General features: G+C 38.8%; 3 protein-coding genes and 1 long non-coding RNA gene across 6 annotated transcripts in view; 3 read left to right on the top strand and 1 right to left on the bottom strand.

Annotated features, from left to right (window-relative positions):
• LOC107816774 (amino acid transporter AVT1C) overlaps window positions 1–4,126 on the top strand; it is a 5,136-nt gene extending 1,010 nt beyond the window's left edge. For all 3 annotated transcript variants that reach the window (XM_075252524.1, XM_075252525.1, XM_075252526.1), the window contains exons 2-13: window positions 1–137; window positions 287–606; window positions 759–973; window positions 1,320–1,343; window positions 1,512–1,692; window positions 1,974–2,193; window positions 2,304–2,439; window positions 2,524–2,547; window positions 2,783–2,924; window positions 3,140–3,183; window positions 3,271–3,333; window positions 3,723–4,126. The exon at window positions 1–137 is cut by the window's left edge and continues 82 nt beyond it. In XM_075252524.1, coding sequence (XP_075108625.1) covers window positions 1–137; window positions 287–606; window positions 759–973; window positions 1,320–1,343; window positions 1,512–1,692; window positions 1,974–2,193; window positions 2,304–2,439; window positions 2,524–2,547; window positions 2,783–2,924; window positions 3,140–3,183; window positions 3,271–3,333; window positions 3,723–3,818 — 1,602 coding nt within the window. In that variant the 3' untranslated portion in view covers window positions 3,819–4,126. The remainder of the gene's footprint in view (window positions 138–286; window positions 607–758; window positions 974–1,319; window positions 1,344–1,511; window positions 1,693–1,973; window positions 2,194–2,303; window positions 2,440–2,523; window positions 2,548–2,782; window positions 2,925–3,139; window positions 3,184–3,270; window positions 3,334–3,722) is intronic.
• Window positions 4,127–26,903: 22,777 nt separating this feature from the next.
• LOC142180373 (uncharacterized) lies at window positions 26,904–29,460 on the top strand. The gene is made up of 2 exons (XR_012708970.1): window positions 26,904–28,825; window positions 28,985–29,460. It is a non-coding gene; the product is annotated as an uncharacterized LOC142180373 (long non-coding RNA).
• A 916-nt stretch (window positions 29,461–30,376) lies between these two features.
• On the top strand, window positions 30,377–39,939 carry LOC107793448 (pumilio homolog 4). The gene is made up of 11 exons (XM_016615805.2): window positions 30,377–30,585; window positions 30,958–31,580; window positions 32,485–33,112; window positions 33,207–33,645; window positions 33,727–33,868; window positions 33,944–34,051; window positions 34,814–35,026; window positions 35,105–35,215; window positions 36,128–36,322; window positions 39,261–39,435; window positions 39,546–39,939. Exons 2-11 carry the CDS (start codon window positions 30,999–31,001, stop codon window positions 39,602–39,604), a joined length of 2,652 nt encoding a protein of 883 aa, XP_016471291.2. The 5' UTR covers window positions 30,377–30,585; window positions 30,958–30,998; the 3' UTR covers window positions 39,605–39,939.
• A 15,540-nt stretch (window positions 39,940–55,479) lies between these two features.
• LOC107771484 (ycf20-like protein) lies at window positions 55,480–59,338 on the bottom strand. Its single transcript, XM_016590848.2, has 3 exons — window positions 59,131–59,338; window positions 57,397–57,578; window positions 55,480–56,087 (listed from the first exon to the last, which is right to left on the bottom strand). The coding sequence occupies exons 2-3, from the start codon at window positions 57,573–57,575 to the stop codon at window positions 55,643–55,645; spliced, it is 624 nt and encodes a 207-aa protein (XP_016446334.1). The 5' UTR covers window positions 57,576–57,578; window positions 59,131–59,338; the 3' UTR covers window positions 55,480–55,642.
• Window positions 59,339–72,089: the final 12,751 nt, after the last annotated feature.

The following is a 72,089-nucleotide window of genomic DNA, read 5'->3' as shown; positions in this document are numbered from 1 at the left end:
GAACAGGAGAAGCATGAGAATGAAGAAGAAGGGAATGAATCTGATTTTTCCAATTACTCGAATGAAAATGATGACGAAAATAATCGCCAGCAGAGCAAACCTAATTCCTTAACCTCTGCTTGGCCTCAGAGTTACAGGTATTTATATATATTCACCTTTTCATTGAATTGTTTGAATTTCATTAGAATTAACTTCATAAGCACATTGTTAGATTTCGGTTTAGTATGCGAGTTAATGTTGATGTAAGCCTGTGAATTAAGGTCCCAAATTGTAATAATTTTTGTAGGCAATCTATGGATATGTTCAGTAATGTACCATCTCCAAGTCTTAACTTTTTGGGAACGCCTTCATTATCTCGTCTAGGGAGCTCATTCTTGGGCTCGTCACTCATAAGAAGACACACTCCTGAGATATTGCCCTATCTTCAGAAGCCTCTGATACCGTCAGCAGAAGAAGAAAAAGTAGCTCACCGACGTAGTTCTCATGGTTTGCTGCCTCCCATACACCCCAGGAAGTCTTCTATGAAGAAAATTCCTGAACCCTCCAAGGATGCACATGGACTTACCATGTCTCGCCAAAGCTCCTACGGCCAAGCTGTGGTAAATGGTAAGTTCTCCAATATATACGTACTTTCATGTGGAAGTTTCGGTTTTCACTCAATCTTTCTAGGATCGGGTCTTATATTAGGGGTCTGGGAGTGGTATTACTTCTCAATCCAATTTATTCTGCCTTTTCCTTCTTTGGTTGGTTTCATTCAGGCATGAATGTTCTCTGTGGGGTAGGAATCCTTTCTACTCCTTATGCTATGAAGGAAGGTGGATGGTCTGGACTTTCAATATTATTCATTTTTGGTGTGCTTTCTTTCTATACTGGCATTCTCCTGAGATCCTGCTTGGATAGCCAACCTGGGCTCGAAACGTACCCTGACATTGGTCAGGCTGCCTTTGGTACACCCGGACGTATTTTTATATCAGTAAGTTCCATTACTTTAACTTGTCTTTCATTCTGAAGGAACATTTCTGGTGGCAAGTTCTGACTGTATTCTGCATCTAGGTCGTTTGATAGATTTAGAGATGTTTCCACACCATTACGTTCCAGTAACTGTAGAAACTACTCTTTGAAGGGAAATATGATCTTCATTTGCTAAATAGCCGTGTAGTATTATTGACTAGAGTAGAAACATGTTGCTTATATAAATACTGAGATTAGATACTTCTATTGTATTATTTTGGCTAAATAACTTATGTCTTATATACGTTTAACATTTCTGGTTCCTCATACTGACTCTTTTTTATATTGTTGTATTTTTGTGGATGCAGATAATCTTATATGTGGAATTATACGTAAGTTCTTCTAACCTAAAAATTGGTCCTTTTTGTTTTTCCTAACAAACAGTATGAGTTACATTTTTAATATCTAAGTGTCTTGCCAACATCTTGATATATGCTTCATTTACAAATTATTTGGTATTTACGCTTTCTTATTCTAATCTTTTTATCCTTCACTCGCAGTTCTCTTGTATTGAATACATAATCTTGGAGGGCGATAACTTGTCTGCTATATTTCCAAATGCCCATTTAAGTCTGGGTAGCTTTGAGTTAGATGCTCGCCATCTTTTTGTTTTCATAGCAACCCTGGCTGTTCTTCCTACTGTTTGGCTGCGGGACCTCAGCGTCCTAAGTTATATCTCAGGTGAGTGACTAACTTCCTACAACAGGAGACAGCTTCATCACTGAACTGCCAAAATTATAAGCTGATACAATTGTTAGACAACGATACATGAAACAGTGATACCATAGTCCTACAAGAAAAATGCAGATATGTGGGTACTTGGTGTGCATGTATATAAATTTCTTGTACTCCTGAAAAAGAAGTTCACAGAATTCTTGGAAACCATTGTCGCTTAAGTTTTTACATGCTTTTTTTTTTTAAGTGTTAACCATGATTCTGAAATAAATGACTGTAATTTTCAGTTGGAGGAGTTGTTGCTTCTGTTTTGGTGGTTCTTTGCTTGTACTGGGCTGGCTTGGTGGATCATGTAGGCTTTGAAAGCAAAGGGACTGTCCTTAACCTATCTACTCTTCCTGTTGCTATTGGACTTTATGGATTTTGTTACTCTGGGCATGCGGTCTTTCCCAATATATATACATCCCTGGCTGATCGTAATCAATTTCCTGCAGTCCTCTTGACCTGGTAATTGTTTCACCAGATTCTTAGAAAATGATGCTGTGTATCCCTGGAGTTTGTTTTTATATCCTGTTTTTCCTTATAATTTTGCAAACTTTGGTTTAATTCGGATGCAGTTTTGGTATGGTGACTCTGTTGTATGGTGGAACAGCTGTGATGGGATACCTAATGTTTGGGGACTCAGCTGATTCCCAGTTTACTCTAAATTTGCCCAAAGGTTTAATAGCTTCTAAGGTTGCTGTGTGGACAACTGTAAGTAAAACTAACCTTCTGATCGAGTTTACTACTACCGTTTGAAGATGATGTAATTATAACTTGTCTCTCCTTCTTTTGCAGGTCGTTAATCCTTTCACAAAATATCCTTTACTGAATCCATGATGGTTACATTTATCACCATTTTGGTCCTCAGCAAGTATCTGATGCCTAGCTCTTGCATTAGTCTAAGTCATCAGCTAGAATTTAATTAAGGCGCTTCTTGTCAGAAGATTCTGTTCTTTGTATTCTGTCTGATTTAGCATGCAATTGTTCTAACAGCCAGAATTTCTTGTGATTGAAAAAGGAAAGAAAAATTTCTTCCTTAATTTGAAACACATATGCTTTAACCTTGTCTCCTGTGGCAATGAGTTTGGAGGAATTGTTGCCGTCAAAGCACGCCAAATCTCACGTGTACCCAATCCTCATTAGAACTGCATTGGCATTCTCCACATTAGTGGTTGGTCTTTCTATTCCCTTTTTTGGTGAGTTTTCCTGCTATAACTCCACTATCGTTCTGAGCAATTTGCCTTTGATCCCATTAACCCCTCAGAACAGTAAATCGCTAATGCAACTAATCTACTGAGTGGTCCTGCTATAACTTATGGTTATTGCATGCTTCAGACGGTTTCATTTCCAACTAGATGTCTCCTTCTCTTTGTAGCATGACGTACATTAAGCATTAGTATTTGTCCTGCAGGTTTGGTGATGGCATTGATTGGATCTTTACTTACAATGCTAGTGGTGAGTCCTTCTATGCCTTATCTTAAGTTTGTTTTCTGTTGCTATTTATCAATCATAAATTTGTACTAATGGAAGCTCTAATTCCAGACTCTGATACTACCTTGTGTTTGCTTCCTGAGAATCTTGAAGGGAAAAACAAGTCGCCTTCAGGTATAGAGAAGTTTCGGCACTCACTTTTATCTGATTGCATCTGGATATATAATGAAGCCCATATCCCCTGCTCTTTTCTCGTTTTTAGTTGTTAGTCGCCCAAATGGATCAGAAGCCTCTTTGTGTTATAGTCCTTCAATTACTTTTTATGACAACTCGACTACCTAATTATACTTCATATTTAGCTTATTATTAAGATGTTTTATTGATCATCAGAATAATTAAACATCTTAGGCCAAAAACAAAGACATTGTGACAATGTGCACCGTACTGTAACATTGGTTTTAGAAGTTGGGAATTTATTAGTATCTTAACTACTTAACCAGGCTGCTAGTAGTATTCAGTATTCACTTGTAATGGAACTTCTTCTCTTATCGTTTTCTATGCAGGTTTCAGTATGTGTTCTTATTATCATAGTAGGTACTCTATCAGCAGTTATCGGGTCCTATTCAGCTGTCTCCAATATCATCCAGAGTTTGAGCTGAATTTTGGTAATACTGACGATGGCACTAGATGATTTTGAGCTTAGACTACACTAGTTTCTAATTATAAGGACTACACAAGTTTCCATTTTCTTGGAAGAGAATACATAGTCCATTTTCGGGCTTGTGATTTTGATGGTGATTCTTTTTTTTTCTTTGTTTTTACATCTGCAGTCCATTGTTTTTAGAGAACAAATGCACTTCCATTTGATTGAAAGTTTTCTTTCCTAGACTTCCCAGATTATTATGTAGAGGGGATGTATCCAATTTTAGTTCAAAGTTATATTGGAAAACATATTTCTCCATTCAAAGCCTTTCTTTCATTTTGTTCTTACAATGCTAATTCAGTCTTGGAATCTTCTTCTGAATATGTTAGGAAGAGATATTCTGGTAGAAAGGGTTTTGAAACTCAGAATAGGATAGGTAATATGCAACTAAACCACAAGAATGGATGTTGCAGTGCAAACAACTTTAAGAGGCAGTCCAAGGCTTGGGTTGACAAAGTTGTTCACTTGCCTCCACCATATATGAATAAACAATGAATTTTAGGCCAGTCACTTGCCTCCACCATATATGAATAAACATGATTTCGCCGTGATTGAATTGGTGCAATAACCAACCCTGACTTTCTTTCGGATCCACAAAATTCAAAACAGAAAGTCAACATACCTTTTGATTTGGCTTCAATTATCTCCATCAACAAGGACAACGCCTCTCTACTTTACTCTAACTCTTTCAAGGGCTCTACTGTATACACCTCTCTACCTTACCCCAACCCTTTCAAGGGCAGTACCTCAGGGCTGGTTATTGCACCTGTGCGATCACAACGAGATCACAACGCAACATATAAGGTTATTGCACCAGCGCGAGCATAACAAGATAACTGACTTTCCAAACCATATATTGGTTTTAAAATTTTATTTAATATGTATAAATTACAAAAATTTAGAACCTCGTAACTTCATAGAGATAGAATCCATAACCTATGCTACAAACTTGGATCCGCCATTACTTCCAAGCCTTTGATGCAGAATCTGTAGCAGCAACCTCACAGAGAACACTGTCTGTAATGTTCATTAAATCGCACCCAAGTCCCTCTCTTTCATGTCTGTTGACGAGCACAAAACACGACACGAAATTGATGCTCGCTAGCGAAAGATAGCATAGTTTGATTATCGTCTCCACATGGATTGGATTTAAACAATGTTCTAAGTAATTTCTGGCTTAAATGCTATTCAGGATGATTAACATTTTGATTGGAATGATTATGAACTAAAATTAACAATTAAAACTAAAGCAATTAACAATTGATCACGAAAAAATAAGAGTTGAGCAACACAGAAATAATCAATGGGAGAAATAAGGGTCACGACAGGATAGGTGCAAGATAGCTATTCGGGATTTAAGTCTAGTTAAATTCACTTCTAATGTTCTAATGATTCTCATGAATTCACTCGACGATTAGTTCAATCCTATAGTCAAGACTCCTCTTTCGATTAAATCTTAACTCTACGAGGTAAACTAATATAAAGCACTGTGAAGGTATACAAGAACACGTTAATGGACTAGTCTTTAGGAAAACGTCTTTCGAATATTCTCCTAACTTGGTTTAGTCAACAATTCAAAAAGCTCTTTCGATTACTAAGAAGAATTGATAAATTAAACCAAACAAAATAATACAAAGATGATCACCAAAGTATTCCTCTTTCGATTAAATAATTTGGTGAATGAAATTGCAATCAATTCAAATCTCCATAAACAAATTCATGCAAAGAACTAGAGTTAAAATCTACAAATGTCAATTTAAATACCATATCCGTCAAATCCTAAAGTAAACTACTCCATAATCATAGAGAAAGTCATCACAAATAGAGTTAAAGAATAAGAAAACATGAATTCAATCCAAACTTGGGTGTTGAGTTGAGGAAATAATAATGAATCCTTGTGTCTTAGAGTCTCCAATGCGCTCCCAATCTTCCGTAGGTCAAAAAAAAAAGTCCTCCCAAAATCGTATTTTTGATGTATTTATACTATGTAGAAGTGAGTTCGAACCGAACTGCCCTTTCTAAGCCGAAGTAGGAAAATACTCCGACGAAAGTGCACAAACGTGGCGTGCCACGCTAGTGGGGATCTTCAGAGAGCTTGTTCTGACAAAAATTGTTCAATTGTCGCGTCGCGCCTCACGACGCCCCATGCGGCGCGGTAGTACAAATTTCTCAGAGTAATTTTTTTTTACTTTAGTAAGTGCAAATCACCATCATTTAAGTGCAAACACGGGTAAAATACAGTAATTAGAGTGTAAAATAAGGCTAAAATACGAATTTTTAGCCTACCATCAATTGTCTTTTCTGACTCAATTTCCTCTCTTTCATGTCTATCTTTTGGTGTGAGTCCTAAATACAACATGCTAAATCAATTCTAAAAGATGTATCAAATTGGATTCGAACTCGCATCTCTTGAGAATAAAATATGGCTCTTCACCCCTGGCACCTTACACTCTCTCGTTACTTTGGGGAATCTGAAACCAAAGTGTTATTTTTTTGGACTGAAAGCACAAAAATATGAGGAAAAAATATGTGACCATTTTATGTATAGCGCATGGATTGAATACGCTATACCTTAATGATACATTTGTCCGTTAAGGTATAACGCATGCAATCCATGCGCTATACTTCTCAATTGATTGACCCACAATAATTGGTGGGTATAGCGCATAGCGTTATTGCGCTATACATATAGCGCGTTTAATTAATGTGCTATACCCTCCAATTATTGTACCCTCCGCACAACTTTTTTGCTTGTTTAAGGAGCTTCATCCTTTTTTCAAAAATCCATTCCGAAAAATTCAGTCTTCTGCATCCTTTTTATTTTCCTTTACTCATTCCGAAATATTTGTTTACTTAACTTTTTCTGCATTTTTTCATAATGTCTGAAGAGCGAAAAATTAGGATTTCATTATATTTGGGAGGGGGGTGAGGTTATCGTGGAGAATAACTCAGTACACTATAGTTATTCTCCACAGTGTATTGTTAAATTGCTACTTACATTGAAGTACGATAAATCGGTATCGTTGATATGTAAAAGAATAAGTGTGAAGAAACGTTCGATTAATATTTAATTAACCGGAAGATATCCATATTCTCTTACTCCGCAAAGGGTTGTTTGTTATGCTAAGTTTAACATCGAAGACGATGAAACTTTGAAAGATTTTTTGAGGACTCCGGATGAACACCGGAAACTTCTTGTGATAAAAATGCTGGAAATGTACGTTAAGTCTGAAGACGTTCGCAATATTGAGGTTCCGCAAAATAGGGATAACCCTTAATCATTGGGTGGTATTTTTTATCTATCATATTCGTACTAACACTCATATATTCCAAAGGGGGTACCGGCCAGATATGAATTTTACAAGTTATGAACCAACCAACATTTGAAATATGCCCAATTTTGGTATTTTGGATCATAGTGGTCCATCCGGGAGTCATCAGCAACTCGATAATGTGCATCATGAGATATCAACAGATTATGAATTGTAAGTTCAGAGATAAAGTTAATATATAATGTTGGGATAAATTTGAGAAACTTATTATTTTGTTAGTTGTGCAGTGAAAACGAGCAACTTGAAGGTCATGTCCTTACTCAGTTGCCCGAAGACAATATATTTAATCAGGATCTAGCCGATGCAAAGAGTCAGGAATATGATAGTGATTATGACAACAATGCTGATAAGTCTGGAGATGATACACCCTTCCCTGATGAGGGCGACGATGATGAGGAAACGCGCTTTGCTGATGAGAATGAGAATGAGCAGCCTGATTTGCCAAGGGAGCATGATGCCACCAATGAGCATGCTCCATATATGCAGACTCAACCTCCCATTAGACCCAGAGTGTACGAGTCCCATGTGCCCTTTCATACAAGGGTGATTCCCTACCTTGATCACTTGCCCAGTATGCCGGATGTGGATGCCCTCACAAGGAATCTTGATGACATTCAGACAGCAATGTAGGATGAATCTAGAACAACAGTGCTGTCAAAGAATATGTTTTTTGCTGATAAAGCGCGCCTTAGCAGGCAGCATAAAAGAGTATCGTGAGATCGAGGTTCATGAGTCATCTCCGGAAGTATATAAGGTTATTTATCGTAGATAGTTTCAAGGTTATAGATGGATGTTGCGTGCGAGAAAGTTGAAAAAAAATATGTGGATTGTGGGGAAATACATTGGCACCCACACTTGTGATATGGACACATTCAGTGGGAATCATTTTAACTTGAATGTTGACTTGATTTCTCTTATCTTGATTCCACACATTGAATCATCCATAAGGTACAAGAATAAAGAGTATATAACATTTGTCGACCAGGTATATGGTTGTATCATTACCAAAAGAAAGTCATTTCTCGGGCGTAAACGTGCGTTTGAGATTGTTTATGCTAACTGGGATAAGTCATTTGTCGTTCTACCCAGGTACATAGCTGCTTTGCAACAATTTAACCCGGGACTGTTGTTGAATGGAAGCTTGAGCATAGTTCGGGAATACCAGAATTCATATTTAGATGTGTGTTCTGGGAATTTAAACCAGACATTAATGGTTTTGTGCATTATTAGCCGGTAATCTCTTTAGACGACACTCATGTCTTTGGAAAGTATGATATTAAGATATTGATCGACGTTGCAGTAGATGCTAATTGAAGTATATTTTCCCTTGCATTTGCTATTTGTGCCAATGAAAGTCAAAAGACTTGGACATAATTTTTGAACCACTTGAAGGAGCACGTTGTCAGACATCGTTCGGGTATTTGTCTAATATCTGATCTGCATGGTGGGATTTTAAGTTATGTACATACTTTGGATGCATGGCAAGAACCGTATGCCTACCACCGTTATTATGTTAGGGACTTGAAGGCCAACTTCCAGCGGGCTCATTCGAACAAGAGCTTACATGGTTTAATATGGATGGTTACAACAGATCATCAAGAGTGTAAATTCATAAGGCGAATGAAATTGATTAGGCAGGAAGACCCGGAAGCCTATCGTTGGTTGATGCGACATGAGCTTGATAAGTGAACTTTGCATAAGGATGGTGGTAGAATATGGGGAATTTTAACTACAAATGTGTCAGAGTCTTTCAACGTGTTGTTGAAGTCTGCTTGTGGATTGTCTGTCACTGCCATGGTGCGGATATCATTCAAGCAGATGGCAGAGAGGTTTGTTAAAAGATACTGGAGTGCATTGTCCTTGTTGGAAAGGGGTGTTCAATTTATGCCACAGTTGATGAAACGATTTGAGAAATATAGGAAGCGAGCATAGTGGCATACATTTTTGCAGTATTGCAACGAGCAAAATATTTTTGAAGTTTGCAATGGTCTGCATCAAAACCGCGATAATAATACCCATACCACCAATGGATCCAGAAGATTATGTTCATGTGAGAAATGGTCAATCTATCACGTGCCATGCTTACATGCCATGAAGTGATTTCAACATGCAAGTTTTGAGACGATGAGGTACGTTGATAAAGAATATAGTATTGTTGCATACGTAAACACCTATAGTGGACACTTCTAATCAGTGGGTGCTGAGCATTATTGGCCGCCAGAACCATTTAAAATGGTGTGTAACAAGGATTATGTGCGTCACCAGCAAGTGCAAAAAAGAACGCGGATACGGAACCAAATGGATGTTGGTGATATCGTTTATGCATGTAAATGTGGTATATGTTCTCAAACAGGACGCAATCACCGTAATTATACTTCACTTGGTTTGGAAAGCGGTGGTAATTCAGTTCCCGGTGGTAGTTCATCCAATGTGCCCAATTTTCAAGGATAAACTTAGTGTTTTGTTGCAGTATTTTTGTTGTACTAATGTCTGTAATGGTGATGTTTAGAATATTTATGAAATAAAATTAAGTTTTCAATAGGCTTAAATCTAATTGACATTTAGCATTGAAGATTCAATACAACAATTATAAATAACTTCAACAAATAAATAACGATTTTCATTCTCCATTATTGTTACTATCTGGCACTATTTCATTATCATTGTCTTCATCTTCTTTGTCAACATCTTGTACCCATCCGTCCGGACTGAGGGTATCATATTCTAGGCCCCAGTTGACACACATTTCTCGTATTTTATCGATAATCAATAAGACCACTTGCTTGATTTCTACTACAATATCGGACTCCTACGTCTAACGTCTGCGGTAGAAACATAGGTAGTCCCTTCCACTCGACAACTGTTAGAAATACAGGATAATCAATGTCTCTATGCAATTTTTTATTTTCTAATAAATCCCAATACTTATCCTTCGTTCCTTGCAGGTAGTTAAGATCATCCAGTGCATGATGAACGGCTAGTGCCTTTCATCTCTAAAATCTCCTTCTTCAAATGTCGAATCACTTCTGGTTCATCTTTGTGTGTGTTTATTTGGAATGTTACAGACAGTGATTATGGTACAACTAGCCCATGACAATGGCATAATACTTCATAATCACACCTTTTTTAGTAAAGGGGAACCCATTATAGTTTTTAACCCCAATTTCGCATACCATCAGGCTTTATAGAGTGTGCATCCCCCTCAATAATGTGCCCTGAAACTTTGAGATCAGTGTGTATATTGATAGGCTTATTTTTCAAGGGACGTAGAACACCATACCACTTGTAATCCACCAAATCAGAATAGCAACCTAGCATGTATTTTTTAAGGTAGGGATCGATTGTGTTATGACGTGTTCCGTGTGAATCTGTTGAACTATCTTCACCTTTTTGCCTCTTCTTAAACCACTTATTAAATATTAGTGGCATTTCTAAAATGGATGTTTTAATGGTTCTTGAAATGGTTCTTGAATACTGGAATGTTAGTTCAACTTAAAAAGAACTAAACTACACGAACTTGTATGTTAAACGTAACACATCAACAATATGCGTTATGTGTATTGTCATGTCGACCTGAAAACGCTGTCGACCTGAAAAATTTGCACCGACTTGTACCATAAAGAATCATTAGCATGTTATACATAGCACATCAACAATATGCATTATGTGTATTGTTATGTCGACCTAAAAATATTGTCGACCTGAAAAAGCTGCATCGACTTGTAATACAAAGAATCGTTAGCACGCGAAACATAGCGCATCAATAATATGTGTTATGTGTATTGTCATGTCGACCTGAAAAAGCTGCACCGACTTGTAAGAATCGTTAGCACGCGAAACATAGCGCATCAACAATATGCATTATGTGTATTGTCATGTTGACCTGAAAAAGATGCACCGACTTGTACCATAAAGAATCGTTAGCATGCAAAACATAACGCATCAACAATATGCGTTATGTAAGCTAAAATCACTCATAGATGCCTATAAAAACCCCGCGCATTTTGCATTATTATTTGTGACGTAACCAAACGAAGAAAACAACTTTCCATAAATTTTTCAAGTTCGAGCATTACGACATGTCTGGACTCAATGACGTACCAAGGTGTTACTATAGCACACGTGCGATTTTGAATCCATGTTAGTCAAATTGCAATCTAGGTCGCATACGTTGGATGTGTAAACAAATTGTAAGTTATTATTATTGAAAGTTATATTGGTTAATAGATTATTTATAACATGTTAATTAATAGTCTTTTGTTGTCATCCCTATTTGTAGGACGAAAATCAATGTGGTTTTGAAGAATGGTATGATGAACCCATTAACCAAAAATACTACAAATCATGTTTGCTAAATATTTGGAATCTGACCGGTGAGTACGAACTTCGGATCTTGAAACTCCAAGAATAACTTGCGGCAGTGAAGGAGAAACCGAAAGAGGCAGAAGAAGAAAATAATCAGTTAGAAGAAAAATTTCAGTGGCTGAAGCATAGAATAATGTGCGATAATGATTAAACAAACACATGGATACGTCAAGTGTAGTTTTTTATTTTTATGGTGTACGTGTCATGTATTATCTGTAATTTTAACGAATTTAAATTTATGTTAATCTGTCTTATTTTTTTGTATTCTAGTTTTAAACTAATAAATAACCCAAAAATTAAAACCACATGCATAAATTATGGAAAACATCAATAATTTTACTATTAGATATTTAATGTCATATATACAATTCAAAATACATATCAATGAGTCTCACATCTTGTATGCTTTAAAGCATTGGCTGGCCTGAGGCACATACCATCCTGTTCGGCTACGCTATCAGGATCATCCTCTTCACGTCGCCTCTTTATCGGAGGATGCGTTGTAGCATGATCGTCAGTAAGGCTGGCAAGCTCAGTAGAAGCGGTCGTTGGGCTATCAGTAACCTACAAAATAATAATTTATTTTAGTATATGAAATATAGAATACTAACGTACGTGTTAGCAAACAAATTTAATGGTCAAACCATGGTCTCAGCCGGCTCCTGAATAAGATCATCTGTCTCCGGCAAGCGAGTATAGCACAATGTGGCCTCTGTGACGGGTGATGACGAAATCTTTAAAACAATATAAACAATTTAGATATTACTGATTAATCTATAAGGTAAAAAGAAATTGAAGTAGTAATAATACAAACAAACCTGCGCCTGAGTAGCCACACAATGCTCTGTGGGAACTCCGAGGTGCACTGTAGTAGATGAAGGCTGTGACGTCTTGACCCGATGTGATGTCTCCCTATTTGTGCCTGAAATATCCTCAACAGCCGTCGATGATGAGCCATAACTCAGACATCGCCCACTATGCACCTCTCATATCGGTCGATCCTCAGCAACCCTCGATGGATCTGGATGACCAGGAAAATACTGATCCCAATCATACTACGTAATGGCGGTGCCCGCGATCAACACTGGAGCTGACGGGGTCAACTATGATGTCCCTAGTGACAGCTGAAGGTTGAATGATGGCATATTATGACGAGCATCATGTGGCTCAGGGTAGTCACCCGGCTGATCATCTCCAATATCCTCCACGGGTGCCTCAACGCCCCCTTGATGGGGACCTCGTCCTCGTTGACCACCACGACCACGTAGGCCACCTCTTCCTCTCTGGCCACGCCTGTCATGTCTACCACGTGCTAGGGCCACGTGTGGCCCATGATGGTACTCCTAAGGCGAAACATACGCAGCCTCGTAACCTAACCGCGCGCCCTCTCAAACACCTCTCAATGTGTCAGCAGCAAGATCAACAACCCGACGACCAAACCTGTGCACAACTGTCACTCTGTTACTTGCATGTTGTAGCATCTCCAGTCCCAACTGGTAGAACCAGTGTAAGCCAATAGCCTGCTTAGCATATACCATATTAATTAAGGAAGGATGTTAAGGTAATGTAACATGATAAGTAAGTATATCAAATAACATACCAGTGCTTCATGCCTCCTGGTGTATGGAACGTATCGACCACCAGTGCGATGAACCCATGTACTCATGCTCCCCGTCCAAACGGTCATGTGGAGGGTATGGCTGAATCAGGCCATATCTATGATCCCAATCCTCTATCTGGGCCTCCAGCCATGCCAAATATGTATGGTCGACCTTGCAGCCATCATCCCGCTCGTAATGTGTCATGTGCCAAATGGGCGAAATAAGTATAAGCTGGCGTTGACCAAACTGTCGAAGGACTCACTTGGTGGCATGTTGCTCGACTATATCGAGACATATAAGTGGGACTGAAGACATCCACATAGCTCGACCGCGGGGGCAATAGTCTAGCAATCTAGCGATGAGCCCGTCGCTATATGGCCTCCATATGAACTATTTATTAATCAAAAGAATCGATAGTAAATGCAAGACAGATCAAGCATTACCAAACAAACTTAGTCATACATTTACCTGAGCGTCTTCAAGTAAATCCAACAGATCCCTGTAATAAGGGAGATGATGTTGAGCCTTGACCTCACGGACGCAGCCTCGCCTATTAACCCACCTCCTAGCAAGTGGTAGAAACGGTGGAGGTGATGCATATGGAGCTATAGATACGAGAGGTGGCTGGATCTGTAGGAACCGATCCTAGGCCCAAACCAAATATTGATTGTGGATGTAAAATTTTAGTCATTTTGTACTATCTCTGTTATAATCATGAAAATAATTGATAATGTTATCACCTGCAGTAGCGGAATAAAACCGGCGACGTCTCTCATGGTGCCCATGGATGACTGGCATATCTACCTATAAAGTTAGGCTAGAACAGCTCCACCCCATATGTAATTAGGTAACTCATCTAGGCGCTCCAGATGATGCAGAGATCGCAAGCTAATTAGGTTTCCCGAAGTGTTTGGGAACAGAATACGACCAAACATCATCAGCAGCAACAGCCTCATCTGCCGCTCGATAGCCTATTTCGGTGAGTCGTCAGTAATCTCTGCGTGCAGCGCCACCAGATGCTACCTAACGAGCGACAACTACAATCGACTGGCACCACTCAAAGCAGTCGGCTCCACAGGCTGGAAACTGGTGAGCCTCTGCAACATATGTAGATAGTCCTCTCTCGTACACTTTGTAAGAGCCTGCAAGTAGCTGACATCCATACCATCAACGGGCAACCCGAATAGAACCTCCACGTCCTCTAGCGTGTTGGTAGCTTCGCCGATAGGTAGATGAAATATGTGCGTCTTCGATCGCCACTACTCTATCATAGCCGTGATCAGGGGCCAGTCGAACTGCAACCGGACGATCTCTATAATCCAATAAAACCTCGTCCGCTCAAGGCGTTTAACTATACGAGGATGAAGTGGGTGGTCCCTAATGAACTCCCAAAGATCGTCTATATGTCTGGGGTGGAAGGTATGGGACAGCAACTGTCCATCCCAGATGTGAGAAGGCCTATGGCCACCCTGGAGTAACAGTAGCTCTCGAACAGCAAGTCCAGGATGCACAGGGGAAGCTCAATGACGATATTTGTAAATTGAACAATATTAATTAAAGTATTTTTTTCTTTAATTGTTTAACATCTTTAATATATTGCGATATTTTTTATATTAATATTTAATCGATAAATTTTCTATATTATTACTTAGTATGATAAATTTTCTATATTAATATTTTATGTGTTAGTTTCTTGTATTTTTTTACTAAAATTCGGCAGGGTTTTGTTTGAACTGTCATCTTTTTTTCAGATATTTTGGGGTTATAAGAAAATTAAATATTTAATTTTCATAACTAACCAAGATATATTTAATAATTATTCATATAAAAAATACTTAGGTTGATAAATTTTCTATATTAATATTTTATATGTTAGTTTCTTACATTTTTTGACTAAAATTCAGCATGGTTTTGTTTGAACTGTCATCTTTTTTTAGATATTTTTGGGTTATAAGAAAATTAAATATTTAATTTTCATAAATAATCAAGATTTATTTAATAATTATTCATATAAAAATACTTAGGTTGATAAATTTTCTATATTAATATTTTATATGTTAGTTTCTTACATTTTTTGACTAAAATTCGGCATGGGTTTTGTTTGAACTGACATCTTTTTTTTAGATATTTTTGGCTTATAAGAATTAAATATTTAATTTTCTTAACTAATCAAGATATATTTAATAATTATTCATATAAAAAATATTACAAACTTAATACTAACTAATATTTAATTTATTTCATTTGTAACGATTTGTTTGTTAACTTTTATATTTTACCCAAAAATCCAGCAGCGTCTCTTTTGTACTGTCAACTAATTATTTTATGATTCATATCTAATATTTGATTGTTATTTAGTAATACATTTAATAAACACTTAATAATCGATTAACATTTGATCCATAATTGAGTACTCTAACCGGGTTAGTTAATGAGGGCACGTAATTTTTATTCTAGACTAAAGAATCCTAAAGAGCACTAAAGTCACACTGCTCTAAATGGCCATAAACAACATCTACTAACATAAACTAAAATTTATTTACTAGGCTAAATGGCACTACATAACAATAAAAGGCACAACATAACACTAAAGGGTAATAAACAACAATAAAGTCACATATTATTATATGTACAACACTAAAGTCACATGTAACACTAATTATTTAACAAAAGAACAATATACAATTTTCATAATTTTTTGCACATAAATAAACTAATCAGATAAAAAATAAAAAAAAAATAGCTTTATCAAAAAACGATCACAAAAAGCATACAACACAACAAAAACAACTAATTAGTAAATTATATACATGAGTTTTACTATAAAAGTGATTCGGAATACCTAGTTTTAGAGTTTTTTGAATTGAGAAAAATTGAAGATTTGACCACCGAAACGAGCAATAAAAGAGATCAACTACACGATAACGCCTTGGATCGGGTGTTAGCTCGCTAAAATAATGAGAGGACACGATTTTTGGGGGACAGGTAGGCTCCAATAGAGCTTTTAAGCTTTAAAAATGGTGGGTGGGGTGGGGGGGGGGAACCTTTTTTTGGTTTCTGTCGCGGCGAAGAAGACTGGACGCTTTTTAATATAGGTATGACGCATATATGGGATGCATTATACCTATCTATCTTTTCTACTTCAGGTATAGCGTATCCCGTATATGCGCTATAGCTGTAGTTTGACTGACATTTGAAAATCAGGTATAGCGCATGGACTGCATGCGCTATAGCGCATGGACTGCATGCGCTATACTCTTAACGGACAAACGTGTCGTTAAGGTATAGCGCATGCAATCCATGCGCTATACATAAAATGGTCATCAATTATTTTTCACCTATTTTTGTGCTTTGAGTTCAAAAAAATCACACTTTGATTTCGGACTCTGCTTTAGGTGGCACAATTAGTATTTAGTTTATTTCTTATACATATATGCACAGAGTTTCAACTGATAGGTCCGGGTGGCTTAACACCCGAATCTTCTACATAGATCCCTCCACGTTGACTACATTCTATATATGTATTGTAATTCTTTATTGAATTTGATATTGGGTCTATCATGTTCAAAACTTGGAGGTATGGTCCACACCATCCTCTCAACTCAAAGCATTTGCATTCTCTCTCGGATTTTAACTTGGGAAACTATCAGCTATATCAATTTATAAGTAGCTTATTATAAAAATTGACTAATTTATAAAATATTACTAATATTAGCCAACTAGCTATTTGTAGCTAAAAAAAGGTCAAGTTTTTACTTTTCTTTGAGTGGGTGTTATTAGAATAGATTTGGTACATCTTAAGGAGCTTGAATCTCAGTTTTGTGATGATTTGGTGGAGGTTTGAGGTGATTTAAATTGAAAATTTGGTAAAAACTGAACATGAAATCACACTGTGTATCACATATGTATCATATTTGTATGTATTGTGTATCACATGTATATCCATGTATACATGTGTGTGAGATACATGTTTGATACATGTGTCGCAGAAGAATTTTTTGAACTCGATTTTAACTATGAATTTTGATACCAAATCAGTCCAAATCACCTCAACTCCAATCCTCAAATTTTGTACATTGACTCATCTATATGTTTTTAATAAATTTCAACCATACCCATTGAAAAATATCCTTTTTTGCTTAGATTTTTGGAATCTTATATATATATATTTTTTGTATTTCATCACCTTATTTGTATATTTTTATTTATTTTTTTGTATTTCATCACCTTATTTGCTACCTCATCCATAAAATTTTCTTTCCGTCTTGCATCTAATGTTGCTAATCACGCTTTAAAATATGGAAGGAGATCTATGCGTGTGATTTTTGAAAAGAAAGAACCTTATTTATTTGAGTTTTTAATTTTTATATGTGTTTGAATAATTTTAGTAAATTTAATTAATGGCTAGATGTTGGTAAGTTGGGACTTATTTGGGAATGTAAGATCCCTTTTAACTTTCGCACTTCGTGTATTTGGATTTCACAATCAATAGTTAATCTAGTCAGACTATTTTTAACTTTTGTGTAAATATTAGATTAATGAGGTTAGGATTTACACTTTTAAACGTCGCTGAAGAAAGTATAGGGATCTCTCAAGTTATTACGTCAATATCGAGAATAAAAAAGTTGCCTAATCTTTTCCTTTTTAAAAAAAATTCTTTCTTCTTTTTAGTGAAAACAATAAGGGGTCGTTTGGTTTGAAGACAAATTATGTTAGGATTAGTTATGCCTGGATTAATTATGTTGGAATTAGTTATCTTGGTATTATTTTTTATAACTATTTGGTATGTTATATTAATTCTGAGAGTGTCAAATTTACTACTTTATCTTGAGATAACTTATCATGTGAATACCATTCCACCCTCTAACAAATATAAGTTATCTTATGTTATGAACATGCCCTTTACCAATTATACTATTGGGCTGGTATTTGGGCTTGTTAAAATGAGGAAATACCAATATATAACATGGGATCCGGGTTGAGAAAATCTATTAAAATATTAGAGTGCTGAAGGAAATATAGAAAATATAAATAGCAGGAGTGTGTAGTTATTAGGCTAAGCTACAACTTAGTCTTTTCTTTTCATTAGTTATGTCGTGGACTGCTTTCCATCATCGACCCATGACCCCTTGGACGCGCCCCGTGGCGTCCCGGCAAGCCTCCCAACGCCTAGCCCCACGGTCGGCCCCGTGGTCTCAGCAGCGCCAAGTGACAAGCGCGCATGCACCTCTGTCGCCCCACCGATAATCAGTGCCAGCGCCCAGCGGCTAGCGAATGCCATCAGTGCCGCGCGCACCGACAATGCCGCGCACACAAACCATCATGTTGCCAATAGCGCCGCACGCACAGACAGTGCCCCGCGCGCAGATCCAATGCCAAGCACCAGCACCCAGCCACTGGCAGATCCAAATAGTGTCGCGCGCGCCAACAGCAATGCGCGCGCAAACCCTGATGCTCAAGACAAAGTTGCTGCCATCGGACTTGCTTCCACCTTGTAGAAGACTAAGTCCTTTTCATTGTAATTATAGAGTAGTTTTTACTTCATTCATTTTCAGTGTGCTTCTACAGCTTTCTTAGGTCAACTTATATAACTTTGGTTTTTTTTTAAGCATTATTAAGGGGGACCAAAGCATTCAAACATTCAAACATTCAAGCATTCAAACAATTCTCTGTACCGGTGTCTCTCCCCCCCGACACCGCATTTCAGACACCGCATTTCATCTTGTAATAGCTTTCATCATCATCAATACAATTATCAGCTTTCATCATCAATTGCTCATTTTTTGCTGCTCAATTACACACGACATTGGTTTTCCCGTACGGCACTAACAATCTAGTCTAGCGTACGGAGGGGACCTCAGTTGGCGCATAGCAACCGCACTGACATCGGTTGCTTAGCCTTACGTCGCCCTTTCAAGGAACTTCAGGAAGGCGCCGCGTAATAGTTGGTATCAAAGCCTAGGCTCGACATCGGACGAGGGAACTCATTACCATCATCATTACCATTTCTGACCATGGTGAATTAGGGAGATCGCATCACGACCCTAGAACAGACGGTTGACACATTACGGTCCATCGTGGATACGTTGCCTGATCTAAAAGCCAACCTAGTCAAAGGTTGGACGACCTGGACCGCAGAATGCGGCAGGCAGAAATTGACATAGCAAACATCAGTCACGACTCTGAGGAAGATCGGCAAACGGCTGCCATCGAGGCAACCAAAATTCATGGCAAATTCGAGGACCTCCAACAGGAGCATGCCGAGGATTTAGCCCATCGGGAACTAGAGGCAGACAGATTGACCGTCATGCAGCAAACCATAGACAACTAGACAGGCCAGCTCAATGTTGTCAATGCTGCCCTTCAAAGCCTACTCAAAGGAGGTGAAAACCACATCAGGGGTGCCATGAACATTGCCCCCATGCCACAAAAGCTGAAATTTCCGGAGCCCAAGCCATACAACGGGGCCCGGGATGCTAAAGAATTGGAAAACTTCATCTTCAATATCGAACAATACTTCGATGTTGTGGGACAGTTGGAAGAATCTAAAAAGGTAGCAACTGCTACCATACATCTTCAGGGTGATGCAAAACTCTAGTGGCGAGTCAAATACGAAGCCATCAGGGCCGGTGAAGATACTCTCCAGACATGGGCAGAAGTGAAGGCCGCCATACGCCTGCAGTTCTTCCCCGAAAACATGGAATACAATGCACGGAGAAAGTTGCGTGAACTCTGCCACACCAGGTCGATGCGGGACTATGTGCGTGAATTCTCTGCGCTCATGCTAAACATACGGGATATGGGGGGACAAAGACAAACTGTTCGCATTCATAGAAGGTTTGAAACCTCATGCTCGTATGGAGCTGCAAAGACAACGGGTAGATACCCTGCCCAAGGCCATTCAAGGTGCAGAGTGCCTTGGGGATTATCAGTTGGAAACTCAGAAGGATAGGCCACAGCCGCCTGTCCGAGGGGGATACAACGGGAGCCAACCTAGCAATGGTGGTCCCAACAGAAACGGAGGAGATCGAGGTGCATCCAAATCCAAGGCTCCTAACTCAAGCAGTACCAGTGCTGCATTAGTCAACAACAATCAGGGGAGAAAACCCCCTTCAGAATGTTGTCATTGCGGCGGGGAACATTGGAACAATCAATGTCCCAATACACAGATCAATGCTCAACAGATTGTTGAAAATGAGTCAGATACCGACGACTCAGACGGCCCCGAACAACTAGGTGCCTTCAACGCATTTGTTGGCTCTATTCATGATACCTTGGCGGGAACCGGTGCCGATAACCCCAAGAAGAACGCATGCCCAATCGTCAAGAAAGGGAAAGGAAAGGTGGACGAAAGGCCTCCCACAAAACAAAAGAGGACGTTAATGTTCGTTGACATGAAAGTAAATGGCAGACCTATTCGGGCATTGATAGACACGGGTTCTAGCCACAACTACCTGGCCTCAACTCAGGTGAAACGCCTCGGCCTAGCAGTGCAAAAATGCCAGGGTCGTGTCAAGGCTATCAACTCTCCATCTCAGCAAGTGAGGAATAGCCAAAGAAGTGCCAATGAAGCTTGGCCCATACAAGGGAATATTCGACCTACACATAGCTATCATCGATGACTTCGAACTGATAGTGAGATTGGAATTCCTCAGGCAGACCAACACCATCCCGGTACTATATGCAAATATGCTCCTAATGATGCCCGCACCATACCGTGCATACCCATGAAGATGGCTGCTGGAAACATCACGACCATGCAGTTAAAGGAGGGAACCAACATACTTGAACCTACGGTTCCAGCTGCCCTCAACATCATCAGACAAACATCAGATCATCGGCGTCCAACAGCTCATGGCGCCCCTCATTGTGTGAAGACTTGTCAAGCATTCCAAAAGGACAAGTTGGATCACTCAGCACAAGCGGGATTCTTGGAGCCGCTACCTGTCCCATAGAGACCTTGGGAAAGCATTTCCCTGAATTTCATCACAGGATTACCCAAGGTCGGAAATCATGCAACCATCATGGTGGTAGTAGACCAATTTTCCAAGTATGCTACCTTTATCGCAGCCCCACAGAACATATCGACAGAAGATACAGCTCGAATCTTCTTTTCTCATATTGTCAAATATTGGGGTATGCCGAGCAACATCATTAGTGACTGCGACCCACGCTTCACTAGCAAATTTTGGACCCAACTCTTCAGTTGCCTCGGATCCAAATTGAGTTACAACTCAAACCATCATCAGCAACAAACATATGATTAAACAGACCGGTTCAATGACATGCTGGAGGAATATCTCCGCCAATTTGTAGCCGGGTCACAAACACATTAGGTGAAGCTTTTTGATGCTGCTCAGCTGTGTTTCAATTCACAAAAGTGCGCCCATACAAACAAAAGTGCTTTTGAAATTGTTACCGGACAGCAACCGCTACTCCCACTAAATGTGAATGAACCAAACGTGCCATCATCTCATCGAGCTGCCAGTTTCTCTACAGAATGGGAGCAAACTTTGAAGATAGTGCGGAGCTATCTTGTCAAAGCCCAAGAGAGGGCAACGAGGTATGCCGAACAAAACCTTTGCTTTGCCCAACATCAAGCAGGGGACAAAGTGATGGTAAAAACCTCGAAGCGGAACTTGTTTGCAAAGAGGACCCAAGATCCTCACCTATTGCAAAAATACATCGGACCATTTTCCATTGAAAGGCGCATCGGTAAATCCACATACCAGCTGAACACACCAGCCTAGTGGAAAATCCATCCAGTCTTCCATGTCAGCCGCCTCAGGCCATTTCAGAAATACATGGAAGATCATTCAGATAGCCACCTCACTACACCGAGGGGAACAGACCTCCCAGCCAACAAGAGCTTGACCAATCATCATCATCCGGCAGGTAAGGCTCTGAGGACGTCGCCAACTCAGGTGGGGGAGAATGTCATGGGCTGCTTTCCATTATCGACCCATGACCCCTTGGACGCGCCCCGTGGATCCCGGCAAGCCTCCCAACGCTAGCGCCACAGTCGGCCCCGTGGTCTCGGCAGCGCTAAGTGACAAGCGCGCAAGCACCTCTGTCGCCCCACCAATAATCAGTGTCAGCGCCTAGCGGCTGGCGAATGCCATCAGTGCCGCGCGCACCGACAATGCCGCGCACACAAACCATCATGTTGACAATAGCGCCGCACGCACAGACAGTTCCCCGCGCGCAGATCCTATGCCAAGCACCAGTGCCCAGCCGCTGGGAGATCCAAATAGTGTCGCGCGCGCTAATAGCAATGCGCGCACAGACCCTGATGCTCAAGACAAAGTTGCTACCATCGGACTTGCTTCCACCTTGTAGAAGACTAAGTCCTTTTCATTGTAATTATAGAGTAGTTTTACTTCATTCATTTTCAGTGTGCTTCTACAGCTTTCTTAGGTCAACTCATGTAACTTTGGTTTATTTTTTTAAGCATTATTAAGGGGGACCAAAGCATTCAAACATTCAAGCATTCAAACAATTCTCTGTACTGGTGTCTCCCCCCCCCGACACCGCATAGCATCTTGTAATAGCTTTCATCATCATCAATACAATCCTCAGCTTTCATCATCAATTGCTCATTTTCCGCTGCTCAATTGCTCACGACATTGGTTTTCCCGTACGGCACTGACAATCTAGTCTAGCGTACGGAGGGGACCTCAGTTGGCGCATAGCAACCGCACTGACATCGGTTGCTTAGCTTTACGTCGCCCTTCCAAGGAATTTCAGGAAGGCGCCGCGTAACAGTTAGTATCAAACCCTAGGCTCGACATCGGACAAGGGAACTCATGGCCATCATCATCACCATTTCTGACCATGGTGAATTACGGGGATTGCATCACGACCCTAGAACAGACGGTTGACGCATTACGGTCCATCGTGGATACGTTGCCTGATCTAAAATCCATCCTAGTGCAAAGGTTGGACGACCTGGACCGCAGAATGCGGCAGGCAGAAATTGACATAGCAAACATCAGTCACGACTCTGAGGAAGACCGGCAAACGGCTGCCGTCGAGGCAACCAAAATTCATGGAAAATTCGAGGACCTCCAACAGGAGCGTGCCGAGGATTTAGCCCATCGGGAACCAGAGGCAAACAGACTTACCGTCATGCAGCAAAGCATTGACAACTTGACAGGCCAGCTCAATGTTGTCAATGTTGCCCTTCAAAGTCTGCTCAAAGGAGGCAAAAACCACATCAGGGGTGCCATGAACATTGCCCCCATGCCACAAAAGCTGAAAATTTCGGAGGCCAAGCCATACAACGGAGCTCGGGATGCTAAAGAAGTGGAAAACTTCATCTTCGACATCAAACAATACTTCGATGTCGTGGGACAGTTGAAAAAATCCAAAAAGGTAGCAACTGCTGCCACGTATCTTCTGGGTGATGCAAAACTCTGGTGGCGAGTCAAATACGAAGCCATCAGGGCCGGTGAAGATACTCTCCAGACATGGGCAGAAGTGAAGGCCGCCATACGCCTGCAGTTCTTCCCCGAAAACATGGAATACAATGCATGGAGAAAGTTGCGTGAACTCCGCCACTCCAGGTCGGTGCGGGACTACGTGCGTGAATTCTCTGCACTCATGCTAAACATACGGGATATGGGGGACAAAGACAAACTGTTTGCATTCATAGAAGGTTTGAAACCTATTGCTCATATGGAGCTGCAAAGACAACGGGTAGATACCCTGCCCAAGGCCATTCAAGCTGCAGAGTGCCTTGGGGATTATCAGTTGGAAACTCAGAAGGATAGGCCCCAGCCGCCTGTCCGAGGGGGATACAACGGGAGCCAACCTAGCAATGGTGGTCCCAACAGAAACGGAGGAGATCGAGGTGCATCCAAATCCAAGGCTCCTTACTCAAGCAGTACCAGTGCTGCATTAGTCAACAACAATCAGGGGAGAAAACCCCCTTCAGAATGTTGTCATTGCGGTGGGGAACATTGGAACAATCAATGTCCCAATACACAGATCAATGCTCAACAGATTGTTGAAAATGAGTCAGATACCGATGACTCAGACGGCCCCGAACAACTAGGTGCCTTCAACGCATTTGTTGGCTCCATTCATGATACCTTGGCGGGAATCGGTGCCGGTAACCCCAAGAAGAACGCATGCCCAATCGTCAAGAAACGGAAAGGAAAGGCGGACGAAAGGCCTCCCACAAAACAAAAGAGGACCTTAATGTTCGTTGACATGAAAGTAAACGGCAGACATATTCGGGCATTGATAGACACGGGTGCTAGCCACAACTACCTGGCCTCAACTCAGGTGCAACGCCTCGGTCTAGCAGTGCAAAAATGCAAGGGCCTCAACTCAGGTGCAACGCCTCGGTCTAGCAGTGCAAAAATGCAAGGGTCATGTCAAGGCTATCAACTCTCCATCTCAGCAAGTGAGGAATAGCCAAAAAAGTAACAATGAAGCTTGGCCCATACAAGGGAATATTCGACCTACACATAGCTATCATCGATGACTTCGAACTGATAGTGGGATTGGAATTCCTCAGGCAGACCAATACCATCCCGGTACCATGTGCAAATATGCTCCTAATGATGGGAGACAACGGGGCCAAACCCCGCACCATACCGTGCATACCCATGAAGATGGCCGCTGTAAACATCACGGCCATGCAGTTAAAGGAGGGAACCAACAGACTTGAACCAACGGTTCCAGCTGCCCTCAGCATCATCAAACAAACATCAGATCATCGGCGTCCAACAGCTCATGGCGCCCCTCATTGTGTGAAGACTTGTCAAGCATTCCAAAAGGACAAGTCGGATCACTCAACACAAGCGGGATTCTTGGAGCCGCTACCTGTCCCACAGAGACCTTGGGAAAGCATTTCCCTGAATTTCATCACAAGATTACCCAAGGTCGGAAATCATGCAACCATCATGGTGGTAGTAGACCAATTTTCCAAGTATGCTACCTTCATCGCAGCCCCACAGAACATATCGGCAGAAGATACAACTCGACTCTTCTTTTCTCATGTTGTCAAACATTGGGGTATGCCAAGCAACATCATTAGTGACTGCGACCCACGCTTCACTAGCAAATTTTGGACCCAACTTTTCAGTTGCCTCGGATCCAAATTGAGTTACAACTCAAACTATCATCAGCAACAAACATATGATCAAACAGACCGGTTCAATGACATGCTGGAGGAATATCTCTGCCAATTTACAGCCGGGTCACAAACACATTGGGTGAAGCTTTTTGATGCTGCTCAGCTGTGTTTCAATTCGCAAAAGTGCGCCCATACAAACAAAAGCGCTTTTGAAATTGTTACCGGACAGCAACCGCTACTCCTACAAAATGTGAATGCACCAAACGTGCCATCATCTCATCGAGCTGCCAGTTTCTCGACAGAATGGGAGCAAACATTGAAGATAGTGTAGAGCTATCTTGTCAAAGCCCAAGAGAGGGCAACGAGGTATGCCGAACAAAACCTTTGCTTTGCCCAACATCAAGCAGGGGACAAAGTGATGGTGAGAACCCCGAAGCGGAACTTGTTTGCAAAGAGGACCCAAGATCCTCACCTATTGCAAAAATACATCGGACCATTTTCCATTGAAAGGCGCATCGGTAAATCCACATACCAGCTGAACACACCAGCCTAGTGGAAAATCCATCCAGTCTTCCATGTCAGCCGCCTCAGGCCATTTCAGAAATACATGGAAGATCATTCAGATAGCCACCTCACTACACCGAGGGGAACAGACCTCCCAGCCAACAAGAGCCTGACCAATCATCATCATCCGGCAGGTAAGGCTTCGAGGACGTCGCCAACTCAGGTGGAGGAGAATGTCATGGGTTGCTTTCCATCATCGACCCATGACCCCTTGGACGCGCCCCATGGCGTCCCGGCAAGCCTCCCAATGCCTAGCACCACGGTCGGCCTCGTGGTCTTGGCAGCGCCAAGTGACAAGCGCGCATGCGCCTCTGTCGCCCCACCGATAATCAGTGCCAGCGCCCAGCGGCTGGCGAATGCCATCAGTGTCGCGCGCACCGACAATGCCGCGCACACAAACCATCATGTTGCCAATAGCGCCGCACGCACAGATAGTGCCCGCGCGCAGATCCAATGCCAAGCACCCGCGCCCAGCCGATGGCATATCCAAATAGTGTCGCGCGCGCCAACAGCAATGCGCGCGCAGACCCTGATCCTCAAGACAAAGTTGCTGCCATCGGACTTGCTTCCACCTTGTAGAAGACTAAGTCCTTCTCATTGTAATTATAGAGTAGTTTTACTTCATTCATTTTCAGTGTGCTTCTACAGCTTTCTTAGGTCAACTCATGTAACTTTGGTTTATTTTTTTAAGCATTATTAAGGGGGACCAAAGCATTCAAGCATTCAAACAATTCTCTGTACTGGTCTTTCCTCCCCCCCGACACCGCATAGCATCTTGTAATAGCTTTCATCATCCTCAATACAATCATCAGCTTTCATCATCAATTGCTCATTTTCCGCTGCTCAATTGCTCACGACATTGGTTTTCCCGTACGGTACTGACAATCTAGTCTAGCGTACGGAGGGGACCTCAGTTGGCGCATAGCAACCGCACTGACATCGGTTGCTTAGCCTTACGTCGCCCTTCCAAAAAACTTCAGGAAGGCGTCGCGTAACAGTTATTTTGTAATAGCAATCCCGAACCTCCCTTTTCTTATTTTCCATTTTTTATTCCATAAATCAGTTGTAATTCCTTAGTTTGGTTTAATATTAGATTATTGTTACATTTAGTAAATATGGATCAATTACATTGGTGCTCTCGTTGTTCTTAATCCATGCCTCTCTACCCTTCTTCCATGCCCAATGCTCAGTTCAACAACCTCTTCGAATCGGTGAGGGCGCTGCAAGAATTGGTGACAGTGATGCAAGAAAGTAATTCTCGTATGATCTCTTCCATTTGCCGTATGCAATCACTGGTGCAGGAGGAACTGCAATTGGACTCCACGGCTTTAGACGATGCAAAAATAGAGGAGGTCTCTGTGGAAGATACAAGGGGCGGTGCTAGGATAGTCGGTGTCGGCGACAGTGATTCTGATTTGATCGCTGAAAACTCAGGCTTGCTGGATAATTCCAAGGTACCTCCTGAGATGTTAGAAAATCCCGTAGCAGATTAGCTTCTGGGGTACTCTGCAAGTCCTGGACGCCAGGTGTTCGACATAATGTCCAACAGAAGCTACTGCTCCAAGTTGTGGGAAGTTGTTTATAAGGAGAATGGAATTGATTCCACCAGCCGATTCAATGGTGATTATGCTCTCCAACTTGAGAGAATAACTCTCCATTCCTATGACATCAGGGGTGTTAATGAGGTACAAGATGAACTGAAAGGAATTGTCCACTACCTACGAGACCCCAAGCGTTGCACTCGTCTTAGTGGTCTGCTTGGAAATGTAGTGTTATTTGTTGATTTCCTTGAAACTTGCAATAATATGTTGGCTAGAACCATGCTATTTCATTTTCCATTTGATCTAGGTTCAGATTATGGTCACCCACGAAACGTCGCCAAGATGTTTGACGACATGCCTCACTGCCTCTCCATGGTATTTGCTGCTCAACAAACCACCCGCACGTCCGGAAAATTAGTCTGATTTGGACGATAATCACTCACCCCATATGTTCAATGAAATGTCCCATAGCTGCTACTCCAAGGTCATCACTGATGTGCAGTCGAATTCGCAAATCATGGCCCCTGCGATAGCAACTGATTTTGATGTGGGTAAATTAGAGATACTGATTTCTAATGTCGCTCAGGTGTTTGATGAAAGCTCCAGCTCTACTCCTAATATCGAATATGATTCAGAAGATGGAGCCTCAACAAATTTGAACCAGGTGCTTGCTAAAATTACTGAACGAGATATGCGCAGCGAGTTCAATCTAATTACCACCTCACCTTTCGTACAACAATGTGATAAGAGATCAGAATGCAAAAACGAGACCACTGCACTAAAGTGGTTTGATGATATGTCGGGCAGGTATATATATGCATATTCTTTTGATCTTGGCTCAACTAGGTACATTGAATCTGGGGGTGACATCTTAATTATGGCTGGAATCATATTGATGCACAAGATTAAATGGTTACAATGTCTGTTTGATCCTGGTGTATATGTTGCGCATGATGTTCGATGGGGTGGAAGTTCTCTTAGGCATGTAGACTCCACATTTGGTGCAATTGACGACTTCATTATAGATACCACAAAGCTTTCATTTAAAAGTCCAAATCTGAGAGAACTCTTTAAAGAGCCACTGAAACACAACATAATGAAAGAGTATATTCGAGTCAATGGGTGGCTTGTGATATATGTCTCCTCATGTGCCTATTGATATATCCAAACTCATCAAGCAATGACCTCTTTCACTTAATTGCAACTAAGTTTGGAGTGACTGATTCATCTGCATTGCTTGAACTGAAATCCAAATGGGATACTGAACCGTCCAACAAGAAGGCTAGAAATATTCTGCAACCTACATTGAGCATGCTTGCCATATCTAGCCCTGCATTTTCAGAAGATTTATCGTTTGCTGCTTTGCTCTTGGAAACAATGTCAACGCTTGATATTGTTATTGAGGTGGACTACATTCTAGGAGATATCCCAAGAGCCACAAGTTACGTGATGGGATATGGCAGTACTTACCAAAGGCAAGTTGGCCATAATGCTTACTTTTGTCTTTGTCGTGAATGATCCTATTTTTGTCAATTGTTGTGGAGTCTATACCACCTGGTTTAGCAGAAAGTTGAGTCTTTCTAATTTTCTCATTGGTGTCATTTTCTGTGTGTTGCTACCTACAAGCTCAACAGGTTGGGGTTACTGCGTTTTGTGTAAATTGAGTGAAGATCAACAATATCTTGATGATTGGATGAGTTGCTGCTGTGGTGGAACTAATAAGGAAAATATGCAGAGTTATGAACAAGAGCTAAATTTCTTTGATACTTCTACATCACCTTTGAAATGGGCTTTCATGCAAGGTTTTACAATGCTCCTTCAGAACAGATATCAAAGGCAAACAATTTATATTCATATTACATTACGCAAGGCCAAGGGAATGAATGTTGTGTGGGAAGAGCCTGTTGAAGCAAATGCCCAATTATTGATGTTCTTCCTTGTACTATTTCTCTTATAGGGATTAAAATCATATGTTGGAGTCTTGTTGCTTCAAACTATATTTACTGGTTTTACAAATGGCAGGCAGAAGCTTGCTTTGAATCTGGAAGACACGGGAGATATGTATTTAACTATAAAAGGCTTAATCTTGCCTTGTAGTCAAATTATTGCAGATGGTGCTTTGAGACATTTTGGAGTGAATTGAATTCTAGTGATATATTGCCTATGCACAATGAAGCAAAGACAATTCTTGAGGGCAAATTCCCTAGCTCAAACATTGAGGACAAGGTTCTTATTGAGTGTGAGAGTATTGTTATGAACATGACCTTTACCAATTATACTATTGGGCTGGTATTTGGGCCAGTTGTTAAAATGAAGAAATACCAATAGGTGATGTGGGATCCGGGTTGAGAAAATCCATTAAAATATTAGAGTGCTGAAGGAAATAGAGAAAATATAAATAGTGTAGTTGTTAGGCTAAGCTAGAACTTGGTCTTTTCTTTTCATTAGCTATTTTCTAATAGCAATCTGGAACCTCCCTTTTCTTATTTTTTTTTTTTTTTTCATGAATCAGTTGTAATTCCTCAGTTTGGTTTAATATCGGATTATTGTTACATTTAGTAAATATGGATCCATTACATCTTATATCAGTATTATTTTTAATTCCCATGAATATTAATCAAACAAGGGATAAGACGGTATTAAATTTTTATGCCAAAATTATTTTTGCTTATGCATCCTACCAAAGAGGTCAAGACAAACTGGATCTAATTTTTACAACTGGAATTTCCTTTATATACATCAATCAATACCTATGCATTAATCTCGAACTAAGTTATCAACCGAGAAAAGAGAGAATTTCTTTTTCTATATTTATATTTTAGCTTTTACCTTATTTGAATATACGGAAAAGTTCCAAATCGGAAGAGATTCCTTAACTACAGTGCTACTTTGTAGGAGAATTTCTTTCCAAAATTCTCTCCTTCTGAAAAAGTCTTTATTTGTCATACGTACTTAATTATTTTATTATTAATATCATCACGTTTTTCACGATTAGTATATTTCTTTACGAAAAAAGCCCCCACCCCATGCACGTAAAAGTTAAAACATATCCTAACCCCATCCCTTAAACGTTAACACCGTCATAATATTTTTCCTAAATCCTAATCCAACAACTTTAATTAATCATAATTAGCGTTTGAATAAATAATCGTTTCCTTCCCATAATACACATCCTTTACGTCGCTAGCTCAAAACGCATCACATCACTTTGCTTCCCTTCCTCCTTCCCTCTCCGGTGAGTATTTTTTTTCTCTTTAATTTCTCATATTATTTATGATTTTCTTGAATTACATCTGATTGTTCAAGATTAAGCATATGTGAACATCTTTATGTGTCAACATTGTGTTTAATGCCATTATATGATGTGAATATAATGTTGGTAGAGCCTGTTATTGATATTGATTTTCTTTTTCTTTGAATTCAATTTGGGTGCGAATACATTGTAAAAATTATCGATCTTTCTTAAGTAGATTCATAGTAAAAGGATTTTTTTTTTCAATTTGCTGTGGTCAATTGATTTATTGGAATGTAATTTTGTACTACCATTGATATAATTCGGTTCATAATTTTGTTTTATTTTTGATGATTTTTCTTTGTGGGTGAATAGGGTTAGTGACAAGGAGTGGGGAAGATAATATTATCCTACTGATGGTAGGACCAAATTCAAATGGGAATTTAGAGGGGAAGAATAGTATGGAGAATGAGCTTCAGTTATTGCTACTAAGACAGCAACATGGCCGTAATTTTGGCGGCGTAAGGGAGAGTGGAGATTTGAACATAATTAATAGAAGTGGCAGTGCTCCACCTACTGTAGAAGGAGCATTTAGTTCAATTGGAGGTTTGTTTAGAAATCCCAATTTTCAACAGTTTAGTGATAATGGCAATAGTAGTAATGCAATCTTGACGGAAGATGAAATTCGATCACACCTGGCATACTTATCGTATTATTATTCACACGAGAACGTTAATCCAAGGTTGCCCCCGCCATTGTTGTCTCGAGAGGATTGGAGAGTTGCTCAGAGGGTTCAAGCAGGAGGAAGTGCATTAGGTGAGGTTGAGGGATGGAGAAGAAAGAATTTGACGGATGAAGGTGGTAGTTCATCCTTGTTCACAATGCAGCCTGGTCGGGCAGAAGATGAATTGATAATGTTGAGGAATGCTGCTAGCTTGACAGGAGAACTAAGCTCTGGCTTGGGTGTTAGGAGAAAGAGTTTCGCAGACATAGTTCAGGTTATTTCTCTTGTCTTCTGCTTGATTATGTACTCATCTCCGCCCTCTTTATCTTTGCTCCCGTAGTCTTTTTATGTTCATTCAAATGAATAATGTCGCTGGTATTTTGCATCTCTTAATGTGTAAAAAAGGCCAGCCCGGTGCACAAGGCATCTTGCGTTCATGCAGTGTCCGGGGAAGGGCCGCACTCCAAAGGGTGTGATGTAGACAACAGACCCTAATGCAAGCATTAATGGCTGCTTCCACGGTTCGAACCCGTGACCTATAGGTCACACGGAGACAACTTTGTGTTATATATTACTCCCTTCGTCTCATGTGGCGGTGGTTTGACTCGGCGCAGAGTTTAAGAAAGAAAGGAAATACTTTTGAAACTTATGGTCTAAAACAAACCATAGATATTTGTGTGGCTTTAAATCAATCCATTAAAGATAAAGTAGGAATTCTAAAGATAAATTGTTTCTAAATAAGTAGAGGTGACATCCTTTTCGGACTAACTAAAAAGGAAAGACTGTCACATAAATTGGGACGGAGGGAGTAATATTTTTTTTGCGTTTGCTTTGCTCAAGTGTAGTAGTCAAAAAAAATTTTTCTTATGAATAAGTATTCTTAAATTATTAGTTATAAAACACAGTGAACAGCATAAGATGATAGATGCCATTTTGAAATCGCAATGTTTCGGGAAATCTGTTTATATGCTGAAAGGCATTAAAAAGAAAGCGGTCCCAGTGTATGCATCTGGTTTGATGCAATTAATTAAACTAGGCACTTGTGATCATTTTATTCAAAGATATGAACATTCATAAGAAAGAGATATCAATCAAGAAAAGTTAAATGGACGCTATGACCATCCCTTTGTTGATATTTTCTGAAACTTCCAAACTAAAATGAGATTTTCATTACTCAGGAAGGACTTGACCGAAGTGCATCCCCATCAAATCATCTAGCACATTCAGCAACCACAGAATCTACAGAGGCATCACATACTGGCAAAGCTCCCCCGGGCTTTTCTGGAGTTAAAAAAGTTCAGAATCCCAAGCCATATAGCCCTAATTCTTTTTCACCTGCCATCGATCCATCTTTGAGAAGAAGTATTCCTAGCTCAAAGGGACCTAATGGTCTTTCATCCGGGATGAGTGCAGTTGCTAATACTACTGTCTCTTTCTCCGGCTTAAAACTTCATTGTGATGATAACCTGCGGCTTCAAAGGAACGTACCAAATGGTCATAGTCAGAGTTTGCAACAACAGTTAATTGAAAAGTCTGGAGCTGAAAAATTGGCTGCTATAACTAGTATTTCTGATATTGCAAGGAATAAAAGAGTTGTAAATGACCTTAGTGCTTCTACCTTTGACCTTAATGCACATATGAATTCCCTTAGGGCACCTTCTTCTAACATTCTTCAATCCCAGCTGAATTCTTCTGAGTTTGCCCGTCAAAAAGATTCTAAAGCCCTGCAGCAAGTTGATTATACTGGATATGTACCTGGTGGATATGTGTATAAGCAGAAGATGGAGGCATTGAATAGCAATCTAGGTAAGGATTTCGAATCAAGTAATGATGTTTCCTTTTTGAATTAAATTTTGTATCACTAGTGCTTTTCTTGCTCAAATTGTTCAAAATCTTTCAGGTTTTAGTTTAAATGATGTCGGGGGGAATGGTCGGCATTCGAGGAGTGAAAGCAAGGATCTTGAAAAATTGTATCTTGAGACATTGCTTGCTCAAGAGGAGCAACAACTTCAATCATCCCTTATACCAAATTATGGCAGCTTAAGTGATTGTTATTATGGGAATCATGCTTTTGGCACTGGTATACCATGTCAAGGGAATAAGATGGCAAATTCTTTACACTTGACAGTTGGATCTAGAAGTCATATGTACCAGAATGATCCGCTCCGCCAGATTCCTTCTGTCTTAAGTAATTCCATTGAGGAATCTGCTTTTTCATGGCATTCAAAGATCGTTGCTGACATGGATGGAAGGTTTGCACCGTCTCTACTCGACGATCTCAAGAACAAGAATAGGTCCTTGGAACTTATGGATGTTGTTGATCATGTTGTAGAATTCAGGTTTGGCATAATCTCCGCATTCTAGACACTCTATTGCTTGTCATTTGTATTCCTCCAAATTTATCTACTCTTCGTACTCAGCACCGATCAGCACGGGAGTCGATTTATTCAACAGAAGCTGGAAACTGCTAGTGTCGAAGAAAAGATGAAGATATTCCTGGAAATTCTTTCTCATGCTCATAGTCTAATGACTGATGTCTTTGGCAATTATGTTATACAAAAGGTATATAATGTCATAAACCTATAATTATCTAGATGAATGTTATGTTGATGGTGAAATTGTTTGATCATTATGCAGTTTCTTGAGCATGGCACAGAGAGTCAAAGAAAGGAATTAGCGAGCCAACTTATTGGTCACGTTTTGCCTCTGAGTCTACATATGTATGGTTGCAGAGTAATTCAGAAGGTTGATTCTTATGCTTTCCTCTATGAAAACAGCTTCGTTTACTGTTAGCAAATGTATTTGCATAGGGTCATGTCACATGCATTGCATAGTGAAGTGAATTATCATAACTCTAACTGTCTATTTGTTCAGAATGATGGCATACAAATGCACATTTATCAATTCTTTCAATTAAATGCAGCAGATACAGTGGCCAACTTTGTTCGTGCTAAAACCATGAAAAGAAATAAAAAGAACTTCTTTGTATCTTTTTTTTCCCTCTTTTGAAGTGGTGCTTACACATCCTTAAGAGTCTTTCTCTTCTACTTGAATGGACCAACCCTTTTAGCATCTGTTCCGGTATTCTTCAGGAGGAAGAAAAGAATTGTTCAACCAAATATCCCTCCCCGCCTTTTCTTGTATGATAGATCAGGGTTGGTTACTTCTGGCTATGTTTCGAAATGGACTATTCTCTGAACTTCTTGCTTGCACTTCCTCAGATTTGAGAATCAACCCTTAAAATAAAGTTCAGATATCAGCGAACATTTTGGAATCCGTACACAGAAGGATTAACCAAAATCGTGACAAGGAAAAAGTGTGGAGGTGGACGAAAATGGGGTTAAAGGAGGACAAGAGAGAGATATATTTTGCTTTTTGATGAGCTTATAAAAATATTTTATTGTCTATGATGTCGAATTAACATAAAGAGACGAGATAGAATATTAAACACCAGTGCCTAATATTTCATTCCTTTGTCCCATTTAATAAGTTGTGTGATGATCATAGGCTTTGGAGGTCACTGATGTGGAACTGCAGAGTCAAATGGTTACAGAGTTAGATGGCTCTGTAATGAAATGTGTTCGTGATCAGAATGGTAATCATGTTATCCAGAAGTGCATAGAATGTGTTCCGCAAGATCAAATCCGCTTTATTACAGCATCCTTCTTTGGGCATGTTGTGTCTCTATCTACTCATCCCTATGGCTGCCGTGTAATTCAGGTTTGAATAATTTATTTTCTTGGTAATTTGATTTGATACAACAGTCCCTTTGATCACTTTCTGTCTATCTGTTGTCAGAGAATCCTTGAGCACTGTGATGACCCGGCGACGCAACAGATTATCATGAATGAAATACTGCGGGCTGTATGTACTTTAGTGCTGGATCAATACGGGAACTATGTCGTTCAGGTACTGACTTAAGTATAGAGATTTTCTTTCTGATACGCAATCATAACTTGACATCTGCGCCCACTAAATCAGTCCTTTTACAGATATTGTTATGCGGAGCCTTTTTATTTGTTCTGATATTCTTATAGTTGTTTCCTGTCTGCTGCTTATCTTTTTGTAAGAAGCCCGATAGATGTTTTACGTGTGAACTTAAAATATCTCTCTGATGCTCATAGATTTCTTTAGTGACTCGCTGAAGGAGAATAGGGTGTGAGATAATAGTTTGCAGTTGATGAAAGCTTTACTCACACGTCTGTTTTCGTGATCCCATCTCTTCCTTTACGTTCTATACTTCTCTAAGATATATGCAAAGAGAACGAGCAAATAATTCTCAGAAACAGAAGTGAGGCAAGTTAGAGGTAGTATCTACTTATGTGCACTGGAAATTCCAGGGCCTGCGCAGTTTCTGATTAACCTGAGGGTTGGAGAATTCCTTTGCACTGTTTTCCTGCAATAACCCTGTAAAGTCCTAACATCAGGTTTCCATTTTCTGGTGTTCTAGGTAACAGTTTTCCTTGTCAATTAAATGATCTCCGATTCATGGGAGGGACAAGGACTAGAAAAGTAAACTAAATCTGGAAACAATACCAATGAATTCCTTTGACAATCTGCACTCTAGCCATAGACGTCTTCAAACTCATATATACTGATGACATGGTTACTACGCGACATGACACTTTCCTGTTGCATATAGGATTCTTCTGTGGATATTGCTTTAGATTTCTGTCTGCATATATTTCTAATAATATATGTGTCAACTTCTATTTCACTAGGGTATCAGTAATCACTTTTTCAGTAATATTCAAAGTCTGAAGTATTTTTGCTTTCTGTATTATAAATTGGGTCGTGAAGTTCACCTTTCCTCTTGATTAGCATGTGCTGCAACATGGTAAACCACATGAGAGGTCTACTATAATAACCAAGCTTACTGGACAAATTGTGAGGATGAGTCAGCATAAATTTGCTTCTAATGTCGTCGAGAAGTGCTTGGTATTTGCCAGTCCAGAGGAACGTCAGATCCTTGTGAATGAAATGCTTGGTTTGACTGATGAAAATGAGCCTCTACAGGTGTGTGAATATTCTATCGACATTTTTAATATTGGTAATAATATACAAGATCATTGAACTTAACTCCTCTTGTATGATTTTTAGGAGTCTACTAAGTCCAACATATATATTTTTAGTGTCATTTACAATACGGGAAAATTGCACCTCTGGCCCTTGATATCAACAAATTCTTATTTGGTCCTTATGATATATGGTTATAGACATTTAACCTTCAATCGATTAAAATGTGCACTTTTGAATGTTCATTCAATTCTAAGCTATTGTTGAATGTGATGATGTCCATCTCATTGAAGAAGTATTAGGCATGTGCCTAATAAGAGTTTTCTTTGGTTTGGTAGCCAACCTTGTTGACTTGGTTTGGTTGGTAGCCAACCTTGTTGAATCCTTGTTGGATTGGTAGCCAACTTTGTTGAATTGTGAGGATAGAGAGGTTGTTTCCAATAGACGCTCGGCTCAGGAAAGCATAAGCACCATATTAATGAAATTATAGACAAGAAGGGACAATACCAAAAATTCATATAAAAGCAAAATAAAAACGACAAAACTGTAAGGTGATCAACAATGAAAGAAAACAACGGTTAGTCATAAAACCTACTACCAACAGAAAGCGAGACTGCGTGCCAATACAACTGTTATGAACACTCTAGACTACCTACTCTACTACCCTAATCCTCGACCTTCATACCTTCCTATGAAGGGTCATGTCCTCGGTCAGCTGAAGCTGCGCCATGTTTTGCCTAATCACCTCTCCCCACCTCTTCTTTGGCCTACCTCTACCTCTCCGTAGGCCTTCCAATGTCAACCTCTCACACCTCCTCATCGGGGCGTCTGTGCTCCTCCTCCTCACATGACCAAACCACCTAAGACGTGCTTCCCGCATCTTGTCCTTAATAGGAGCCACACCTAGGGGTGGACATATTTCGGTCCGAACCGAAAATATTTTTATTTCGGTTTTGGTTATTCGGTTTTTTCGGTCAGTTTCAGTTTAAAATTTTAAAAATTTAGTTTTTCGGTTCGGTTTTCGGTTATTAATTTATTTGGTTCGGTTAACCGAAAAACCGAATTATTAGCATATAGATTCTTTAAGTTATATATAGGCTAAGCCCATAGGTAATAATATAGGCCCAATTTTGAAGTCCATCAAAGACCCAATCCAAATAAGTAACCCAATCGGCTATTCCTAATTTCCCATTACTTAAGACTTTTAACTCTTAACGAAACTTATCTTTTTTTCCCTAACCTACCGAAATTTTGAAGAAAACCAACAAATTCGTCAGTCCAATTATTACATAGAGAGAGCCCAATATGATAATGTTCAAACCGAAAACCGATTAGAAATAAACCGAACCGAAATTAGAAAATCGAACTTATTTCAGTTCGGTTTCGGTTACTACTTTTACAAAACCGAAAACCAAATAACCGAACCGAATTTTTTCAAACCGAACCGAACTGACCGAACGCCCACCCCTAGCTACACCCACCTTGTCGCGAATAACCTCATTTCTGATCCTATCTAACATGGTGTGCCCGCACATCCATCTCAATATCCTCATCTCTACTACCTTCATCTTCAGTACATGAGCGATCTTGACTGGCCAACACTCAGCCCCATACAATATCGTTGGTCTGACCACCACTCTGTAGAATTTATCCTTAAGTTTCGGTGGCACCTTCTTGTCACACAAAACACCGGAAGCGAGTTTCCATTTCATCCATCCCGCCCCAATACGATGTGTGACATCTTCATCAATCTCCCCATCCCCTGAATAATAGACCCATGGTACTTAAAACTCCCTCTTCTAGGGAAGACCTGCGAGTCCAGCCTCACCTCCGCTTCCCCTTCTTGAGTCTCGCCACTGAACTTATAACATATTTTTTATATGTAAAGGGATCAAAAGTATACATTTTAATTAATTCAAGGTTAAATATGCTTACTGAAATATCATCAGGAGGGCCAAAATTGGAATTTACCAATAACAGAGGGATCAAAAGTGCAATTACCCCTTTACCATGTTTCTCCTACTTGGAAAGTATAAGTTCGAAGACATCTAAACTTTACATGAGAGATGAGCGCTTTCCTCTCCTAAAAACATCTATATTTTCTCCTTAACCATATATTGTTCAGTATACCAGATAGTTTAACACTTCCCCATATTCTATAGTTTAACACTTCTTCCATAATTCATCCCTGTCATCAATCATCATTATATCTTAGCTTACTGACATTTAAGCGGGGAACTTTTTGTTGTGGAGGAATTCAAATTCTTTACTCTAATATCTCCATCTCTATTATCCACGAACGCTGTGTTTTGATCTAATTGAATTCAATCTCCTCCTTTCACAGTTTCCCTCCCACAGAAAGTCTTTCCTCCATTTGTTTAGCTATTTTCCCACTTTTGATGCTATGGAAAATAAGGGCATCGGAAAGGTGGTAATGCATCCAGAATGAAAGATATTGCTTCTTCCGTGGGGTCTCTTCTCTACACTTCTCAATGATGCTTTTCCTTATTCAGATTCCTTGTGTTTTGCTCCCGGGAATAGTCACTTCTCCACCTTTCATCCCACAATCTCAGCCAGATTTGCTCAGTATGGTCTGCATTATGCCAGTGGATATCTACATAATTCGTCTTCTTTCTTTAATGGGATTTTTGGCACCTCTAGTTTAAGTTCATACCTCTGTTAGTTATTATGTCCTAACATCCTTTCTCGAGATGGCTTTTGCACAAAGTCCATCGGTGTTCAAACTGTTCGTTCTGAATAGGAACTTCATTTTCACATGCGAGGAAGGAAAAAGAAAAGAAAGATGAGACTAGCAACTGCGAACATATCTTGCCTTTTCTTTTTGTGCGTATATGTTATCAGCAGAAAAGTTAGTTCATTCAATTTTAATGTTGTTCAATCTAGTTTTACCCTTGATCACTTCAATTGCTGAATGTAGGCTATGATGAAGGATCCGTTTGGAAACTATGTTGTGCAGAAGGTTCTTGAGACCTGTGATGATCAAAGCCGTGAATTAATTCTTTCTCGCATTAGAGTACACCTTAATGCTCTCAAGAAGTACACTTATGGCAAACATATCGTATCTCGTGTTGAGAAGCTCATAGCAACAGGAGGTCAGTAGCCTTGTTTGTCGAAACTCTCTGAATATGCTTACAATAAGTGCCTTTTGGCACACATTCTTCAAGCTGCTTCTCACAACTCTTCATTATGTTCTCTTTTCCAGAGAAACACATAGCTTTATCGTTGAATCCTTCTCGAGGCAATCCAGTTTTGAAGAATTGAAGTTACTACTTATTGTGCACAGCTTACAAACATGGTGGTGTCTTGACTTCTAAAATGATCTTTTTTCGGCATTTGCTTTTATGGGAGGCTGATATTAGTTTTAGTTGTAAATAAGCAGCATTCCGATTAATGCTTCTGCCTGAATAAGACTCTACCTTTCTTAATGTAAATACCACTGTAAGTATTTGCATGAAGAGAGAGGGCCGTGGCGGTTCTGTCATTTTTTGCTGTAAAGATTTACGTTTGTCTTAATAACTGTAAATAAAAAGTGAGTGTTAAATTTTGATGGTCAATAGTCACTACTACCATCTTGGAGCAGAAATTTTTTCACAGTATATAAGGTGAATATGTCGCGTATTTCTTGTAATTCTTTTCAGGTAATTAGATTGTATAATTCTTATTTGGAAATTGAGTATTAACACCTGCTTAGAGAATCATGATTTGCATAAAAAAAAAATCAGTTATTAAGATAATCTATAGATTTATAAAGAAAAATTTGGTTGAGGTGACAAGTAGAGTATTTTAGAACAATTGAGGGAACAATGTCGAAGGGACTTTGCAAAAAGACCCCTAAGGCTGATTTTCCTCATTTTGTGGTTGCTTTACACATTAAAACTCGAGAGAGGGAATGAGGGATATACTGCTTGATTCGTTATCTATATGTTTGCTTCTTATTTTGTTATTTTTCTTTTTGTTATCCAATTTCTGCGTTTAATGCAATAAAAGACGTACCAATACTTCAATTTCTGATAAATTTTTATCTTACATGTATAACTATTCATTATTTTATTTTTTTGATGTTTTGGTTGAAAATATGCACTTATAGACTGATGATTTGGACCAGCAATGTAATCCAAATTGATTGCAACAATTACTATGGATTTGACTCGATTAATATGCATTTTAAAAAGGAATACATGACTAATCTAACTCGTTTAGTGTAGGATAAACTGGACGAGTTAAACATTTCTTAAAATTAATGGGGTTTTTGCATCTATACCCGATTTTGGGGTCACAATTGAACTTATACCCACTTTGCAAAAAAGTTTGCAAGCGTACCCACTTTACGATCAACTTCAGACTTATCGGGTCTGAAGTTAAAAAAGATTAGTCTGAAGTGAAAAAATTACACTTCAAATGCACTTAAGGTCAAATATGTCTGAAGTGCTTCATGCACTTGAGGCTAATAAGCCTGAAGTACAACTTAAGGCTAAAAAGTCTGAAGTGAAAAATTACACTTCAGATGCACTTGAGGCCAAAAAGCCTGAAGTGCAATTCACTTAAGGCCAATAAGTATGGAGTGAAAATTTGCACTTGAGATGCACTTAAGGCCAAATAGTTCTGAAGTGAAAAATTACACTTCAGATGCACTTAAGGCCAAAAGGTCTGAAGTGCAACAAACGTTTTGCTACACTTAATGTCAATAAGTTTGAAGTGAAAAACTGCACTTAAGGCCAAAAGGTCTGAAGTGCAACAAACGTTTTGCTACACTTAAGGCCAATAAGTCTGAAGTGAAAAATTGTACTTCATATGCACTTAAAGGCCAAAAGGTCTGAAGTGCAACCAACATTTTTATGCACTTAAGGTCAAATAGCCCTAAAGTGTAAATTGCCCAGAAACAGAAATTTGTTCTTCGAATTATAACAATCCAATATACGATTTAATACCTAAATCTACTCCAAATGAGCTCAAATTTGAAACATAACCTCCAAATACCATCGGGAACAAACCTCCAATCATCAATTTGTCAAAACAATAATAAATCTAATGAACCCATTTTGCAATTACGAAAAGAAGAAGAAGAAACTCTAAGCAATAGTAAAAAATAAAGCGTCATAACAGCTCACCACTGTAAACATTATAAACTACCTTAAAATATGTTCACAAACACCATATAAAATCATTGTCATCCGAAGAAAAAGAAAAAGAAAAAGAAGACAAAGGAGGAGGAGGAGAAAAGAGACCTCAAGTTATTTAAAAAATGGGTACAAGTTAAAACTTTTTTAAAAAGTGAGTATAGGTAAAATGGGGGCGACAAAATAGGCTGTCTGTGCAATTTTTTGAAAATTAACGCTATAAGTAGGTTTTGGACAAAAAAGAATATGAGATATGAAAAAAGTAATTTTTGAAGTTGAGTTGCAACAAAATATTTGAAAATTTAAATTATATTTGAATATGCATTTCTTTTACAAAGTGGTGGTTAAATCGACATTGTTGTATGGGATGGGGTATTGTTCAGTCAAGAATTCTCGTGTTCAGAAAATGAAAGTAGTTGAGGTGCATGTGCGGGCATACCAAGTTAGATAAGATTATGAATGAAATTATTCGGAAAAAGGTAGGAGTGGCCCCGTGGAGGATAAGGTGCGAGAGGTGAGGCTGAGATGGTTCTGGCATGTGGAGAGAGAAACATAGATGCCCCAGTCAGGAGGTATGAGAGGCTGGCCTTGGTAGATATGAGGAGGGGTAGAGGTAGACCAGATATGATTAAGCGGGATATGACACAACTGCAACTTAGAGGACATGACCCTTGATAGGAGGGTGTCAAAGTCAAGGAGGGTATGGACAGTTAGTATGCAGCCACGTGTTTCCAATTTTCTTTCTAAGATCGGCAGTAGTAGTGTTAGCATGATATATGTTTATTCTTGGATTGATGGTACTGTTTGCTGTTTGATTGCATTCTTTCGTTTTAGTTTTCTTGATACCTTATTGTTGTTACCACTTATTTTTTTCATCTTGTCTTTAGCGCAGTATCTATCGAAAATAGCCTTTCTGTCCTTCTAGGGTAGGTGTAAAATCTGCATACACGCTACCTTTCCCAAACCCACTCGTGAGAACTAACTAAGTTTGTTGTTGTCGTTGTATTTAGACATGAATTTCACTTGGTAAAAAAATTACAGTTTTAAAATAAAAAAATACTGCTTGCTTAAAAAAAAAGGTAAAACTCACTTTTCATATTTAGAACTCATCAAAAAAATTCGAAATCCATCTTCAAAAATTCAGTTAGATATATAACCAAACAATATTTTGAAGATGAGTTTCGGAATAAAGGAAAAAAATTATACATGAACAAAAAATTTGTTTATTGAAAAGTTACTACTGTTATAAGAGAAATCAAATTATGTTGGATGTCTACTCTTCCTCCATGATCTTCTCAAATGCTTAATGACATATTCAATGACATATTTCTATGCTTAATGACATATTCAATGACATATTTTTATTCACTTTTCATGCCTATATAAAAGCCTTATAATAGATAGGAAAAACACACAATTGAAGAAGAAATAAGAATCTATCTTCCTCTCTTTCTCTCTATATCTCTTAGCTTGTTTTTCCTTGTTCGATATTGTTATTTTGAGTTATATTTATAACACGTTATCAGCACGATTGTCACCTTCATTTTTACAATCACATCCTAGTTGTGTTCAATTCTCCTTCAGGTATATTACTATATATTCTTTTAGTTTATGATAATATATATGCACCAATATGCTATTTATTAACAAATTCATATACTGTTAAGCATTTATTTTAGTTGATCATGTTACTGAAGTTCTCTTACCTCGCTTATTGTTAAAGAAAATATAAGATATAGATCTTAAGTGCGTTAAACTAACAAAAATAATTTAATAAATATGTGTGGACTTGCGTAGAGCAAAACTTATCTCCAAGACATTCTACAAAAATAAAATAGTGATAACCAAGGCGACAAAGTAATTATTGTACATACTAGTTTAAATTACTTTACAATTGGTGGAAAGTAATATTTGAATACATTCACTCTTATCACCGTATATGGTTATTCCTCAAATCCACATTTATAATAAATTGCTTTTCTTTTACCATACTAAATATATCTCTTTGTATTTATTCGTATACTCCATAATTCTTGTTTATTTGACATATATATTATATGTTACTTTTTATACTACATGCTTGAAATGATCAACTTCTTAATTAGTTGTCTGATTTATTTTTACAAGTATATTTTAATTGTAAATTATTTTTATTTGTTCTAACCCATTTACTTTTGTGATTAGTTTCAATATGTCAAACTTGTCAAAGCTTGAATTCGTGGCACTAGACATTACCGGGAATAATTATTTATCATGGGTCCTTGATGCTGAAATTCACCTTGACGCTAAAGGTCTTGGAAATACTATTATATAAAAAAATAAAGCATCAAATCGGGATAAAGCGAAGGCCATGATTTTCCTTCGTCATCATCTACATGAAGGGTTAAAAACTGAATATTTAACTGTAAAAGATCCACTTGAGTTATGGATTAATTTGAAAGATCGATATGACCACCTAAAACTTACGGTATTACCGAAAGCTTGGTATGAATGGATACATTTAAGGTTGCAAGACTTTAAAACCGTAAGTGGGTATAATTCGGCTCTCTTTAAAGTAAGTTCTCTATTAAAATTATGTGGAGGCACTATCACAGATGAGGACATATTAGAAAAAATATTTTCTACTTTTCACGCTTCAAATGTGGTGTTACAACAACAATACCGTGAAAAGGATTTTAAGAAATATTTTGAGTTAATCACATGCCTACTTGTGGCAGAGCAGAATAATACTCTATTAATAAAAAATTATGAAACCCGTCCCACTGGGTCAGCACTATTCCCGGAAGTGAATGTTGTAGCAGCATATGATAAGTCTGAAAGAAAAAAAATAATTACCGTAGTCGTGGATATAGTCGTAGACGTGGACGTGGCAGGGGACGAAACAATTATCGTCATTATGGTAAAAATAAACAGGAGAACAATAAGGGTTCTCAAATTAATCCTTCAAAAGGTAAAATTAGTATGTGTCACCGATGTGGTATGAAAGGTCATTGGGCACGCATTTGTCGTACGCCAGATTATTTTGTCAAACTTTATCAAGCCTCCCTTAGAAAGAAAGAAAATAATCTGGAGGCACACTTGACCTTTCAAAATAATGATGATGAAGCAGGTCCCTCAAACAAATATGATTCTGAGGCACATCTTGCATATAAAGATGATGATTTTGGAGACCTAGTAAATATTACTCATTTAGAAGCTGGAGACTTTTTTGAGGATATTGACTGAAGAACTAATCATCTTACTGGGAATAAAGCTATAATAAAAGTTGTTATTTTATTATGTTTGCAACTAATTTATTTTTCTTAAGTGTATTTTCCTAATGTATCATGTGTTGCTAGTTTCTACATTCCTAATGTATTTCTTAATATATATTTTGTTTGTCTTTCATATTTCTTATAATGTACTTTTTGATATTTTTTTATGAAGAATATGAAAATTTTTCGGTCTTCAGTTGGACTCAAGATTAATAAAGATGATATATGTCTTCTGGATAGTGCTACAACACACACTATTTTAAGAGATAAGAGATATTTCTCTTATTTGGTAATGAAAGAAGCCAATGTTAATACAATATTTGGTAGTACAAAATTAATTGAAGGTTCTGGAAGAGCTAATTTATTACTACCAGGAGGAATAAATTTGGCTATTGATGAAGCACATATTGTAGTAAATCTCAAAGAAACTTATTAAGTTTCAAAGATATTCGCCAAAATGGCTACCATATTGAGACTACAAATGATGAAAAGATTGAATATCTTTATATTACTACAATAATGTTTGGTAAGAAATATGTGCTTGAAATGTTACCTGCTCTTTCCTCCGGCTTATACTACACAAGTATTAGCAAGATTGAAACGCATGCCATAGTAAATGAAAAGTTTACTAATCAAGATAAGTTTATTACTTGGCATGACCGGTTGGGTCATCCTGGTTCTACAATGATACGTAAAATAATTGAGAATTCACATGGACATTCAATGAAGAACCATAAGATTCTTCAATTTAAAGAATTCTCTTGTGCTGCATGTTCTCAAGGCAAATTAATTATTAGACCATCAGCTATTAAAGTTAGGATGGGATCCCCTATATTTCTGAAACGTATACAGGGTGATATATGTGGACCATTCACCCTCCATGTGGACCATTCAGATATTATATGGTTTTGGTAGATGCATCTACAAGATGGTCATATGTGTGCTTACTATCAACTCGCAATATGGCACTTGCGAGATTGTTGGCTCAAATAATAAACCTAAGAGCACAATTTCCAGATTATGCAATTAAGACAATTCGTCTTGATAATGCTGGTGAGTTTACATCCCAAGCCTTTAATGATTATTGTATATCAATTGGGATAACAATTGAGCATCTGGTTGCTCATGTTCATACACAAAATGGTCTAGCGGAATCATTGATCAAACGCCTCCAATTAATTGCTAGACCAATGCTTATGAGAACAAACCTTCCCATTTCAATATGGGGTCATGTTATTTTACATGCAGCAACACTTGTGCGGATAAGGCCCACAAGTTATCATAAAGTCTCCCTATTGCAATTGGCTTTTGGTCAGGAGCCAAATATTTCTCATCTTAGAATCTTTGGTTGTGCGATATATGTTCCAATTGCTCCACCACAACGCACAAAGATAGGTCCCCAAAGAAGGTTGGGAGTATATGTTGGGTATGAATCTCCTTCTATTATAAAATATCTGGAGCCTATGACTAGAGATTTATTTACAGCAAGATTTTCTGATTGTCATTTTGATGAATCAGTATACCGAATATTAGGGGGAGAAATAAGCAGCTGAGAAAGAAGATAGATTGGAATGTATTATCACTATCTCATTTAGATCCTCGAACAAATCAATGTGAACAAGAGGTTCAAAAGATAATTCATTTGCAAAATATTGTAAATCAACTGCCAGATGCATTCACTGACCTACCAAGGGTGACTAAGTCATATATTCCAGCTGCTAATGCTCCAATTCGAGTGGATATTCTGGTAGGATAATTAATTAAAGCAAATAATTTTAAACCACGCTTGAAACGTGGTAGACCTATCGGTTCTAAGGATAAAAATCTTCGAAAAAGAAAAGGAGCAAATGATCAAAGTGATCATAATACGGAGGTAGTGACTCAAGAAGAGCACAAAGACATAACAAATGATAAAACCTCAAGGGAGGTTCAGGTACCTGAAAATGAAAAGAATAGAGAGATCTCAATAAGTTATGTCTTAACGGAAAAAAGATGGAACCGAAATAATATTGTTATCGATAACGTTTTTGCTTATAATGTCGCTATTGAAATAATGCAACAAGATGAGGATCTTGAACCAAAATCTGTTGATGAATGTAGACAGAGAAATGATTGGCCAAAATGGGAAGATGCTATCCAGGCAGAATTAACTTCACTTGCGAAACGTGAAGTTTTTGGGGTCTGTAGTCCAAACACCAAATGGTGTTAAGCCTGTTGGCTATAAATGGGTTTTTGTACGTAAAAGGAATGAGAAAAATGAGGTACAAAGATATAAGGCACGCCTTGTTGCACAAGAATTTTCACAAAGGCTTGGTATCGATTATGAAGAGATGTATTCTCCTGTTATGGATGCTATAATGTTCCGTTATCTCATTAGTTTTGCTGTCCATAAAAATCTTGACATGCATTTAATGGATGTGGTTACAACCTACCTTTACGGCTCACTTGATAATGAGATATACATGAAAATTCCCCAGGGATTTAAAATGCCTGACGCACATAATTCAAAGTCCCGGAAAATGTTTTCAATCAAATTGCAAAGATCTTTGTATGGTCTAAAGCAATCAGGTAGAATCTGGTATAACCGCCTTAATGAGTATTTATTAAAGGAAGGTTATATAAATGATACCATTTGTCCATGTGTTTTTATAAAGAAAACAACATCAGAGTTTGTTGTACTTGCTGTATATGTTGATGACATAAACCTTATTGGAACTCCTATAGAACTCCAAAAGGCAATTGATTATTTAAAGAAGAAATTTGAGATGAAAGATCTCGGAAAAACAAAATTATATCTTGGTTTGCAAATTGAACATTTGGCAAACGGGACTTTTGTTCATCAATCTGCCTACATAGAAAAGGTATTGAAACGGTTTTACATGGATGGAGCACATCCATTAAGTACTCCGATGATTGTTCGGTCACTTGATGTGAATAAGGACCCGTTCCGACCTCAAAAAAAGAATAAAGAACCTCTTGGTCCTGAAGTACCATATCTTAGTGCAATTGGTGCACTTATGTATCTTGCTAACACTACAAGGCCTGACATAACTTTTTCAGTTAATGTCTTAGCAAGATATAGCTCTGCTCCTATAATGAGACATTGGAATGGAATCAAACACATATTGCGATATCTAAAAGGGACTATCGATATGAGATTATTTTATGGAAATGATTGCAATCCCGATCTTGTTGGTTATGCCGATGCTGGGTATTTATCTGACCCACATAAGGCTCGATCTCAAACAGGCTATGTTTACATATGGAGGTACTGCCATATCTTGGCGATCGACTAAGCAATCAATAATGGCTACTTCATCTAATCATGCTGAGATAATTGCTATTCATGAAGCAAGTCGAGAATGTGTATGGTTGAGGTCTATAATACACCTTATTCGAGACAAGTGTGGTTTGAAGTGTGATAAATTACCCACAATTTTATACGAAGACAATGCAGCATGCATAGCCCAATTGAAAGGAGGATTTATAAAAGGGGATATGACAAAGTACATTTCACCAAAGTTATTTTTCACACATGATCTTCAAAAGAATGGTGATATCAATGTGCAACAGATCCGTTCAAGTGATAATATGGCTGATTTGTTCACCAAATCTCTACCGACGTCAACCTTTAAGAAACTAGTGTACAAGATTGGGATGCGAAAGCTCAAGGATGTGAATTGATGCTCTCATCAGGGTGAGTTAATACGCGTTGTACTCTTTTTCCCTTACAAGGTTTTGTCCCACTGGATTTTTCTTGCAAGGTTTTTAATGAGGCAACCAAAAGACGTATTTCTAAACATGTGTACTCTTTTTCCTTCACTATGATTTTTTTTTCCAATAGAATTTTTCCTAATAAGGTTTTAGCGAGACACATTATCTATGGACATCCAAGGGGGAGTGTTATAAGAGAAATCAAATTATGTTGGATGTCTACTCTTCCTCCATGATCTTCTCAAATGCTTAATGACATATTCAATGACATATTTCTATGCTTAATGACATATTCAATGACATATTTTTATTCACTTTTCATGCCTATTGAAGAAGAAATAAGAATCTCTCTTCCTTTCTTTCTCTCTATATCTATTTGCTTGTTTTTCCTTGTTCGATATTGTTATTTTGAGTTATATTTATAACAACAGCTAAAAAGTTGGAATATTTCAAGACGAAAGAGGGCAGAGAAGGGAGCGGGGAGGGCAATTTTGGAATATCATGGTAGGGACAAAATTGGAAATCTGGCACTAGGGTTTTAGGCACCCTTTTTATAACACCACCATTATTACGTCTTCCTCTTGCAGGCAACAGCGGCGCTAGAACTTGGTATCCTCCCCATCTCAGCCCCAAACATGGTACATTTCCCCTCAATCTTTCACCCTGCTTTCTGGATATTTACTTGCCTTGTTTTTTTTACGGTTCAATTTTAATAATGTCATACTCCTATTGTTTTTAATTTTTTTTTTTTGTATCGATTCCATTTTCGATTTTTAGATGAGCGCTCATCTGTAAGCATTTTTCAGTTGCTAATTGCATAGCTTGATTTTCTGGTTTAGTATGATTCGGGAAAGTTGGGCCAAAATTGGGCCAGAATTGGAATTTACTAATTAATTGGACGTAAACCTTAGGAAATTGCCTGACTGCGAGATATTTTGTGATATTAATTTTTTTTAATTTCTTTTCTCCTTTCGCTAGCAGTAATTATGTTACTTTCTAAGAAAACATTGTGCTATTTGGGATGCTTCACGAGAAAGTATGTTCCTTTCATTTTACTGATATGTTTTAAGTAATTGATGAATGGGGAAGTAGCCTTTTTCTTGCCTTAACAAATACAGGTTTTTGTTCTGTCTCTTATCTGTACTAGCTATATGCACCAACTGATAATTGTATGTCATGTTCTACTATATTTATGCAAACCTTGTCACTTAACCACTGTTAAAGAAAATAGAAATATACTAGTAGATCTTCATTAGTCAAAGTGAAACACATGAAATTCATTATAGACCTTTATTATCAAAAAGGGCAGCCTTGTGAGTGAAGCACCCCGTTTTAACGCGGGGTCCGGGGAAAGGGCCTCACCTTATGAGGTGTGATGTAGGCAACCTACTTCGATGCAAGCATTAGTGGCTGAATCCACGGCTCGAACCCGTGACCTCTAGGTCCCATGGAGACAACTTTACCGCTGCTCAACCGCTGCCCTTCTGGACTTTCTTTATTATCAAAGAAAGTAAAATAAAAAATAACTTTGTTTAACACTGACTCATTAATATTACTCTTTTAACTTGTTAATGGTTATTACTTGGTTTATGCATTCAGGTTCAGGTAATAATATTAGGTCCCTTGGTCTTTTTCACTTCACTTATAACATGTATATTTACCAAACAAGTCTGTGTTTATATTGTTTGCTGGAAAATTGACAAAAAAAATTGTTTTACCTGGTAGCTTTTTACACCCTTGAGTTGGATGAAAGCAAACTGATGATAGTCCATAACTAGATTGATGTGATTCATTATTTTTGTTCTGTTGTTGTTTCAACTCAATTGATTGGTTTAACAAATGCTTTGGTTAGATGAGATTATGTCTTGGGTCCTACTGAGAGCTCCATTTTTCTGTCTCTTCTCTTTTAATCTGCTCTACAAATGTGAAATTTTAACCAAACATTTTAATACCAGCCGAAGCAAATACATGAGATCAAGGATTTCCTTCTCACAGCTAGAAGGAAGGATGCACGGTCAGTCAAGATAAAGAAGAACAAGGATATGGTCAAGTTCAAGGTTCGCTGCTCCAAGTACCTTTACACACTTTGTGTGTCCGACTTTGAGAAGGCTGACAAATTGAAGCAATCACTTCCTCCAGGTTGGTATTTCCTGACGTGCTAACTTTGTGCTATGTATTTTGATATTCTCTACACAACAATGTATGTCTCTGCCTTCTGCTATATCTAAGTCACTGCACTTGCGATGTATGATACATTTTATTTGTGTGTACATGATTTTCAAGAACTTAACAGATGGAATATTTTATGATTTGTAGGTTTGAGCGTGCAAGACCTCTGAAGATGGAAAGCATCAATCTTTTTCCTTACAAGTTATTAGACAATGGAGAATTTTGAAAGAACTCATATGTTTGTTGTTCTTTCATATTTTCTTGCCTTTCTGCCGTGTCCTAAGTATTGAGCATTTAGAAACACATTGCTTTTTTTTTTTTACCCCGGTTACATTAATATGAACCCTTTTCGTGTCAAATGAATTTTGATTGTTAGATGCCAAGATTTACACACTTAATTTACTTTCTCATTTAGTTCTTTTGGGAATTTTCAGCAGAGTCTTTATATTCTGAGGATTCTTGACATTATCTTTAGATTTTTGATGTGCATCACCATCCTCTTGCTGTTTTTCGGCCCCTTTCATAGAAAGGAGTTTAGCAGAATTTCCTACCAACTGCTGAACTTTTCGGCCACGTGGTCAACATTTAGACTGTCTGATACCTGATAAAATGAATTTCGTTCCTAGGATTAAAAGTTTAATGAAGTCACATTTGGCCGTTGTATTGTATTCGTTTGCCTTTACTGTTTTGGAAGGGCATTCCCCTTGTAAGGTAAATGAGGGGTGATTTGCCCCTTGTTCGCCTCATGGGCAATACTTTTGATTTTTGAACTTAAAGGTTTGCCCGTGGAGATAAAAAAAATCACAGACTATCCATTTTCAAGGTGGAGTGTAATTTCCTGAGAAATGAGCAGGGCTCAAATAATGCTAGAAGAGCATGTAGAACTTAAGTAGAATCTCATCAATAATAAATGGGTTGTAGCCCTTTGGCCCAGAATTAGCACCTTAGTTATCGTTTTAAAGCCTTAAATCCTTTGCAGCTCAATAACTCCACTTACGTCTGTCTTTTATAGGTAGATACGTATGTATACATTTCTATAACCGGAGAGTCCCTGTACTCAATACTCTCAAGAGATACACACCCATCAAGTTAGTATGCTAAAGGATATCAGTGCTCTTATACAGAAACTTCTCCTGAAAGTGCCTTTTTACAAAAGAACTCTTTTAATAGCATCAATGAACTGTAGTTCAGTCTTCAATTTCATATCTAACTCCACCTTCAGTTTATTTTATTAATACTATATTAATGTATGAGTGTATCTCATAGGAGTCCAATAGATTGTATATATCTATCTATAGATTTCACGAGTCTTGTCTAAATCACTTACGGCACAGCAAGTTTCAATAACAAGAATAGGGCTGACAATTGACAAATGTTGATGAACTTCACTTGGCAAATGTGAATGAACTTCAATTCCAATGAAAGAATTATCTTTGTGCTCAAGCATAAGGCAATGTGAAACTCAAAAGTGGTGATTTGACGTGCGAGAATCAGAATGGACCAACGTACAGATGGAAATTGACACCAATACACAGTTTTAGCACCTCCGGATCAGCATATGGCACCTAGCCAGAGAACTTGCTCTCAGCAACAACAACGACGACGACCCAATAAAATCCCATTAGTGAGGTCTGGGGAGAGTAATGTGTACGCAGACCTTACCCCTACCCCGAGGGAGTAGAGATATTATTTTCGAAAGACTCTCGGCTCAAGAAGACGAAAAGAGACAATGTCAGTATCACCAATAAAAACCATAGGAAAAATAACATCATGAAAATGAGAAAGTAGATGCAAAGCAAACGCGATAGACAATACATAGACCCGACACTATGGAAAACAAAAGCGTAGTAAGACACAACCTTGCTACTAGTTGACATCGACAAAAACCCTACCAGACTAGCCTCACAAAGGTACGAAGTAAGGGAGACTCAACTATGTACCTTCTAACCTACAACTCTAATACTTGACCTCCACAACTTCTTATCAAGAGCCATGTCCTCGGAAATCTGAAGCCTCGCCATGTCCTGCCTGATCACCTCTCCCCAATACTTCTTAGGCCGTCCCAGTGTTATAAATAGCGCTCGCCTCAGCGCTAATAGCGTGAGGCGAGGCGATGCGAGCAGCCTGCGCTATTTTGGTTTTGTTGCGTTGCGATTGTAAAAGGCGAGCGCCTCTGCCTGCGTAGCGAGAGACGCTATGTAGCGAGAGGCGAGCTGTGGCGTTGCTTTTTGAAAATAAAGAAAGAAAAAGGCTTAGATATTTAAAAAAAAAAAGACCAACGACTTAAAATATTAGGGTTGCAGCGATTTCATGTTTCTTTCTTCTTCAACCTTCTAACAACAGAGCAACCAAGACCACCCAGCCCAGGTAAGCTTCTCTTCTTCTTCGACTTCCTTTCTTCTTCTTCTTCTTCTTCTTCTTTCTTTCTTCTTCTTTCTCCTTTCTTTCTTTCTTCCTTTTCCTTCTTCTTCTCTTCTTCTTTCTATTTTTTTTGCTCTGTTTTTTGTCGAGCAACAGTGCAGAGCAGAGAGTCTGTTGCTCTGTTTTTTTTAGTTTTTCTTCTTCTTCTGACCTTCTCTTCTTCTTTCTATTTTTTTTGCTCTGTTTTTTGTCAAGCATCAGTGTAGCAAAAAACAAAACAGAGAGTATGTTTATGCTCTGTTTTATTTTTTCGTCTTTCTTCTTCTTCTGATCTTCTCTTTATTTTTTTTTTGCTCTGTTTTTGATTGAGCAGCAGTACTGCACCCTGTTTTTGCAGAGGCAAAGGCAGAGAACTTCTAACTTCAAACCTGAAATTTCCTCCTTTTTCAGTTATAGAGTAGAATTAATTGCATATTGTGAATTGATATATTTATTAATCTATTATTGTTATTGAGTTTTTAGTTATATATATAATATTTTAGTTTTTTGTATAAATTGTCGCTTCACATAAAAAAGGCGAGCGCTTCGCTGCGCGCCTCTCGCCTCAGTGAAGCGGGCCCTCGTCGCTATTTGTCGCCACACGCTATCCAAAACACTGTTATTCTCACACCAATCTATCCAAAACACTGGGCCGTCCTCTACCTCTTCTCGTGCCCTCCAAAGTCAGCCGCTCACACCTCCTTACCGGGGCATCTGGGATTCTCCTTTGTACGTGTCCGAACCATCTGAGTCGCGCTTCCCGCATCTTGTTATCAATGGGAGCCACGCCCACCTTCTCCCGAATATCTTCATTCCTAATCTTATCCATCCTAGTGTGTGCGCACATTCACCTCAACATCCTCATTTCTGCTGCTTTCATCTTCTGGATATGTGAGTTCTTAACAGGCCAACACTCAACTCCATACATCATGGACGGTCTAACTACCGCTTTGTAAAACTTACCTTTGAGTATCGGTGGCACTCTCTTATCACACAAGACTCCAGATGCTAACCTCCACTTCTTGGAGCTGCCTCCACTCGGGATGACCTACGAATCAAGCCTCACATTCATACTTACTTCCCTTGGCTCAGTGCTGAACTTACACTCCAGGTATTCCGTCTTCGTCCTGCTCAGCTTGAAACCCTTAGACTCAAGAGCCTGTCTCCAAACCTCCAGCCTCTCGTTAACATCGGATTCGCGACTCATCAATCACAACTATGTCTATCGGCGAATAACATGCACCATGGTATCTCCCCTTGAATATGGTGTGTTAACACGTTCATCACCAGGGCAAATAAGAACGGATTGAGCGCAGAACCTTGGTGTAATCCCATTATAACTGGAAAATACTTAGAGTCGCCTCCTATAGTCCTAACCCGAGTCTTAGCACCATCATACATGTCCTTAATTGCCCAAATATAGGCAGCCGGCACGCCTTTTGCCTCTAAGCATCTCCAGAGAACTTCTCTAGGAACCTTGTCGTATGCTTTCTCTAAATCAATAAACACCATGTGCAGATCGTTCTTCCTCTCCCTATACCGTTCCACCAACCTCCTAATAAGGTGTATAGCTTTCGTAGTAGAACGACCCGGCATGAACCCGAACTGGTTGTCGGATATAGACACTGTCCTCCTCACCCTCGCTTCAACCACCCTCTCCCAAACTTTCATGGTATGACTCAGTAATTTGATACCCCTATAATTGTTACAACTCTGGATATCACCTTTGTTCTTATACAACGGAACCACCGTACTCCACCTCCACTCTTCCGGCATCCTATTCGTCCTAAAAATAACATTAAACAGTCCAGTCAGCCACTCTAAGCTTGCTCTACCCACACACTTCCAAAATTCAATCGGAATTTCGTCTGGCCTGGTCGCTCTACCCCTACTCATCTTACGCATAACTCCCACGACCTCCTCAACCTCGATGCGCCTGCAGTCCCCAAAGTCACGGTGATTCTCGGAATGCTCCAGTTCACCTAGCACAATATCCCGATCCCCTTTTTCATTCAGAAGTTCATGAAAGTAAGTCTGTCATCTCCTCTTAATCTGAGCATCTTCCATCAATACTCTACCATCGTTGTCCTTGATGCATCTCACTTGGTCCAAATCCCGGGCCTTCCTCTCTCTCGTCTTCGCCAGCCGGAATAACTTCTTATCTCCACCTTTTTCCCCCAGTTCCTCGTACATACGGCCATAGGCTGCAGTTTTAGCCTCCGTGACCGCCAGCTTTGCTTCCTTCCTAGCTACCTTATACCACTCCAAGCACGCCCTCCTCTCCTCCTCACTTGTGCTCCCTACTAATTTTAGGTATGCTGTCTTCTTCGCTTCCACTTTACCTTGGAACTTGCTCTAAGCAAGAATTTAAAAATTTGCTATAAAATGTCTTAACACATAAACGGCTTCAGATTAATAAACAAGTATTGTAGGAGATTGCAACAGTACTGACACAAGATATAGCAGAAAGGTATCGTCAAGTGAATTGGACAACAAATTATTAATATACATGTGCCTCAAAATAGAAGCACCTCAGTTGTAACACAAGTACATAGGATCAGTCTGGTGTATGATAAATACATGGAATGATGGAATTGAATGGACAATCAGTTTGGACAAAAGAATTCAAGTTTCTAGAGAGAAAATCAACTTCCTAATTTGAAAGCATCAACAAAGAGACCTAGAATAACTCCTGCTTTCCAGTAGTTCACCATTGAAACCAGAGACTGCAACCTCCTGGAAGGCAGAGAAGGTGGCTTTTTATACATCAGCATTCCGATTCCCTCAATTGCAGCTACAACGACTCCTGCTACTAATACATCCCAATCGCCAGTCTGTCCTAGGATCGTAGCCAAGGCATTTGCCGTATAAAAACCCAAGAGAAGCAGAAATACTTTCATCGGGAAATTTTTCCGAGCTGAATTGAGCTTCTCCAAGAGCTGCCTGCCTCCACCACCAACTATCCTCCCCAAACGAGTTCCACCTAAATCACGGCCATCACCATTGAGGTCATCTTGATCATCACTACTGGGAATTCTGCCTGTATCCAAAGCAAATGCTATTCTTGATCCACGTCTTCTTGTCTGCGACCTGTTTTTACAAAACGAAGGTTATATAATCATGCAAAAGAAAATATTTTCCCCACAACCTGCAAGACAAATAGATAAATAAATAATTTGACCATAACTGCCTCTTGTTGATCTTCTCCGGTTCAGTCCTATGATTTAAAACTCAATTTCTAAAACATACAGTTCCAGCATGTTATTGACATTGTTTAAGAGAAAGCAATTTAACGTTAAATGGAGAAAAGCAAAGCCATAGTTCTTATTTAAGTAAACCTTCATATGTTGGTAGAGGACTGATTCATCCTTAGTACAGGCTAAACTTTAAACAGACTTTTAGAGTATAAAAAGAATTAGATATCTTAAGTAGCAGACACAAACACGAGCATCGTGTTAATTGCCAAGACAGATAGGAAGATATAGTTTTTTTTGAAAATATGAGGGCTATAAAGATATAGTGTGGGATTACGTCGTAGTTGAATGGTATTAGTGAAGATCAACTAATGCACAGATATATATATACAGGCACAAAGTTTGAAGTGCAAAATCACAAACTTGTAGATTTAACAAGGTATAACAATTGTGTTGTCCAGGCACTACCAAAAATCACGATGTCAGGCACTAAAACAAAATATAGGGCAGCGAGAAAACGGTATCAAGAATTTTTTTGTTAGGCTGTTGATTTACACTGCTACGCCCAGAGCAAAGATTTCCCCTCACGTTTTTTTTTTCTTCCATAAAGGTTGGTGTCTGGGCAAGCTTACACTCGCCTATTCCACTGAGTACCTGCTATCTCCCACCAGCACAAGTAACATGTAACTTTGAACATCTTAGGCAGATGGGAAAATATCACCTAATGTTTTTTTTTGTCTGTGCTGGGATTTGAATTCTAGTCTCCAAGGTTTGCACTCACTTCATTTGACTACTAAACCCTCACTCACCTACTTAACCCCATGCCTACCATAGCTAGAGACAGAGTTTAAGCATTGTCTACCTGCAGCAAAAGTGAGGAGGAAAAGGGAGGGGACTCTATCCTTCACCAACTTTTGGCCAAGAAGTGGGAATTGGAAGAGCTCTGAAACCTTCAAACTTCTCGGATTAAGAACATTGATTTGCAAAATTTGCTTCCGCTTCTTCTATCGATGTGAAATAACAACAATTGCATCATAAGATATACCTGAATAACTAGTTAATTTATAAAGGCTTCCACTGCACTTTGGAAATGCAACTGACAATGTTTCGAGCAGCAAAATTTAAACCATGAAAGAAATTAATTATCAGACAAAATGAAATCAAGTAGATATCCCAAGATTCAAAACCAACAATTTGAATGTTACCTAATATTAAGAGATGGCATACATTTTACACCAAACTTTGAAATTTGTTCAGTTACTTCTAGTCTGTTGGAGAAATCCAGGATAGCGGAACTTCTTGAAACAACAAACAAATGTCCAATGCTTTCATTCTCGACTGCTGGAAAAGACTGCAGCATTATTGCATCCATTCTATAAGCCATGAACTGTAAAGTATATAAAAGAAGCAATCAGAAACCAACTTAATAATAAGATATTATGAAAAGAGAGGAGAGGAGAGGACATGAAAGAATCTGCGGGGATCCTTCTGTGTGTACATATTATTCAAAGTTTTCATATTAGAAGACCTACTGCAGATATCTCATGGCTCAAAATATATATCACTTTATCAAAGTGTCAAATTTTTTATTTTTATTTGGTATGATAATGACATGAGCAGAGGCAGATAAATACAGGGTTTGTATCAAAGTTACTGGGTTTGGCCGGAATAGTAAACTACACTCTGTCCCTGGACATGAGTTGAACTTCAATGGAGAAATATGGTCAGCGAGGATTTATATAGCCACCCCAACTTGTTTGGGATTGAGGCGTTGTTGTTTTTGTTGTATCATAGTGTCAAACTATATGCACAATCTCAAACTAGATAAAGTCTCTTGAAGGTATTTTTTTCTTTTGATAGACAAATCTTTATGACCCAAAAAGAAATTTCTGGAAGGAAATCTCTGTTACCATTTCATGTAAGAGGCATACAAAGAAAGGAAAGCTTAAGATTACCCAAAAAAGTGGCTGAGTCATGAGTACAAATCCGAGGGGTTGACCCTTCTAAACATCACAACCGATGACCTATAGCCTTTATTATAGAAACTATAATGTAACTGAAAACTACAGAATAAAGTATGAACGTCCACGAAGTTACAAACGGATTTCGGAACAACCTTGCATACAGGACGTCAGGATAACAAATAAGAAATTGGTAGCAGCCTCAAGAAAAAGAGAGTAATATTTTCTTTCTTCTCAAGTACTGCAACGGTTGAGTCTGATTATAGGTACCATCCATTCTTAACTTGACAAAACCTTCATCCATCATGTATTAGCCGAACCAAGGCCTGATATAAGGGTAAACCAATAGCGAATAACCTTTTCTTCCCGGCCTCCTCGACCTTCATTCCCATCCTGGAGCCAAAGTGATAGCGGCTGTAGCATCCACCGGTAATGTGTGGAAGAGGGTAAGATTTCTATGTGGATAGGACATATCAACAACTTTTGCATCTTTTCATTTCCTTCCTTAAGTGCAGATTTTAGTAATGAAATAAAATTACTTAACCAAAGAAACAGAAGTGGCTCAGTGCCTCAGTCATGACTATTCTGCATTCTGTATTTAATCTGCTTTGTTTTTCTTTTTTCCTCTTTGATAAATCATAAGTTTGATTACACCAATACTTTTTAGATTTCATAACAAGCTGAACTATATATATCATTCAGCTCCAGAGTCCAGAGCAAGCAATACGAGGGCAAGTCCATTTGCAATTACTATTAAACCATCAAAAGTCTATTTTACTTTTTCACATTATTAGCAGGATAAATACCGCTAAGACTATCAAAATTCAACTTCAATTGCAGAATACCCAATCAATTTTACAAAATGCTGCAAAAAAGAAAAGGACCCAGCATTTACATATTCGAACAGAAGCATACATAATTGTGCTTGTGTGTGTGTGTGTGTGAGAGAGAGAGGTTGGAGGAGGAGTGGGAGGTTACCTTATAGGAAGAATAATAAATCTATTCAGGTATCCCACAACAAGTAACTGTGCGCCTTTTTCCTATGCATTCAGAGAAACAAGTAGCCGAGTCTAGCGACTCAACTTTCTTTTTGTGTTGATGGAAATGTTGACTGATATTTCATAGAGAAAACTAACCTGGACAATCGGAAACAAATTAAAAGAGTAATATCCTAAGGTATCGTTTGGTTCAATTATGAGATATATCCCATATGATTAGTTATTCTAACTTTTATATGGGATAATTAATTCCATCATTTTAATGTAAAAATTATCCTGAAATTAGCTAGTACCCCAAACCAAACATGAAATAAAGTTAATCCCAAACTTTATCCCGAGATTATTATTCTTATCCCATGCACCAAACGACCTCTAAAATAATATTTTTATCATTTCCTATCCAAAATCTTTTTTAAGGTGCATATGACGCACACTCCTTAACTTTAAAATGGGTGTCAAGGGGCCGGGCCGGGCTAGAGGAAAAGTAGACCGACCGGTCTCCGTATCGGTCCGGTTACCGGTTTCAAAATACCGGTCTTACCGGTTCCGAGCCTCGTCGGTACAAATTTGAACCCGAACAGTTCCGGGCTTGAGGGGCCGAGCCAGGCCGATTTTATTTAATTTTTTTTGGAGTGTATTTTGTATAACTATCGTAATTTATATTAAGATAAAGTAAAAATATAAAACATAAAAACAATCTTATAAAAAGAGTGTTTGAATAAATTTCAAAGTCTTTAAAAGCCTTATATTTAGAATTTTGAATAAAAACTTCAAAGGCTTTAAAAGCCTTATATTTGAATATTTCATTAAGAATTTAAGATAATACAATGAAGAAGAAAAAAAATTTAACTTATAATTTGCAAGTTTCTTTTTTAAATTCAAACTTGCAAATTAAAGTTTACATTTTACAACAACTAAATTAAAGGAAAAAGAGTAAATTCAAATTTAAATTATTAAATATAAATCAAGAACTTCAAAGGTTTTGCATTGCCTTAGTAAGTTCTTCATAATCAATATGAGCTTCTTGGCCATCTTCTGGAGTGTTAAATCCAGATGGGTTACCATGTGTTAATATATCTCCAAGTTCCTCGTCTTCTAGTTTATCAATATCTTCACGTCCTTGATTTATTCGTTCCGATCTAATCCAATCTCTGAAACATACTAAAACTTCCAAAGCATTGCTTCCCAATGAGTGACCGGTGTCTCCTAGTTGTTGTCTTTCTTGACTAAATGCACTCTCTGATGCAACAGTTGAAATTGGCACATTTAGCACGTCCCGAGCCATTGCGGAAAGAACATGAAATTGCTTTTCATTTTCAAGCCACAATGCCAACAGTGAAAATTCCTTTGTGCTAGGCTCTGTTTGCTTTTACAAGTAGAATTGAAGTTCATCAATGTTCATGCTAATGATTTGAGTGAAAAAAAATGTAGACTAAATATTAAAATCATCAAGACCTTCATCTTCATCCATAGTAGCAGATGTAGTAGAAGTAGTACAATGAATAGTGAGATTAACATTGTCTACATTATTGGCAGCAACATCAATTATATTTGCATAATTATTATATAATTATTATAAATAATCATTTAGCTTGTTCATACAACAATATATATCTAGGATTTTAGTTGGTCCAATATCCATATAAATATATAAAGCATTGATTAATTGGTGATAATTAGACATCTTAATAGAAGGATTTAAAACAACATCAATTAACTAAATTGGAGGAATTGGAAAGAAGTATTTTTTTTGAGTTTTGCTTGCATTTTATCAACAACATTCTTATATTTTTATTTCTTCTTAGAATCAGAGAGTAGAAAAGAAATTTTAACTATATGTACTAACGCCATAGTAACAGTAGGGTAATATGCTTTAAAAAACTCAACAGTAGCCGTATAAAATTTATGTAAAAATTTAACAACATCATTAATGACCTCCCAAGTATTAGTTGTTAACATATGGTTTGGATAAGTACAATACGCATTAACAACTTCAGTTATAGGCAATCTATATTTGTAGCAATATTTTAAAAATAAGTATGTCTAATTCCATCTAGTAACAATTTCATCTGGCATGAATCTGGGGTTAAGGTTATGTTCGGTATACTTAGTCTTAAATTCCCTAATTCTAGATTGTCTATTATTTCCTTGAATAACACCAACTGCTCTTCTGACATGAGTAATCTCAGTCGAAAATAAATCAAGGCCACTTTTAACAATTAACTTATACACATGACATGCACACCTAACATGAAAAATTTCGTCAAGTGGTAGGTGCAAATGCAGTCTTAATATTGAAATAGCGATATTAGAAGCATTATCAAAAGACATACACAATACTTTTTTTTTAATTAAGATTGTAAAATACAATTTCGCAAATAGTAATACTTATAAAAATAGCAGTATGATTCTCATCTTCATCAAATTTAAAAGCGATAATACGGTTTTCCATACAATAATTATCATATATCCAATGACATATAATTATCAAATAATCATTTTCATTAACAGTGTATATATTTAAAATGTATTGAATTTAGAATTCATAAATTAAATTTGGACTATATTTGAAATTCAAGATATATTTGTTCAAATAAATTTATTGGGCTAATATAATTGGATAAGTTATATACGCCCAATATATATATGGATTAAATATATAAGTCCAAATCCATTGGGTTAGTCACCAAATCATCAAGTACCTCCTTTTCTATTTCCCCGATTACCCCGAGCAACCCTATTACAAACTCGTTTTGCAGCATTAAACATATTATGAAAATTTAACTACTAATAAAAATTAAATATGCAAATAAAATATTAAATAAGAGAAAGAGTTGGAATAAGTGGACCGAATTCCTCAATAAATTGAACACTTGATGATTTTTGAAGTCTTGAAATTGAATTTCGCAACTCCGATGTTACCACGAAGAAACGCCAATTGTTCAAAGTTCAAACTTCAAATAATACCATAAATAAATTTCCAAAAAAATAAGAGCCAAATAGTTGATTGCACTTTAGGTAAAGAATGGGAGAATGATAATTGAGAATATGAGTTTGAGAAATGAGAGATAAGTGAAGAAATGAAGAGGGGTGGGGGTGGGGTGGGGGTGGTTGTATTTATAGTTTTTCAAAGGGCTAAATTAGTAATTACAAAAGGTGTTTTTTTTAAAAATTGCTCAAAAAGGGCTATTTTGCAATCAACCGTTGGGCAACTGTCAAAAGGGCAGCTGACCGTTGCCAACAGTCAAGAATAAAAAAGAAAATTGAACTAGTCATTGAACCGCATCCGGGCTGGTCCGGTTAACCGGTTTCCAAATGACATGACCTTATCAGGTCGTACCGGTCTGGTTAACCGGTATCAAAATTCATCCCGTCATAGGCCGGTTCCCATCCCAACCCAAGCCTTCCCGCCCCCCTTACTACTAGGCCGGTTCGGTCCAGTCTAAAATCGGTCAGGGCCGGTCCGGAATCGGCCCAGCCCGGCCCAACCCGTTTGACACCCTTACTTTAAATATGCCAAGTTTACGACACGTGACTAATAAATTAAGCCTAATCTAATTATTAATTTAATTAAATATTTAAATGAATAATAAAAAATAAAAAGGTAAAAGCCTTTGTACTTCCATCTCCTTCCATAATGGTTACTTTTCCGACCAATCTCAATTTTCGCTAATAAAACTCAATTCAACCTCTCTTTTTTTACATTAACTTTCGATTTCACTGTATATTTTAGTTTAGTACAAGATTTTGTATTTAAATAATTAGGGGTTTACAAGAAAGAAAAACCGTGGAGAAATGAATAAAGGAAAAATGAAGAACAAAGGTAATTTCAATAGAAACAGGAGAAGAGAGAAGTTTCACATGGAACCTATAAGGAGAAGGAATAATAAAGGTACAAATTTTTTAGAAGAAAGGTAGACGAATGAGAAAAAATCTAGAATATAAAGAAAATTGAATTTGTAACACTAATTATTCGTTAGAGTATGCCAGGTGGGGCCATTTTTTGGATAATTTCATCTCTTACGCGCCTTCAGACAAATTATCTCTCACATTTTGCCAAAATATTAACAAGGTTTTTTTAAATAACTAGAAGGATATAGTTCAATGGGTTTTTGGAGATATAAGATAATTTAAGTAGAATGTCACAACCCAATTCGTCATATAGGCCGTGATGACACCTAACATCGCCGCTAGGCAAGCCAACAGTGAACTAATCATTTGATTTCTCCTTTTAATAAATTTTCAAGTAATTAAATTTTACTTATTAAGAAATTAAAGAGTAGAAAATTTAGTAAATCAACAAAGACAAATAAGTGGCAATCATAGTGATATAAATACTCCAAACCATAAAGTCTACTAGTATATATGTGCCAAGACCTCGTATCACAAGTGTATGAGTAACTAGTAAAATATACAAAACTCTAACTACTGTCTGAAATAAAAGTAGATAGAAAAATAAGTGCAAAAGAGAGACTCAAGGTGTTGCGGAACGACTCAGGAAGCATCTCACCGCTATGCCTTGGGATAATGGGGGTGCGCGCCGATATGACCGCCAGATGCACCTGCCTCAGATCCTGCACGATTAGTGCAAAAGTGTAGCGTGAGTACATAAACAACATGTACCCAGGAAGTATCTAGTCTAACCTCGAAGAATTAGTGACGAGGGGTTGACATCGACACTTACTATGGGCTAACAATAAAAATACGAAAATTCCAAATGAGCATGGTTTATGTAAATAATAATAATATCTCAATAACAACAGGAAATGAATAATTCTTTCACAAATGGTAAATCCCAAATCAATTTCTGTTATATATGCTTCTAACCTCTCAGGCCATGAAATAATATCAAATATAATTAAGTTTCGAGTATTATCACGCACGATTATGCCGAGGTCATACGATCCGATCTAGAATAATGTGTACACTGCCGAGGGTCGAGTGGCACGAATCATAGATGTATCTATTCTACTGCTGAGGCGTTCGGCCCACTCCACAAGAAGAGATGATACTTTATAACATTCAGTTTAAAAGCTATTACAAAGCTAATACACAAAGAAACACAATTTCTATTAACAATCAAGTACCTCGCCAAAACTCAAGTAAGTGGGAGTCGGTCTTTTACAATTCCTCTATCGAGTTCCAATATAGTTTAGGCATTTTAATAAATAAATAGGGTACAAATATTACAAGTTTTTTATAATTTGTGTCCTAAACTACCCGGGTATAAACATAAATAGTAGCTACGCACGGTCTCTCGTTACCTCGTGCATACGTCGCCCCCACAATTAGAAGAAAATAGTAATTTAAATCACCTATGGGGTAACTTTCCTCTTACAAGGTTAGGCAAGAGACTTACCTTGTCTCAAAGCTCGTTTTTCGGCCTCAAATTTACTCTAAAGCCTCAACTCGGTGCCGAACAATCCGAAACTAGTCAAATATTGTGTAAATTAATCAATACATGTTCAAAAGTTCATAATATAACTATTAGAGTGATTACCCAACCCCAATTGGAAAATTCCTAAAAGTTATCCCCAGGCCCGCATGCCCGGATTCTGGAAATTTTTGAAGATAATTGTTACCCATAACCTCGCGAACTCAAATATATAATTTTCACCCAATTCCATAACCATTTTCGTGGTTAAATCCCATTTTTATCAAAACTTAGGTATTTTTTTAATCTAAACCTATGATTTTCACAATTTTACATGTTAAAATCTACCCATAATTTATGTATTTAACTTACATTGGATGAAAATTACTTACTTCCATTAACTAGGTGGAAACCTCTCTAAGAAGCTCCAAAATCACCCAAGAAGTGAAAGACATGAGTAAATAATGGCCTAAGTCCCGTATTAAATGAACCCCACTGCCTCCAGCACTTCCGCTTTTGCGGCTCCATGGCCGCATCTGCAACTCCGCTTCTGCGGACAAAACCTCGCAGATGCGGATCATGCCCAAGCTAGCTGGCTCTGCTTCTACGGACGGGATCCTGCTTCTGCGGAGGGTGGAGCGCATCTGCTGCCTCCTCGCACCTGCGGACTTCCCCATCGCAGAAGCGAGGCCGCTTCTACGCAGGCTTCTCCGCTTCTGCGGACCACTGGCCAAATGCCCAAAGCCACGTCTGTGGACAAGTGCTCACACCTGCGGGCTCGCACCTGCGGCATAAAGCTCGCAGGTGCGGGCACACTAGAACTGGTGTACCAGCAGCCCTTTTTAAGCTCTAACTCGATCCGTGCAATCTCCAAGTAGCACCCGAGGCCCCCGAAGCTTCTTCCAAACATACCAACAAGTTTGTAAACATGAGACGAACTCGCTCGAACCCTCGGAATGCGGAAAATAACACCATAACTATGAATCGTACCCCAAACCAAATCAAATCAACTTATGAACTTCAAGTTCTTCCAACTTGCTTCGAACGCGCCGAATCATACCTAAACTACTCAGAACGGTACCAAATTTTGCGTGCAAGTCTTAAATCACCTTACAAAGCTATTATCAGGCTCAGAATCCCAAACGTATATCGATTACACCAAAACCTACTCCAAACCAAATTTAAAGAACTTTTAAACCTTCAATAAGCCAACTTTCAACTTTAGGCACCGAAATGCTCCCGGGTAATCCAAAACCCGATCCGGATACACGCCCAAGTCCAAAATCTTTATATGAACCTATTGAGACCGTCAAATCTCGGTTCCGATATCGTTTACTACAATTGTTGACCCAAGTCAAACTTAATCTTTTAAAGCCAATATTAAGGAACGAAGTGTTTCGATTTCAACCCGAACCCTTCCAAATCCCGAACTAACCATCCCCGCAAGTCATAAAATAGTAAAAACACATACAAGGAGTCTTATTTATAGGAACATGGATCTATATAGAAAAATAACCGGTCGAGTTGTTACATTCTCCACCTCTTAAACAAACATTTGTCCTCGAACGAGTCTAGGATCATACCTGGAGTGCCGAATAAGTGTGGATATATGCTCCTCATGTCCTCCTCGGCCTCCCAAGTCGCCTCCTCGACTGGTTGGCCCCTCCACTGAACTTTTACCGTAGAAATCTTCTTGGACCTCAGCTGGCGAAATTGTATGTCGACAATGACAACTGGCTCCTCCTCATAACCCATGCTCTCATCTAGTTGAACCATGCTGAAGTCTAATACATGTGACATGTCAGTATGATATCTCCGAAGCATAGACATATGGAAAATCGAATGAACTACAGATAGACTGGGAGGCAAAGCAAGCTCATAAGCTACCTCCCCAACTCGTCTCAACACCTCAAATGGACCTATGAACCTTGAGCTCAACTTGACCTTCTTCCCGAACCTCACGATTCCCTTTATCGGTGAGACTTTCAAGAGAACCTTCTCACGCACCATAAAGGATAAGTCACGTGCCTTCTGGTCCGCGTAACTCTTCTGTCTGGACTGTGCTGTGCGAAGTTGCTTCAGTGCCAGCTCAACCATAACGAAACTAAAGCAATCTAAAGTTGTATGTTGTATGTTGTATATTATAAATAAAATACAAATTCATGCATATACTATTAGAAGCGGAATTTTTGGAATAAAGTAACTTTTTACCTTTTATGTGGGGACCGTTGGTGTCTAATTTCTTGCCTAATTATATCCTACCACCTAACATGGGTCCACATGACTATTCCTATATTTTTATCTTTTTCATTGTCTCTTTCACTTATTCTTACTCTCTTCTTATTAACTATTCCTATATTCCATTCTAGAAAACTTACCGTTGTGTGCTCACAAAAAGATCAAAGTTTGCTTTTGGGTGTCTTCTTCAAAATTTCAAGCATTGCAACAAGACAAAAACAATCATTATTTTGAAGCAGTGCAATACTATTTCGATACCGTTATATCCACTTATCAAATTCTTGAGCCAGATTTTATTATTCTAACTTTAAATTATATTTTTTCATTAAAAATTTATCATTATTGATATTCTTACTTACTAAGTATACATTCTTGTTTTAGTTATTATTAGATTTTATTCAATTTAAATATGTCAACTAGAAAATATGAATCCGGTTATGCAAAAAGAGAGAAAAAAAAGAAAATGTGAAGAATTAATTAAATCCCAAAAGAGAGCCCTTGATAGATTTTTAACAAATAATAAAAGTCTTGAATCAGAAAACATGGGAGGATGTTCTTGAAATGAACAAGTCAGTGATAGAGTTGAGTTAGATGATAATAACATCCAAGAAGAAAATCTAGAAGAAGTGACAACGAAATCTGACATAGTTCCAGAAAATCAAGGACTCTTAAATGATTTGAATAACTACATCTATAAAAATATATACGATCCAAGTCAATGGAATATGGTAGATACAAAGTTGAGAGATCTATTAGTAGAAAAGGGGACAATTAGAATAACTGTTGCCTCAACCAAAAGAAGTTTTTCAAAACTAAAATTAATAAAATCTTATCTAAGATCAACAATGTCTCAAGAGAGATTGAATGGATTAGCTATATTATCAATTGAAAAGGAATCATTAGAACAAATCAATTATAAGATAATAATTAATGATTTTGCATCTAAAAAATCTAGAAAAGTAATTTTAAATTAAAATATATATGACGATCTTTTTTTTTTTTAAAATTAGTGCCTCTCTATGAAGTTTGGCTTTAGGCCTCCAATCTTGTTGAGCCGGCCCTGAGTCGCTCCTGAATCAACTTTACTTTTTCCAAGGCATCATTCACTAGATCAGTACCATATAACTTAGCCTCGCTGGGCTCAAACCATCCAATGGGCAAACGACATCGTCGACCATATAAAGCCTCAAATGGAGCCATCTCGATGTTGGACTGATAACTGTTGTTGTAAGAAAACTCGGCCAAAGGCAAGAATTGACCCCACTGCCTCTTGAAATCAATCACGCATGCTCTGAGCATATCCTCCAAGATCTGAACCTTCCGCTCCGATTGTCCGTCGGTTTGCGGATGAAAGGCTGTGCTGAGCTCTACCCGGGTCTCCAACTCACTATGTACTGCCCTCCAAAAATGCGAAGTAAACTGAGGGCCTCTATCTGATATAATGGAGACAGGCACACCATGCTACATAATAATCTCCTGAATGTAAATCTGGGCCAATCTCTCTAAAGAGTACGTGGTTACTACCGGAATGAAGTGTGCCGACTTGGTCAACCTGTCGACAATGACCCAAACTGCATCAAACTTCCGCAAGGTCCACGACAACCCAACTACAAAATCCATTGTAATACGCTCCCATTTCTACTCAGGTATAACCATCTACTGGAGTAGGCCACATGGCCTCTGATGCTCATACTTAACCTGCTGGAAATTAAGGCACCTCGCTACGTACTCAACTCTGTCATTCTTCATATGCCGCCACCAATAATGCTGCCTCAGGTCGCGATACATCTTTGTGGCACTTGGATGAATAGAATACCGAGAACTGTGTGCCTCTTCTAGAATCTTTTCACTCAATCCATCAACATTAGGGACACATAGGCAACCCTGGAGTCGCAGAACACCATCCTCACCGACAGTAACCTCCTTGGCACCACCCTGTAGTACCGTCTCTCTGAGAACCAACAAATGCGGATCATCAAACTAACGAGCCTTGATCTGATCGAATAGTGAAGGCTGGGCGACGATGCATGCAAGAACTAACTGGGCTCTGAAATATCCAACCTCACAAGTCTATTAGATAAGGACTGAATGTCCAAAGCTAGTGGCCTCTCCTCTGCTGAAATGAATGCCAAATTATCCATACTCTCCGCCTTTCTGCTCAAGGCATCCGCAACTACATTCGCCTTGTCCGGATGATAAAGGTTGGTAATATCATCATCTTTTAGTAACTCAAGCCACCTGCGCTGCCTCAAATTGAGATCCCTCTACTTGAACAAATACTACAAGATATGATGATCGGTGTAAACCTCACAGGACACCCCATAAAGATAATGCCTCAAGATCTTGAGAGCATGAACAATCATGGACAACTCCAAATTATGTACGGGGTAATTCTTCTCGTGGGGATTCAACTGACATGAAGCATATGCAATAACTCTCCCCTCCGGCATCAATACACAACCCAAACAAATGCGTGAAGCGTCGCAATACACAGTATACATCCCTGAACCGGAAGGCAGCACTAATACTGGTGCTGAAGTCAATACGGTCTTGATCTTCTGAAAGCTCGTCTCGCAATCATCGGACCATCAAAATGGAGCACCCTTATGGGTCAATCTAATCAGAGGTGCCATAATAGATAAGAAGCCCTCCACAAACTGATGATTATAACCTGCCAACCCGTAGAAGCTTCTGATCTCAGTCGTTGTGGTTGGACGAGGCCAACTCTGAACTGCCTCGATCTTCTTGGGATCTACCTTAATACCCTCACCTACTACAACATGCCCCAAGAATGCCACAGAATCCAACCAGAACTCACACTTGGAGAACTTAGCATATAACTGCTATTCCCGCAAGGTCAGAAGCACCACTCTCAAATGCTGCTCGTGCTCATCCATTCTACGTGAGTAGATCAAAATGTCATCAATGAAGACAATGATAAACGAATCAATATATGGCCTGAACACCCGGTTCTCAAATCCATAAACGCCGCCGGGGCATTGGTCTAACTGAACGACATCACTAGAAACTCATAATGACCATATCTAGTCCGGAAAGCCGTCTTCGAAACATTCGAATCCCAAATCTTCAACTGATGGTACCCTGATTTCAAGTCGATCTTAGAGAACACTCGACACCTTGCAACTAGTCAAATAAGTCATCAATACGAAGCAACGGGTACATGTTCTTAATGATAACTTTGTTTAACTGGCGATAATCAATGCACATCCGCATAGTCCCATCTGTCTTCTTCACAAATAACACCGGTTCACCCCAATGCGATACACTTGGTCTGACGAACCCCTTTGCTAGCAACTCATCAAGATGTTCCTTCAACTTCTTTAACTCTTTTGGTGCCATGCGATACGTTGGAATAGAGATAGATTGGGTACCTGGAGCCAAGTCAATATAGAAATCAATATCACGATCTGGTGGCATGCCTGGAAGATCAGAAGGAAACACATCAGAGAACTCCCGGACCACGGGCACTGAATCAATCGCTGGAGTCTCTGTGGAACTATCCCGAACATAGGCTAGATAAGCCAAACACCCCTTCTCGACCATGTGTCGAGCCTTTAGAAAGGAGATAACTCGACTGGATGCACTGATAGACAAACCCTTCCACTCTAATCTAGGAAGCTCTGGCATCGCCAAGGTAACAGTCTTGTCATGGTAATAAAGGATGACGTGATATAGGTACAATCAATCAATGCCCAAGATGAACTCAAAGTCGGTCATATCAAGCAACAAGAGATCCGATCTAGTCTCATAACCACAGAAAGTCATGATACAGGACCGATAAACCTGATCCACAACAATAAAGTCGCCCACTAGAGTGGACACGTAAACAGGAGTACCCAAGGACTCACAAGGAACTCCCAGGAAATGAGCAAACATAGATGAAACATATGAATATGTACACCCTAGATCAAATAGTACCAAAGCATCCCTATCGCAGATAGAAGTAATACTTGTGATCATGACATCTGAGACTACTGCATCTGGTCTGGATGGAAAGGCATATAATCTAGATGGAGCACCACCTGGCTGGCCTCCACCTCTAGGACGGGCCCTACCCACCTGCCCTCCGTCTCTTGGCGGCCGGACGGCTGGTATGGCAACTGGTGCTGTAATCATAGGCTGCTGTCCTTGCTGTACTGCCTTGCCCTGAAGCCTAGGGCAAAACCTCTTCACATGACTAAGATCCCCACACTCAAAATAACCTCTCGGTATGGCGGACTGCTGACCTGAAGTCTGGCCCTAATAGCATAATACCCACTGGAGGGACCCTGAATAGCTGGTGGGCAGTAGGAGCTCTCTAGAATAGCGCTAAAATAAGGCCGCACTAGAGCACCCCGAGGAGGAGGCGGTGCTGGATAGGTGGGACTGCTAGACCGACCCCTCACGAATTGAACCCTGCCCCCAGCCGGGGCACCACTGAACTCTCCAGAATATCAAAACCGCTTATCCCTGACCGACTGGTCTAGACTCCGCTGACGGATACCCTCGATCCTTCGACCTATCTCCACAACTAGCTCATAAAAAGTCCCCATCTCAACCTCTCGGGCCATAGTGGCCTGAATAACAGAGTGCAACCCTGCAACAAACCTTCGCACTCTCTCTGCATTGGTAGGAAGTATCATAAGTGCATGGCAAGACAACTTAGAGAATCTCGCCTCATAGTCGGTTACCGACATCGGACCTTGCTGGAGCTGTTCGAACTGAAATTGTAACTATTCCCTCTGAGAGGGTGGGATATACCTGTCCAAGAAAAGGCGTGCGAACTGATCCCAAGTCATGGGAGGAGAACCTGCTAGTTTTCCAAGAAGATTGGACTGCCACCATCTACGCGCCTTGCCCTCCAGCTATAAGGTGGTAAAGTCCACCCCGTGGGACTCTAATATCCTCATGTTGTGCAGTCTGTCCCTGCACCGATCAATAAAATCCTGGGGGTCCTCATGCCTCTCACCCCCAAAGATAGGAGGATGTAGCCTAGTCCATCTGTCTAATTACTTCTGAGGATCGCCGGCCACAGCTGGTCCGGGCTCGGGAATAGCTGCTGTAACTGGCTGAGCTCCGTCTACGGGCAGTGCACTCGGGGTCTGATATACGACAGCTGCATGCCCTAGAGCCTGAGCGGTAGGTGTCTGTGCTCCCCTACCTCCTGAGATGTGGCTGGGTCTGCTGGAAATAAACCGTCCTGAATCATAGAATTCATGAACCACATCATACAACCCATGACCTCCTGGAATCCCGGTGCGGACATGAAATCTACTGGGGCTGGCTTTGCTGCAGGCTCCTTGCCCTTCTCCTCAATAATAGGATCC

This window comes from Nicotiana tabacum, chromosome 4 (genome assembly GCF_000715075.1).
Source record: "Nicotiana tabacum cultivar K326 chromosome 4, ASM71507v2, whole genome shotgun sequence".
Taxonomy (NCBI): domain Eukaryota; kingdom Viridiplantae; phylum Streptophyta; class Magnoliopsida; order Solanales; family Solanaceae; genus Nicotiana; species Nicotiana tabacum.
The sequence above is the reverse complement of the archived record's forward strand: the minus strand, read 5'-3'. Positions and strand labels throughout refer to the sequence as shown.

Excerpts from the sequence above, each read along its gene's own strand:
- LOC107793448 (XM_016615805.2), top strand. The coding sequence starts at position 30,999 with ATGGTAGGACCAAATTCAAATGGGAATTTAGAGGGGAAGAATAGTATG. Across the intron at positions 31,581-32,484 it reads GTTTCGCAGACATAGTTCAG|GAAGGACTTGACCGAAGTGC; the intron begins GTTATTTCTCTT and ends TTCATTACTCAG. Across the intron at positions 33,869-33,943 it reads GCAATTATGTTATACAAAAG|TTTCTTGAGCATGGCACAGA; the intron begins GTATATAATGTC and ends ATCATTATGCAG.
- LOC107771484 (XM_016590848.2), bottom strand. The coding sequence starts at position 57,575 with ATGGCTTATAGAATGGATGCAATAATGCTGCAGTCTTTTCCAGCAGTC. Across the intron at positions 56,088-57,396 it reads ATGCCATCTCTTAATATTAG|GTCGCAGACAAGAAGACGTG; the intron begins GTAACATTCAAA and ends TTGTAAAAACAG.